The sequence below is a fragment of the Spermophilus citellus genome (assembly GCF_964194105.1).
Source record: "Spermophilus citellus genome assembly, chromosome: 13".
Lineage (NCBI taxonomy): Eukaryota > Metazoa > Chordata > Mammalia > Rodentia > Sciuridae > Spermophilus > Spermophilus citellus.
In genome coordinates this window covers 54,010,876-54,082,363 of record NC_138193.1, presented here as the reverse complement: position 1 = coordinate 54,082,363, position 71,488 = coordinate 54,010,876, and the positions used below count along the sequence as shown (strand labels likewise).

The 71,488-nt window shown below is 44.6% G+C and overlaps 5 protein-coding genes across 5 annotated transcripts; all 5 read right to left on the bottom strand.

The window, feature by feature from the left end:
- Positions 1-12,491: 12,491 nt before the first annotated feature.
- LOC308632675 (putative N-acetyltransferase CML1) lies at positions 12,492-13,218 on the bottom strand (the record flags this gene model as incomplete). Its single annotated transcript, XM_081264957.1, has 1 exon — positions 12,492-13,218. Exon 1 carries the CDS (start codon positions 13,173-13,175, stop codon positions 12,492-12,494), a length of 684 nt encoding a protein of 227 aa, XP_081121083.1. The 5' UTR covers positions 13,176-13,218.
- A 20,967-nt stretch (positions 13,219-34,185) lies between these two features.
- Positions 34,186-34,890, bottom strand: LOC308632666 (putative N-acetyltransferase CML1; the record flags this gene model as incomplete). Its single annotated transcript, XM_081264949.1, has 1 exon — positions 34,186-34,890. The coding sequence occupies exon 1, from the start codon at positions 34,870-34,872 to the stop codon at positions 34,186-34,188; it is 687 nt and encodes a 228-aa protein (XP_081121075.1). The 5' UTR covers positions 34,873-34,890.
- A 6,939-nt stretch (positions 34,891-41,829) lies between these two features.
- LOC308632617 (putative N-acetyltransferase CML1) lies at positions 41,830-42,530 on the bottom strand (the record flags this gene model as incomplete). The annotated part of the gene is made up of 1 exon (XM_081264861.1): positions 41,830-42,530. Exon 1 carries the CDS (start codon positions 42,511-42,513, stop codon positions 41,830-41,832), a length of 684 nt encoding a protein of 227 aa, XP_081120987.1. The 5' UTR covers positions 42,514-42,530.
- Positions 42,531-49,402: 6,872 nt separating this feature from the next.
- On the bottom strand, positions 49,403-50,127 carry LOC308632598 (putative N-acetyltransferase CML1; the record flags this gene model as incomplete). Its single annotated transcript, XM_081264848.1, has 1 exon — positions 49,403-50,127. The coding sequence occupies exon 1, from the start codon at positions 50,084-50,086 to the stop codon at positions 49,403-49,405; it is 684 nt and encodes a 227-aa protein (XP_081120974.1). The 5' UTR covers positions 50,087-50,127.
- Positions 50,128-65,395: 15,268 nt separating this feature from the next.
- On the bottom strand, positions 65,396-69,033 carry TPRKB (TP53RK binding protein). Its single transcript, XM_081264893.1, has 4 exons — positions 68,833-69,033; positions 67,790-67,912; positions 66,450-66,626; positions 65,396-65,804 (listed from the first exon to the last, which is right to left on the bottom strand). The coding sequence occupies exons 1-4, from the start codon at positions 68,971-68,973 to the stop codon at positions 65,718-65,720; spliced, it is 528 nt and encodes a 175-aa protein (XP_081121019.1). The 5' UTR covers positions 68,974-69,033; the 3' UTR covers positions 65,396-65,717.
- Between the last annotated feature and the right edge of the window lie 2,455 nt (positions 69,034-71,488).

Here is a 71,488-nt window from a genome sequence, read left to right as displayed (position 1 = left end):
GGTTTACATAGAAACAGCATTCTTCCCTGAGGCAGGGGCAGAGGCTACCACATTTTATAGTAAGGATATCAGAAGCCAGACAATCAGTTGATTTTGTAAGGTCAGTATTGCATTGGCGACCTGTTGGATGTCTTCAATAACTTGTTCTGATAATTTTTTATGTAGTGAATAGAGGTTCCTCATCCTGTTGCTCCTGTGTCAATCTTGGCAGATTTCTCTATCTCTATGAGTAAGGGAATACACTGAAGGGCTCTCTTGTGTCTGGTGTGTGCCATTATCAGAATAGGCACATTTTAGTTGTTAAGTAAATCATCAATTTGAGGAATAAGTAAGACCAAGGTACAGAGGCCAGTCCAATTTTTGGTAGGCAGGGGTAAATATGAGCCTCACAAAGGAAACATGCCTCAGAATTTAGGGAACACCAGGGCTGTGGGGCTAACAAAAGTGTACATCTTAAGTTCCATTAAAAGAAGGATAGTCCTTTAAATGCCCAGGTATGACTGTACTTTGGTACAGTAACTGTTTTGCTAGGTGTTTAAGACCAAGTTGGTTCGTATGTATTGCTAAAATTCAGCTGAGTTCCTTCAGGGGGTCACTCTTGGGCACTTGTGAACAGCTTCTTAGCTTCTTTAGTGTCATCCAAGATGGATCAGTGTCTCCTTCCCCATGTGTTTCCCTTGGAAGCATCAGGGATGTCTCCTTCTTCAATGACCTTCCTCTTTGCAGCATGTGCACTGGTTAGCTTTCTGTTTCCAGGGTCTCATTGAGCCCCTGAGTGGGAGGTCATGTAGCCCAGAGTCACAAAGCCCTTCGAGAAGTCCCCTTGTTCCCTGAGTTCAAGCTGACTCAAAGGGCAAGAGCCAATTATTTGTGTTCTCCCTCCCCGCCCCCTCTCTCTCTCCCCTTTTGTTTCCTTAGCATTAGTCTCTAAGCTTTGGTCTGAAACATACTGCAAACCAGTTTCACCAGTCTTAAAGTAAGAGGACTGGGTTTTAACTTTAATGTCTATAACTTTATAATTATTTACTACTTCTATTTGATTGGAGTCAACATTAGTGCAAGAAGTTAGCCTTAGATCACTCCATCTGTCCTATAGATGATGACCCATTATCTCAAATTAACTTAGATTGTTCTATTAGAATTATACTTCTGTAAGGCACTAACAAATAACAGTTAAGGTTTACAAGGAAAATAAAAAATGAAATGAACAGGAGTAAAAATATATTTAGTTTGTATAATAGCTATAAATTAAGAAACAAACTTTTATGATCCCAACCCTTTAAATGTTAGTTTGAAGAACACCAGCTTGGTAAAATGTTCTTTTAGATTTTATATTTTAAAGACTTGTATACTTAGAAGATGTAAATACACTTAGAATACAAGTAAGCCAGTAACAGTAGCACAATGACACTGATATTTTATGTTAACCAAGTTTAGCTTTAAAAGAAAACTTTAGATCCTGTAATGCAGTGTGATACTCTAAAATAACACTTGTTGTTTAACCAAAGTGTTCAAATCCTAATTTCTTCAAGACTAGTTTCTCTAAATAAGAAAATTTAACAGACATAAGAAATTATCTTGATAGATAAGAGCAAACTAATGTTTTAAGAAAACCTTGTTACTTCAATCCATAGATTATTAAACTTTGGTTTATATCAATACATTAAATAACTTCAACTGATTGTGCTAATTATAGCCAATTTAAGTATACACAAATTTTTTGAGATTCATCCTCCACAAATCGTGTGTAACTTAAATGTTCTACAACTTGTTTACATCTTAGTTTTCTCCTTTTTTATCTTGAATTTTAGCACAAGAATATTATTTTATCAGACAAAACAAAATGTTCTCTCATCAAGAATACTTCCTTTACCTTTTAAATTTCTGTACCAAAAAATTTTTCTATACCTATAACTTTTCTTTATCCCTGTTTGTTTCAGATCCTTTCTTTAATATGTATTCTGAAACAATCTTTATGAATGTTATCTATGCATTTAATTTACAAAGCAAATTTCATTCCAGGAGAGGGATCAGACAATGTAGTATATGCAAAAACTATGCTGTAATCCTTTTCTCCCAGATTGCAATCAAGGGGTTAGGGCACAAGATATTTTTTAGCCTGACCTGTCCCCCTTATCTTTATGACAATGTCATCAACTCTAAGTTGAGTTCCCCAACATTAATTTTGCCTAGATTCTCCTTTTGGACTTTTTTCTTATACTAGGCATATTAATATTTAATGAAGGTGGCCCCAGTGAGGTTATCTTCAGTTGGGTGGAGCCAGGCTGAGACACAGTGTTAATACTGCCAACACTGGGTTGAAATGACTTAACTCTTTTGTAACACTTTCTTTTGGTGAGCAGCTTCTTAGCTTCTATCCTGGCATGTCAGAGGCAGTGCCCTTTGGTTCTTTCAACTTAGTTTCTGACTGTTCAGACTCCTTATCATATAACGGCATGAATATCTTCACATACAGAATCTTCTATATCCTTTACCCCTCACAGACAAATTCTAACTGTTAAGATTGTATAATTTCCAGAAAACCATTTAAAGGCCAGATAGTGTTAAAGTGATACATCGTTCTCTTGGGCACTTGTGAGCAGCTTCTTAGCTTCTTTAGTGCCATCATCCAGGATGGATCAGCGTCTCCTTCACCATGTCTATAGGTGACATGTCTATAGGTGGCATGGCCCATTCAGCCAAGATTCTTTTAAGATCAATGTAACATGGCCCATGTCTTAAATGGCCAGTAAGAGGTACAAAAAACAGACAAGAGAATCACCAAAACCATGACTGATAGGCTGGAACCATTAAAATAGACAAACTTGCACATACAATTTTCCTTAGCTTGGATAGTGAAGGATATGGGCAGATGGTAGAGTGGGAGCCTCTGTGGGCCCAGATGGCTCCTTAGTTAACACAAACCAAACCTCCCCATTCAAGCCACACAAATGGAGGGTAGTGGGCAAAGCAAGGCCTTAAAGCAAGTTAGAAACAAGCACCTCTCCTTGGCCAGACTCGGTTCTAAATCAGAGCTCTGGCCTTGGCAATATTGGCATGCTGGATTTAGTTCACACTAGTCAAAATCAAAGGCTATGGGATTTTGTGAGCAACTTCCACATCTGTACCTGGGGGCCTGTTTCTATCTCAGAGGATGCACTTGATTCTTATGGGAATATGCTACCATTTCTACCTCTCTGGATATATTCTCCTCGTACAACCCAAGAGAAACACACTCCAGCACACACACAAGGAACATGTGGATGGATCATTTTGCTCCCAAGCTAAGAGCATACATATGGCTGATTCTCCTGAAGTAGAGTTCATGCTGCATCACCTGTGTGTGGGCCTGCATGCCCAGGTCCCTGTGGCCCTCAGCCACTCTCTACTGGGTGAGCAGGTCTCCATATCTCCCTGAAAGCAGTGCCTATGTTTTGCCTCAGGATCACACCTCTGTACCCTCAGTTTGTCTTGTCTGTGCAGGCCACCTTGCTAGGATTGACCCAAGATTCTTCCTTGTGAAGCTGTATTATCCTCTCTCCCACAGACCACCCATGTGCCTTCACCTCCTAGTCCTTGTCACAGCTGTGAGGCTACACCTGTCTCCCAGAACCCACACACTGAGGTGCGTCTTCAATATAACAGCCCTCAGTAGCCACATCCCTGCTCATCCCAGGTCCCCTTTAGCCCCTGGCCCACAATAAACATGAGTGAAATACCACTAACCAAGACTGGCTTCTATTGTCATCCTGCTCAGGAAGCCATGGGAGGAGAATGCCTGGGATGTGAGTGGTCTGCAAAGTTAAGGCTCATGGCACCATTTGTACTTTGTTCTGGTGTTTTTCTTCCAAAGATTAGAGATAGTTGCATGGAGAAAGGAGTTTGTGCTTTGGATTTGCACTTGTATGTCTCAGTGAGGTACATCCTGAACTAAAATATGCAGGAAGGCTGCTGACTCCAGCCCTGAGCAAACACCACAGTATGTGCCCATGGCCAGGAGCCTGTCAGCTGAATGTGGTCAGTACTGCTGTCTGCTTTGCAGGGACACCTGTAGAGTAGCAGCTGTAGCAGGAGCTTTGCTGAATGAAGGAAGGAAGAAGAGGAGGGGCCAGGAAGGTGAGTTTGGGGACTGTCAAAGATGGATTTTATCTGGACAACGAAAACATGAGCAGGGAGGAGCCCAGCTGTGAAGTACATTATTGCTGAGCCAGGGGACGTGCACTGTTGCCTGTCCCGAGTGAGCCCAGGGTGAGAGTCTCAGAATCCAGAGCAGGGATCATTGGAATCATATGTGCAAGAGTCCTATTGGAATCTTGAGCACAGTCCTATTGGAATCATATGTGCAAGAGCAATGAGCTTTATTGTTTATACCAGGGGATAGCAGACACCTGATGGGAATAGCAGGGGAAGGTTGGAGGAGGGGAACAACTGTGTGGATAGTTGAGGTTTTAGAGAAGCACTAAGGAGATAGACCCGAAGGTGGGGTTAGGCTGTCTTAAAGAGTTGCAGCTGGCCATCAATGCCAGAAGCACTTAGAATGGCATTGAGGGGTCAGAGTTTAGATGACTAAACTGATGTGGTCAGCAGGAATGTGGTCAGCCAAATGTCAGGGGTTGATTGTTACTACTGAAGCATGTATCAGTTCCTGTCTGATACATAAGGAAACAGGCCACAGGCAGAAGGGAGATCACACATTAAATGAAATTAGGAATACCTGATATCTTCCAAACCTTCCCAAAAAAAGATCAGCCTGTCTTCCGGAAGCCCATACCAGTAGTCTGAAAAACAACTTCATTGTAGTGCTGAATGAGACAAACCAGAGGAAAGTCCTGACAAGGGCTTTTGCGATCCCCTTTCTGTGGTGTTCCACGGCCACTGAGAGGTGAAGAACCGCAACTGCTTCTTACCTAAGTGGTGGTCTGCTACTGGAGGAGCCTCCACTATGTCCACCATCTGCCCCTCAGACTCAGCCACCTATCGGGAGCCATACTTACTCATGGAGGATTTGGTGATGTCAGCCAGGTCTGTGCACCAACACAGGGCTACGTGAGACTTCCAGAGGTATATAGCAAGGAGCCACAGGGACATGAGGAGGATAAAGGTAGACAAGATGATCAGGAACAAGAAGCCAGCAACCAGGAGTAGGGGCACCCCAAGTAAAAGCAGGAGGATTTGGGGCAGCATCAGTATGTAGCGGGAGGTGACAGGGATGTGGTCAGCCAACCCACTGTAGAACAAAGGCAGGACACTTCTGTTGTCACTCTCCGGGTATTTGCAAATATGATAAGGAGCCATGGGGAGACTTCTGTATCTGCAATATCAAGGTCCAGGAGAGGCAGCTAAACCTGCCCTCACACCTTCCTGGCAACCCTGGAAAAGAAACAGGAAGCCACGTGAGTGTCCCCAGGGCACCAGGCCTCCCAGGAATCATGGAGTCCCAGGAATCATGAAGCTAGACCAGAGCTAGCTTCATGAAAGAAGGTTCGATTCATGAGTAATTGCTAGGGAGTTTTAATTTAAAGAGACAAGACTCTTATTACCTTTACTACCAGCTCCAGGACGGCTTCTCCTAGCTCCCGCCTCCAGCCACCTAATGCGGTAGCGAGGTTTACAGAACAGACTAGCGAGAGAGAGAGAGAGAGAGAGAGAGAGAGAGAGAGAGAGAGAGAGAGAGAGAGAGAACACGCCAGGGAGTGGGCTTTTATTGGGGAACAAAAAATTCCAGGGAAAATCCCATCCAATGAAGGTTAAAGGGGTCAGCATCCCAAGGTCAGGGGCGACAATTGGGTGGCTAGGCATGCCTCTGCACGGACAAGCCCTTGGACCTGGAAAAGGGTGGGGAATAGCTCTGACACAGCTGTGTTTAAGCGCCTCTCACCCAGCCAGGGAGGTAACTCAAATCACCTGCGAGGATGGCCTCCCACAATGGAGATCCTGCCAAGGGTGTGCCTCATGATACCTGATTGGAACCTTGTGTTTTCCCTCTCTAGCTGTAGGGCATTAGATATGTCCCTAAAGCTCTCTGAGCCTGTTGTCTCCATCAACAGAACGGGGAAAACAATACTGCCTTCTAGGGTTATTCTGAGGATTCAGTGGAATATCTTAAATAAAGCTGCCATGTATCCAGTCCCTTCCCCTCCACCGTCATTGCCTCATTATGAGCTCTTTGAACTCTTGGTACATGAGGATGTCTTCCTGTGACAGTGAAACTGCATTCTCCCTGCCCTTTGGACATTCTCCAGGATCCATATTGAAGGAATCCTGTATTTCTAAGTATAATACAAAGCCTCCTGACTGATTGTAAAGGTTTGGGCTGCTGAAAAAGAACAGGACTGAGCACCTGAAAGAGCCTGGCCTTCAGATCCTGTCCTAGGGTTGGTTCAAGGCCCAGCAGAGAGCCCTGACCTTGACCCATGTTCTCTCACCTGCTACCACAGAGACACGAGAGTCCAGGGCAGACTCAGTCCTCAGACTGTGTCTGGCATTCTGGAGACAATGTCTAGCACCACCCCTACTTCTGGAAATAGGCCTAGATACCCATCCTATTGGTTGGATTCTGGACATGGTTAATTATAAACTCCAAGATGATGGATCTGGGTTTTGATGTAGAAGGTGGTCCAAGTCCATTCACTTTTGTTAGCCATAATTAAAAGATCAACTGGGGAAGAAGGATCTGGAATGGCTGAGTGTGCTGCCCCTTGTGGGACACCTACCACACACTGTCTATTTGCTAAGCCACAGCATCTCTCATCCAGTGCATTAACCCTCTTAGAGGTCAACTATGTTCCCTACTCTGGATTCTGTGCCTCTCACCTGGGCACACTCGGGACAGGCAACAGTGCACGTCCCCTGGCTCAGCAACAAGGTACTTCACAGCTGGGCTTCTCCCTGCACATGTTTTCCTCATCCAGGTAAAATCCACCCTTGGCAGTTCCCACACTCACCTCCCTGGCCCCTCCTCTTCTTCCTTCCTTCATTCAGCAAAGCTCCTGCTACAGCTGCTGCTCTACAGGTGTCCCTGCAAAGCAGACAGCAGTACTGACCACATTCAGCTGACAGGCTCCTGGCCATGGGCACATACTGTGGTGTTTGCTCAGGGCTGGAGTCAGCAGACTTCCTGCATATTTTAGCTCAGGATGTACCTCTCTAAGACATGCAAGTGCAAATCCAAAGCATAAACTCCTTTCTCCATGCAACTTTCTCTCCTCTATGGAAGGGAAACATCTGAACTAAGAACAAACAGTGCCATGTGCCTTAACCTTGCAGACCACACACATCCCAGGCATTCTCCTCCCATGGCTTCCTGAGCAGGATGACAATAGAAGCCAGTCTTGGTTAGTGGTATTTCACTCATGTTTATTGTGGGCAGGGGCCAAAGGGGACACAGGATGAGCAGAGATGTGGCTACTGTGGGCTCTTACATTGAAGACATACCTCAAGAGCATGGGTTCTGGGGGACATCTGTGGCCTCACAGCTGTGACAGGGACTGGGAGGTGGAGGCAGATGGGTGGTCTGTGGGAAAGAGGATAATGCAGGTTCTCAAGGAAGAATCTTGGGTCATAGCCCAAAGCAAGTGGGTCTGCACAGACTAAGACTGGAGGTTCTCAAACTGAGGGTACAGAGGTGAGGTCCTGAGGCAAAACAAAGGCAAAGCTCTGAGGGAGACATAGAGACCTGCCTGCCAAGGAGAAAGTGGCTGAGGGCCACAGGGACCTGGGCATGCAGGCCCACACACAGGTGATGCAGCATGAACTCTACTTCAGAAGGATCCAGGAATATGTATGCTTTTAGCTTGGGAGCAAAATGATCCATCCACATGTGCCTTGTGTGTGTGCTGGAGTATGTTTCTCTTGGGTTATATGTGGAGAATATATCCAGAGAGGTAGAAATAGTAGCATCTTCCCCCCAAGAATCAAGTGCATCCTCTGAGATAGAAACAGGCCCCCAGGTACAGGCATGCAATTTGCTCACAAAATCCCATAGCCTTTGATTTTGACTAGTGTGAACTAAATCCAGCATGCCAATATTGCCAAGTCCAGAGCCCTGGCTTGGAACTGAGTCTGGCCAAGGAGAGGTGCTTGTTTCTAAGTTGCTGAAGGCCTTGCTTTGCCCACTACCCTCCATTTGTGTGGCTTGAATGGGGAGGTTTGGTTGGTGTTAACTAAGGAGCCATCTGGGCCCAAAGAGGCCCAGGAGACATAGTGATAGCTTATACCACATTGATGTGAACAAGACAGTGAGACCTGGGCCACTTGGAGGTACATTTGGGGGAGAGAGGCACAGAAATGGCAGGACACGGAATGATTCAAATTGAGATAAATAGGAGGAAGGGTTGATAAATGACCACCAGGATTATAGCAAGAGTGTCTAAGAGGACACTAGGCAGTAGGCAGACATAGAAAATGATCAGTAGTTGCCTGTGGGTGTTGCCTGCCACATCCACATGGAAAAGTAGATGCTGAGGGTGTCAGCTGGGACCAAGGGCCCCCAAAGGAAGCTGTTGATTTTCCAGATATTTGACTTGTGGTCAGAACTTGAGGTGAACAATTTCCATGGGGACAGTGAGTGCATGGCTCCTGATTAGACTCTTTTCAATATCTTTTAAACACTTAGACTTTAAGTATATGCTAAGCCAAAGTTTAAGACTCAGAAGAGCAGAGAAGAAGTTTCCAGGGTGCACTGAATGCTTCTAGTGAGAGTCTGTGATATCAACCAGTCAGAAACCTAAGTCAAAGTGGAAGACAAGAGGATTAGGGACTGTCCATGTTCCCAGTCTCCCCATATGCATGGTCATTTACAGTTGGCAGCTTAGATTATGACAACAGCATCCACAGTAAGATGTGGGGGTCATTAACCTGTGAAAATCAGTTCCTCTTCTGATCAGTGTAGAATGTAGGGAGTGTTCAATTTGCCATTGTTAGCATTTTTAGTTTCCCAGTTCAGAGACATTAAGCACATTCACATTCTGTGTAAAGAGAACAGATTGCAGTGTTTGTCCTTCTTTGATCCTTTCAGTCCAACCCTGAGCTTCAGTGCTCTGGGTGGGAGGTTACAGCCAAAATCCAAGGGACCCCCCGCCACCGAATTATAGGATTGGGAGCTTCCCAAGGCCCCCAAAGTGGCACAAACAGCATGTCTGCTCAGACCTTGGCTGACCTTGCTTCCCTGGTGCCATATGTATACATTTTTTTTCTCAACTAGTTTATGAAGACAGGGAGATGACAGGTACAGTTTTGGAGTGAAGGCGGGGCATATTAGCAGTGTGGGCATTCCCAAGTGGGCATTTGCTGCAGGTCATGTCAGCGTGAATCAATAAGGGGCATGTGTGTGGCCTAGATACAAACTGTTATGATCAAGATCTTGCTTGTGGCAGTTGAGTGGCTGTCAATGAAGCCTATGTAAGGGAACAGGGCAAGGGAACAACCCAGCCCTGGGAGTTATCTAGTATAACACTCACTTCCTCCGAATCTTTTTTTTTTAAGTGTTTTTAGTAGATTATAGTTACACATAATAGTGGGGTTCATTTTTTAAAATATTCTTATTTATGGATGTGTACATACCTTTACTTTATTTATTTTCTTTTTATGGTACTAAGGATCCAACCCAGAGACAAATTTAGAGTCTAACTACTAAGTTTCATGTTCAAAATCCCTTCTTCCCTTGCAATGGCCTTTCCAGGAATTCCTATTTGGAGTTGCAATATTTGTCCCACAGGTAGGCTGTAATGTGTATTCTTTGGGTTCCCCACAACCAGATTGGCTGTAAAGCTAGGGCTGCCTATGGATGGAAGTATGGATTTTGGAGTCAAACAGACCAGGGTTCAAATCCTAGTTCCACATCTAGTCTGTCTTCACCTCTCTGACTCCTTTGCCTAACATGAGAATCTGGGGTCAAAGTGTCAGCACCCACTAATACTAGGCACAACAGCCACTCTCTCCCTAAGAAAACCCCTTAACATCATTGCTCCCTCTAACTGTTATCTGCTCCTTGAGAGTCTTCACTCATCCAAACTCTTTTACTATTTTGGATGAAGTCTAATAAAATTAAGCCATGTAAGAGTGTAAAAGTTTCCAAGATTTGTTAACATTCATGATTTTCTACCACCACCATCTTTATCAAATTCCAAAACATTCCCATGAGTCCACGAGGGTCCTTATGCTCCAGCAGCCATTGCTTCCCATCGTGCCTTCTCCATAATGCTAGCCACACCCTGAGCTGACTGCACAACCTCTTTTGGATTTGCACATTTCTCTCTGACCTTGTGGCACTATTTCCTGCTTATCTTGTAGAGTGCCCCAAATGAGGCTCTGCTCTATCTCCCTATTCCCCTCAGCCCACTCCTGACCAAGAAAAGCCTCTCCAATGCACAAACACTGGTTCTGAGGACGTGAGGGGACTTTTGTCCACTCTTGTTTTCAACAGGCATCCAGGGAACGGGGAAGCTGGTTTGGGGATGCCACCTTTAGGAGCAAGGAGGGCCAGAATGCAAACAGGTAAAGAACTTCCTACCTGGTCAGAATTACCTTTCCAAGACAATCAACCCTGTCCATTGCCTGAAAGCAGCGATACTGAGCAAACAGAGGTATGGGTGTGTGAAGGGTTAAGAATGTTCCAGGCCAAGGGAACATAGCTCAAAGACCTCTAGCAGAATGAGAGCTTCCTTTTGGAGTTAAATAGAGCAGTTGGCTGTTTGGGAACTGAGGTCAGAGGCAGGCAAAGAGGAAGGCAAGCTGACTCTAGGCTCTGAGTCTCTCAGTCCCTAGGGAAGCCTCCACATTGTTGGGACGGCCTTCCCCAGTACCCTGGACTCCTCCATCTCCTTATCATCACAGGACTTCAATCCCGGCACCTTTCTTGGCCTCCTGTCCCTCTGGCCTTTAAGCCCCAGCAGGGTGTGACCATCTCTGCCTGGGATGAGTCCAGAGTTTCCCTGCTATTGAAAGAACTTTCAAAGCACAGGGACCACTGAGGACCTCTTCTTTTGTTTCCCAGTCCTCTGCCACTGGGAACTGCTCTTTAAGGCATTGAACCTCGTTGGTCAAGGAGAGCTGATGGCACCAGAGCAGGGAGAGCCTGCAGGGCCTCCTCCCTGTCACACAGGGCCTGCCTTGTGGGACCACTTTAAGTGAGAATGTGAGAATACAGCTCAGGAGACAAGAGACACCTGATGTGAATGGCAGGATGACAAAAGTGGGGAGGGTCAGAAGAACAGGTGCATACATTGTTGATTTCCTAAAAGCACAAATGAGACAGCCTCAAGGAACGGGATGGGCCAGTCAAGGTTACTAGGTTTGGTTATCAAGGCCAAGGGCAGGAGAAAACTGTGACAGGAGGTTGAGGCCTTTGGTCCTAGACAACTTTTCTCTCAGGTTTGGACAAAGCCCATGAGCGTGGTTAAGGGTTTCTGTGTAGGTAAAGTGAGTGTAGGCCAAGGCTGAATCCCAAAACTGGACATATAGCCCAGGTGTCCCCTCAATGCTGAAGTAGAAACTAAGGTGAGAAAGACCCCCTAACACTGCCTAAGGGGCTGAAGTTTATGGATCAGTATCACGTGGACTCTCTGGTCAGGAGCTCTGCCTCTTGGTGATGGAGACCAAGTATGTGGCTCCAGGACCCCACGTACATGCCAGAGTCACAGGTCAAGCAGCTGGGAAAAGGTGACAGTCCTGCGAACATCAGCACTGACTCATGTCCCACCTCTCCCATCTACAGGAGGGAATCTTTCCTGAGGCTCAAACCTGGAGTTTGTGAAATCCTGGGACAGAGTCTGGGACCAGGCTGAGTGCTAATCCAGGATAATTTTGGCACACCCACCTGTCCACGTCCTCCTCCAGGACCCACAAGAGGGCTCCACCCACAACCTCCTCTCAGTGAGCCTAGCCCATGGGTATGGGCCCTGGCAGCACCAGGAGGACTGCACCATACCCAGATCTCCCCATGGAACATCCCCCTCCATCCAGAGCCACCTTCCCACCCCTCTTCAGGGACAGGGCACTACAGTGAGTACATTGCTGCCCAATTCTTCCCATAGAGCCACTTCGTGCCCCTCTGCTCTGGACTCTGAAGCTCCTCCATTTCTGAGCCAGCTCCATTTCTCCCCAGAGTCTAGATGTTTCCACAACCAATACCTGTGTGGAAATGGAGAAGTCTTTGTTCCTTTCCCATTTTTCATTTGCTGCTCTTCAGTGACTTTGAACCCTGCCTGAACTGGCCTGCTGGGACAAGATGACATACATGTCGTGGGCACTGCAGTCAATTCAGGATATCTCCACAGGTATCCTGAGACCCAGAGAGCTGCTCAGCACAGACCAGGAACAACAACTGGCCCACAGACTTATAAGCAATGTGTGTGCGCAGTATTGTTTGGCTTTTTATTAATACAGCATTACTATGGTGCTAGACACCTGAATCACAGTCACCTAGAAGCACTGAATGGAATAGAAGCTACAGAATTGTCAATCAGATCCTGACTGATACACAAGACAATAGCTCACAGGCTTCCCTCCTGCGCAGATGGGAAGAAGTATGTTAAATGAATTGTATAAATGCCCAGTAGTCTAAAGACCTTGTCAAAGAAGTACTCTCCTGTCTTCTGGAAGCCCATGCGCAGGTAGAGGGTCAGAGCAGCCTCCTGTACAGTGGTAGTATCAAGGACAACCTCACTGTAGCCCTGAGCCCTCGCAAACTGGAGGACTGTCATGACCAGGGCTTTCCCTAGTCCTTCACCTCGGTGCTCCAAGGCCACAGAGAGGTGAAGCAGCTGCAGTTGCTTCCTCCCTGGGTGGGCATCCTTCACTGGCAGAGCACCCACTATGCCTGCCACCTGGCCCCCAGACTCAGCCACCCAGAAGCAGGAATCACGGGCCCTCAGGTAGGATTTGGTGATGTCAGCAAGGTCTGTCTGCAAACACTCGACTACGTACTGCCTCCAAGGGTGTCTGGCCAGCATCCATAGGAAAACAAGGAGGGTGACATCGGATACAAGAGCCAGGAGCCAAGAGCCAGAGGCCAGGAGTAGGGTGACAGGCACCCCAAGTAAGAGCAGGAATGTTTGTGGCAACTTCAGCATGTGGCGAACGGTGGCAGGGACATGCTCGACCATCCCTTTGGAAAACAAGTCCAGGACCCTTTTGTGGTCAATCTCCTGGTATTTGCGGATATGATGAGTTGCCATGGGGAGAATTCTTGTGTCTGAAGTTTCCACAAGTAACAGATAAACCTTCACGCACGCCTTCCCTTCAGCCCTGGAAGAGAGAGCAGAATCCATGTGGGTATCTCTGGTCTCCATAGATCTTAGGAGACAGCTCAAGTGTGTGTCTTTACCTTGGCCCAAAAAGAAGCAGGCCACCACCACTGGGAGGAGTTGTAGGATCAGAAACACCTGCTTGGAACCCAGCCTTCTATGGTTGTTTTGAAATTTAATAGAATGACTTATATAAAGTACTGATAGAGAGCTGGGGTTGTGGCTCAGCCATACAGAACTGGTCTAGCACATGTAAGACCCTGGGTTCAATCCCCAGCATCACAAAAATAAATGAATACCATAAAATTGGGTCCACGTATAACTAAAAAATATTTTTTAAAAAAAGCCCTGATATATACAGTCCTCACCACCCCTCTGTGTGAGTCAGTTTTTCATTTTGTAACCAAAATACCTGACAACAACTAGATAAGGAAAGATTTATTTTGGCTTACGGTTTTAAGCTTCAGTCCTTTGTCAGCTGGCTCCAGGGAGAAACATCAAGGTAGAAGTTCATGGCAGAGGAATGCTGATGAATTCAAAGCAGTAGGGAAACTGATAGAGGGTCAGGAAGAGAGACAGGGACCGAAGATTGGCCTGGGCGATTAAAACCCCTTCCCGCCACGCCCCCAGTGACCTACTTCCTCCATCTAGGACCCACCTCCCAGTAGTCCATTCAGCTATCAATGGAGCCTTTGGGGGTGAGGGTTTTGGTGGATAGTGAAATTTAAATCTGAAATGTTCCCCAAAAGCTCATGTGTGGAAAGCATAGTCCCCAGTACAGCAAGGTTTGCAGTAGGACTTTAGGTTCATGAGGTCTCTGAACTTATCAGTGGACTAAACCATTAATAGCTGAACGAACTTCTGGGAGGTGGGACCTAGTAATAGGAAGTAGGTCACTGAGGGCGTGCCCTAGAGGGGTTTGCCTTTATTCCACCCCTTGGAGTTTAGCATCCAGCTGCCTGGAGCTTAGCACCTTACCTCTGTCATGACCTTTCACCATCTTATTGATAACTTAGAACCAGATGACCACTCTCTGGACCATCTGAAAACATGAGCCAAAATAACTCTTATCTACTCTAAATTGTTCTTGTCAGATATTTTAGTCATAGCAAAAAATTCTGACTTCACAGCCTCCAACCTCATTACAATATTATGGGATCTCTGAATTTATGGGTACTCGTACATGACACCTCATGAAATCAGAACTCTTCTCCCCAGGACTTTGAGCCCCCATCAAGGTCCAGCTTCAGTGAAGGCTACTTTCTCTAGTGCTAAGTATTAGTTGGCAGGAAGGCAAAAGGCCAAGCACACAGGACAGTGTACTTTCAGATCCCTAAAATATTGTGGGACTCCATTCAACACTGAGTCCTTCAACCATGCACCTGTCTACTCCCTGGTTTTCCCAAAGCTGAGAGTGTTCAGGGAAGTGTCAGTCCTCAGCTGGCATTCAAGAGAGACTGCCCAGGATCTGCCCACTTTTGGGTAGCCAATATGGGTGGCCACCTCATTGTCAGATTCATGAGTTTCATAATCAAAAATCCCAAGGGCAAGGTGCTGGGCCGTGACCAAGCAGGGAGCCCAAGTCCATGCACCTTCACGAAGACTGGGAAACAAACTTGTGGGGTGGGTGTCAGCAGGATCTGGACCATCCCCTGGCTCCTATCCTAGGACGCTTGGCACCTCAGGTCGCAGCATCTCTCACAAAGCCACCCAGGGCTCTCTGGGGTCCACCCCAGTGCTCTCCCACACCTAGGAGTCTGAGCACTGTGCTGCTAACCTCGGGCTCTCATCACAGAGAACAGATGAGGTCCCCTGGCTCAGCAACAAGTGCTTTCCAGCTGGGCTTCTCTCTGCCCAGCTTTACCGGTCTGGGTAAGATTCTGGGTAAGACTCTAGGCAGTCCCCACACTCACCTCCTCTGCAGCCTCTCCTCTCCTTCATTCACACACTGAGTAATCCTCTTGAAACTGCTGTGGGGCTGCAGGGGTCCTTTTCAGCCACCAGCAATGCTGACATCCAGCTGATGGGCACCCAATAGTAGACAGCTGCCATGTGCAAAAGAGGAGGCCTGGGGACTGCAACACCACAGGGCACAATTTCTGTGTCGAAAGTGTGGGACTGACTGAGGCCTGGAGTTCTCTGAGGAGACCTGGTATAGGTATATTGAATGTGAAGCTGTGGGCAGGACGTGGATGCCTCACGGTACCATATGGGGATGGAATGGAGTAGGATGTAGGGGTCCAGGAAGCCATGGCCTCAGGGAGGAGGCCAGCAAAGTGCCTCAAAGCCTTGGGGCAGCTTATAAAATCTAAGTTGTAGTGAAAGAAATATATTTGCTGGGAAGCTACAAAACCTTAGCTTCCATGTCCCTCCCTCCCTTACAGGGCCCCTTCCAAGAATTCATATTTGGATTTGCAACATTGTATTCTGCAGCTAGTCCCCAAATTGGTTATGCTCAGTCCCCCCACTACCAGGTTCACCCTGAGGGCAGGCCTACCTTTTGGAGGAAATATGAATTTAGGAGTCAAACAGATTTAGGTTCAAATCCTAGTTCTATGTCCAATATGTCTTCTCCTCTGTGACCCTTGTCCATAACTAGGGATGCTGGAGTGAAAGTGGCAGTGCCCACTGGTTCTATGCATAATGGTTACCTCTTTGAAAACTTCAACATCACTGCTCTCTCTAATCCTTGTTCCTCCTTATGGATTTAGGGACATTTAAACACTTCTCTCTGCTTCAAATTTTTTAGATGATAACAATATAACATGAAATTAGCTGACTTAAAGTGTAAAACCTGTGGCAATGGTATATTCACCATGTTGTGCCACCACCATTTACATCAAATCTCAAAACATCCTCTTCAGCTGAATAGAGGCCTTGGACTACAGTGGCCTATCGTCCCCATTAATCCCTCTCTGAGATTCTAGCAACACCCCACGTTGTCTGCCTAAGCATCTTTGGATATGCACAGTTTCTACCAGAATTCATGGCAAATTCCTTGTTGATCTTGTAGAGTTCTGCAGTCTGAGAGTCTACTTCATCTCCCTTCTCCTCTTAGCTCACCCCTCGACCCAGCAATGCCCTCCCCACTGCACAAACACAGGTGTTGGGTACATAATTGTCTGTGTCCACCCTTGTTTTTAACAGGCATTCAGGGAATGCAGCATCAGTTTTGGGAACCCCACTATGAGTAGCAACAGAGTAAATACCAGGGAGAACACAATGCAAGCAAGTTGAGGGCTTCCTCCCTGGTCAGAAGTGAACTTTCCAACAGACTCATCCCTCACTTGAAAGCAGTGGTGCTCAGTGAACCAAGGTATGGATAGTGAGAAAAAAAGCGAATGTTCCAGGCCAAGGGAATGTGGTACCCAAAGGCCTCCAGCAGAATGGGAGCTTCCTTACTGAGTGATCTAGAGCAGTTGACTAGGTTTGGGGAGTGAGAACAGAAGTTAGAGCACATGGCCAAGCTGAAGTCCTTTCTCTGTGTTTCCAGAGGCAGAGGATCTGGTTCCTTCAGGAAGTCCTCAACCAGTGTTGGGGTTGACATCTTTGGATGGCCTTCCTCAGAGCCCAGGACTCCCTCATCACTTTACCATGATAGCATTTCCATCCTGGGCCTTCCTTGGCCTCCTTGTAGCTCTGGCCTTTGACTATGTCCATCTGGCAGCAGTAAAACTCATTCCCTTCTATTGAATGAACCTCTGAAGTCACTGAAGACTTTATTCATGTGTGTGCCAGCTCTGTGCCCACTGGGAATTGTCCTGGTCTTACTGGGCCAGGAGAATTGCTGTCAGCAGAAAAGGGGAGAACCTGCATGGCAGCCTCTTTCAACTCAAAGGGACTGTCCTGATGGACCCAACATTAAGTAAAAAACTAAATTAAAAGTCAGACACCTGATGTGAATAGCAGGGGAAGGTTGGAGGAAGAGAACAATCATGTGGATTGTTGAGGTTTTAGAGAAGCAGGAGACAGACCTGAAGGTGTGGTTAGGCTGTCACAGAGTGTTGCAGCTGGCCATCAATGCCAGCAACACTTTGAATGGCATTGAGGGGTCAGAGTTTAGCTTCGGGGTTCTGGATAACAAGTTTCTTATGTTTAGCATGATCCCATGGCTTGGTGAAGGGTCTCTACCTAAGTGAAATAAGCCTGTGACACAGGTCTCTTGGCAGGAAGGGGGAGGATAAATCCTGCCTGATGTCTCAGTGGAGGTGAGCTATGAATAGGAGTCACTGCCAAGGGGGAAATGACCTCCAAACTTCTCTCGAGTCACCAGAACCTGACTAAGGGATACCTGAACTCCATAGAACAACAGGAGCTCTGCCTCTGGGTTCAGTGAGAGTTTCAGAGGGACAGCCTTGCTTACCTGATGAGCACTGACCCACCACCCAACTTACCCTTGTGTCAGAAGCTTCTAGGATGACATAATCAGGCCTGAGGCATCTATGGAATTCTAAACTCCCTGAGCATTTGAGAGAGAGGCTGGTCCTGACTGATTCCCAAGGATAGCAGATCTGGTGTACTTGGTAATCCCATGGCACCTCCTGGACAAACAGGAAGAGTCAGGCCTGACATACTTCCCCTCAGTCACATGGGTCCCCATGACTGGGTTCAGCCAGAGCCTCAGTCGAGGGTTGTACCATATCCATGTCCTCCCATGAACACATGCCTCCCTCCATCCTCACCCACCTTTGCCATGAGCCAGGGACCAAGAAGGAGAGAAGGTAGAGCAAGTCACTGTCCCAGTTCTTTCCACAGGGCTGCATCCTGCCCTATGCTCTGTGGCTCTGCAGTCCCCTACTATGGGTCCAACTACATTTCTCCCTCTCAGCCTCGATGTTTCCACAGGCACTAGGAAAAGCTATTGTTCCTTACTGCTATTGCCTTCGCTGTTCTCCAATGACCTTGAGCCCTGCTAAAAGTCAAAATGGATGAAGCCCATTGTCCCTGGTACTTCATTCAACCTAGAACATTAGAAAAGGCAACTTGATACCCTATGCACTGCCCAGCCAAGCCCAGCAGAAACTGCTGGTTCATAGGCTCTAAAGTGAAAATATATATATATATATATATATATATATATATATATATATATATGAATGATTGTTTTCTGTTGGTTTTATGCAACATTATTGTGTGACTATATAAGCAAAAAGGGAACAATACAAAATCACTGAAGCAGAGACTCTGGTGCCCACACCCACCATCCAACCTATTGGAATCATCTGTGAAAGAGCAATGCACTTTTATTTTTTATACCACTGAAATGTTGGGGGTTTCTTTGAAGAGTAGATCAAATCCTGATTTATAGACAGGGACATAGATCACAGTCCCTTTTCCTAAGAGGAAGGGAGATGGTATGTTATGAAAGCAAATGAAAGAGAGTATAGAAAGGAAAAAAATGGAGGCAGACCTCAGCAATCAGTGGTACTTTATTAAGCAGCAGGGGGTACATTTTCAAGAAGGAAAATGGCAACTTGCTAGTAAAAGGGTCTGAGTTTTGTAGGGTGTAGACAGGCTGAGTCTAAGCAGAAAATGTGTTAATTATAGCAGGAGGAAGTCCTTGGACATTCAGGGGAACAGTTGTAGATAAGGAAAATGGCAGCAAGTTCTGAGCCAATTATACTCCTTTTCTCATTGAGAGTTATTTTCCATATCCTTCATTATAGACTCTAAATGGGGGAATCAATGTCACATATGGCTGCTTCCTGCTGAAAAGGGATAAGGGAACTTATCCATCTTCAAAAATCCAGGATAGGATATGGTGCTGTGGGGTGTCCTCAAGCTTTGTAGGTTCCTGGTGGTTGAGGCTGCAGATGAGTACATGTAGACGAAAGCTTGAAGTCATCATGGCTATCTTTTCCTTTTTTTTTTTTTTTTTTGGTTTCAGGAACTCATACTGTGAATGCAGGAGAGGAATGTCTTTGATATATTCCTGCGATGCAGTATGAGCTCAATGGGTCACCTTACTAAGATGCTATCTCTGTACAAAATTAAGAATACAGGGAAGAAATTTATTGTGTAAAAGATGAATATTAAGAGGGATGTTAGGAAGAGTACACAGGAAGTCCATCATTTTAGATCCTCCAATGAAGACAACTAGGAAGCAGATCGTTCTCATCTTCACTGTTGCAGGCAGTCCTGGAGCTGTTTAAACTTGTCTCTTACCAATCTTGTTGGTTTACATAGAAACAGCATTCTTCCCTGAGGCAGGGGCAGAGGCTACCACATTTTATAGTAAGGATATCAGAAGCCAGACAATCAGTTGATTTTGTAAGGTCAGTATTGCATTGGCGACCTGTTGGATGTCTTCAATAACTTGTTCTGATAATTTTTTATGTAGTGAATAGAGGTTCCTCATCCTGTTGCTCCTGTGTCAATCTTGGCAGATTTCTCTATCTCTATGAGTAAGGGAATACACTGAAGGGCTCTCTTGTGTCTGCTGTGTGCCATTATCAGAATAGGCACATTTTAGTTGTTAAGTAAATCATCAATTTGAGGAATAAGTAAGACCAAGGTACAGAGGCCAGTCCAATTTTTGGTAGGCAGGGGTAAATATAAGCCTCACAAAGGAAACATGCCTCAGAATTTAGGGAACACCAGGGCTGTGGGGCTAACAAAAGTGTACATCTTAAGTTCCATTAAAAGAAGGATAGTCCTTTAAATGCCCAGGTATGACTATACTTTGGTAGAGTAACTGTTTTGCTAGGTGTTTAGGACCATGCTGGTTCGTATGTATTGCTAAAATTCAGCTGAGTTCCTTCAGGGGGTCACTCTTGGGCACTTGTGAACAGCTTCTTAGCTTCTTTAGTGCCATCATCCAAGATGGATCAGCGTCTTCTTCCCCATGTGTTTCCCTTGGAAGCATCAGGGATGTCTCCTTCTCCAATGACCTTCCTCTTTGCAGCATGTGCACTGGTTAGCTTTCTGTTTCCAGGGTCTCATTGAGCCCCTGAGTGGGAGGTCATGTAGCCCAGAGTCACAAAGCCCTTCGAGAAGTCCCCTTGTTCCCTGAGTTCAAGCTGACTCAAAGGGCAACAGCCAATTATTGGTGTTCTCTCTCTCTCTCTCTCTCTCTCTCTCTCCCACACACACACACATACCTTTTATTTCCTTAACATTAGTCTCTAAGCTTTGGTCTGAAACATACAGCAAGCCAGTTTCACCAGTCTTAAAGTAAGAGGACTGGGTTTTAACTTTAATGTCTATAACTTTATAATTATTTACTACTTCTATTTGATTGGGGTCAACATTAGTGCAAAACTTAGTCTTAGATCACTCCATCTATCCTATAGATGATGACCTGTTATCTCAAATTAACTTAGATTGTTCTATTAGAATTATACTTCTGTAAGGCACTAACAAATAACAGTTAAGGTTTACAAGGAAAATAAAAAACGAAATGAAGAAGAGTAAAAATATATTTAGTTTGTATAATAGGTATAAACTAAGAAACAAATTTTTATGATCCCGACCCTTTAAATGTTAGTTTGAAGAACACCAGCTTGGTAAAATGTTCTTTTAGATTTTATATTTTACAGACTTGTATACTTAGAAGATATAAATACATTTATTATGCAAATAAGCCAGTAACAATAGCACAATGACACTGATATTTTATGTTAACCAAGTTTAGCTTTAAAAGAAAACTTTAGATCCTGTAATGCAGTGTGATACTCTAAAATAACAGTTGTTTAACCAAAAGTGTTCAAATCCTAGTTTCTTCAAGACTAGTTTCTCTAAATAAGAAAACTTAACAGACATAAGAATTTATCTTGATAGATAAGAGCAAACTAATGTTTTAAGAAAACCTTGTTACTTCAATCCATAGATTATTAAACTTTGGTTCATGTAAGTACATTAAATAACTTCAACTGATTGTGCTAATTATAGCCAATTTAATCATACACAAACTTTTTGAGATTCACCCTCCACAAATCTTGTGTAACTTAAATGTTCTACAACTTGTTTACATCCTTAGTTTTCTCCTTTTTTAAACCTTGAATTTTAGCACAAGAATATTATTTTATAAGACAAAACAAAATGTTCTCTCATCAAGAACACTTCCTTTACCTTTTAAATTTCTGTACCAAATTTTTTTCTATACCTATAACTTTCCTTTATCTCTATTAGTTTCAGATCCTTTCTTAAATTTATATTCTGAAACAATTCTTATGAATGTTATCTATGCATTTAATTTAAAAAGCAAATTTCATCCCAGGAGAGGGATCAGAAAATGTAGTATATACAAAAACTATGCTGTAATTCTTTTCTCCCAGGTTGCAATCAAGGGGTTAGGGCACAAGATATTTTTTAGCCTGACCTGTCCCCCTTATCTTTATGATAATGTCATCAACTTTAAGTTGAGTTCCCCAACATTAATTGTGCCTAGATTCTCCTTTTGGGATTTTTTCTTATACTAGGCATATTAATATTTAATGAAGGAGTCCCCAGTGAGGTTATCTTCATTTGAGTGGAGCCAGGCTGAAACACAGTGCTAAGACTGCCAGCACTGGGTTGAAATGATTTAACTCTTCTTTAACACTTTCTTTTTTTTTAGTAGAATTATACAATTTATTGAGTAAATTTTAACCAAACTTTTTATACACTAAGGATTCTAGGGAAGCAATAATAGCAAGAAAAGAAAATTCAGATTTCATTTTAAATACTACTATGACAGTAGCACAAGTATATTTGCCAAACTTGATTAAACCCAAGCCTAATAATGAAGAGACAAGGAGAGAAATCCAAAATATGGAACAATTATTCAAAACTCTTTGGGAAAAATTGCATTTTTTTAAGTTGTCAATTGACCTTTATTTATGTGGTGCTAAGAATCAAACCTAGGACCTCACACATGCTAGGCAAATGCTCTACCACAGAACCACAACACCTAGATATATTTTTAAGGCAGGGAAATTGTTCAAAATTAAGTATTAAGATAAATAATAACCAAATGCAAGGTGCAAATCTTGATTGGAACCTGGCTTAGGAAAATAAAATCTAGCCATAAGACTTTTTTTTCAAACAATTGAAGAAACTCAATATAAATTATGTATCAGATGATATTATACAACTAATATTAATTTTCTTAATCAGGATAATTGGATTGCAATTGGTTATGTAAAGTTTAGCCTCAGTCTTTGAAAATTCTTTCTCCCTGTATCCTCTCCTTAGGTGTGTATACGTATGACTGGCCAGCTGAATTCTTTTTGGCAAAATACAGAATAAAGAATTTAATCAACAAAACAAGTGAGGAATATTCCATATATGTGCATATACATTATAAATATAATTGTATGCATGTATCTATGACTGTGTACATAGGTAGATAAAGAAAATGTAAAATATTTAAAAGTGGTGAATTTGAGTAAAAAATATTGTAACACTTTCTTTTGGTGAGCAGCTTCTTAGCTTCTATCCTGGCATGTCAGAGGCAGTGCCTTTTGGTTCTTCCAACTTAGTTCCTGATGTTCAGACTCCTTATCATATAACTGCATAAATATCTTCACATACAGAATCTTCTATATCTTTTACCACTCACAGACAAATTCTAACTATAAGATTATATAATTATCCAGAAAACCATTTAAAGGCCAGAGAGTGTTATAGTGAAATATTGTTCTCTTGGGCACTTGTGAGCAGCTTCTTAACTTCTTTAGTGCCATCATCCAAGATGGATCAGCGTCTCCTTCACCATGTCTATAGGTGGCCCATTCAGCCAAGATTCTTTTAAGATCAATGTAACATGGCCCATGTCTTAAATGGCCAGTAACAGGTACAAAAAACGGTGAAGAGAATCACCAAAACCAGGGCTGATAGGCAGGAACCTTTAAAATCGACAAACTTGTACATACAAATTTTCTTCACCTTGGATAGTGAAGGATATGGGCAGATGATAGAGTGGGAACCACTGCAGCTTGCTCAGAGTCTCCTTTCCCCTCCTTGTTGGCATTATTCCTAGAGTCAGAAGTCTGAGAGTGTTAGCCTTGAGGAGGCCTAAAATTTGGATCCAAATAAAACAACAGTGTTTTATCATTATTTGAGGGGTTTTTTTCCTTTTTTAATTCCTGTAATCCATGAAAGTAGAATTTTATCCCTCAATCGTCTTCCTTTTAGTGAAGACCCAGAAAGAAAGCAATCTTAAACTCTTTTGCATAGAAGTTGATGTTTTAGCACTTTAACTTTGTAAATTAATCACATATCTCCTCTAACAAACACATTTATGATGAATCCCATTGAAGTTGATGTTAAATCTAATGTATTCATAAACGGTAAAAATCAAGATATCAGCCAAGTACAGTTTACAGTAGTAGCTATCTCTTCCTTGTTGAAGAGAAACCCTAGAAACAATCCATATTATATTTTAGATATTTTAAGGAAACCAATACTCTGTTAATTGTCTGACCACCTAGAAAAACATGTGCATTAGTAATTTTAAGGACATCTTTACTCTCATCTGTTTACCTAATTTAAATTGAACTTCTTTTTTAAATCACATGCACTAAAAGATATTTGGATCCATTTTTTATTTAAATTTAAATTTTTGAATGCTCATTTATCTATATGCCAATGTTGATACCATGTATATGACAGAGAGACACAAACACATATGTAGACAAAACAATATTGTATACATACGTGCACACATACACAAAATAAACAAGAAACAAAGATTTTGTAACTTTTTTGTAAGTGGAGCTCCACAGGTAGGAGGCAATGTTGCAGGTGTTTATTAAAACCTCTATTAGATTTGACCTGTTAGAAATAAAAATAGAGCCTATCAGACTTTTCATTATGACTTAAATATATACCAGGCCTATACAGTTGGAAATGCCAAGTATAAAATCTAACATCCATGTGGGACACTGAAATCAAAGGTTCAGATATCTGGCTATTTGTCCTCAAAATAAGCCTTATGCCCAACATCACCATATCTATGTCCCTTTTAGGATTTAGTAAAAGGAGATTTTTCAATGTAATTGAGAGTCAACTCTTGAAAAATTGGCCTCTGAACAAAGGCAAAGTGTAAAAACTTCTATAGTTATATAAAATAAAATGGATGAGAAAAATACATTAATTTAGGTGCTCAAAATCAAATATGAATTTACCATAAAATTATGAGCTCAAAAATATAGGATTTTTAAAAAACAGGATTTCTAAAAAAAATACACAGCTTTAATACATGAGTAAAGAGCATGTAGAACATCTTTATCAGAGTTTACTTTTAGCTTTGATTAGTCAGTTCAGATACTGAAAGAATGAGAGAGCACTGAAATCCTTACTAAATATTCTCAAGTAAAAGAAAATTTGTATATATGAAATCATTCCATTTTTCTTCTTGTGCTGTACCATTAGGAAGGAACTTGTTAAGAAAGCAAGCTGGTAGAATGAAAGCAGATAAAATAGCCGGTCAAGCCATAAGTGGTTTGGATTTTTTCCCTTTTTTCTTACTTTTGGTGGGGGTTCATCTTCTATTTGGCGGGGAGTAACTGAAGAGGGCTGGAGATCAGGACCTGAGTCAGGGATTTATTTATTTTTTTTTTTTTAAAGAGAGAGTGAGAGAGGAGAGAGAGAGAGAAAGAGAGAGAGAGAGAGAGAGAGAGAATTTCTTTTTTAATATTTATTTTTTTTAGTTCTCGGCGGACACAACATCTTTGTTGGTATGTGGTGCTGAGGATCGAACCCGGGCCGCACGCATGCCAGGCGAGCGAGCTACCACTTGAGCCACATCCCCAGCCCCTGAGTCAGGGATTTATGAAGTGAGGAGATATTGAGAATTACTTGTAGAGCAGAGCAAGGTGGGCATAATGAGGTCCTTGAGTGAAGATAAAAGAAAGCTTGGAGATAAGGAACCTCAGGCCATTTGCCATTTCATTGGAATAAATTGTCTATTCCATTTGCCATTTCATTGGAATAAATCCTTGGAGGATTTTTAAAAATATGGACCTTTATTTTATTTGTTTGTATGCCGTGCTAAGAATAAAACCCAGGGCCTCACACATGCCAGGTAAGTGCTTCTACCACTGAGCCACATACACAATTCCCTTGGAGGATTTTTGATCCCAAATTCCAAATTGAGGACATTAACTTAAGTTGTCTAATTTAGATTATGGCCAGATCTGAGTACTAAGCCTAATGAGGTGTTAGTTTGAGGTCAGTTTGGAAGTGGAGGGTCTTAAAATTATTTATAAGACAACCTAAGGAGGAGTCCCATAGAATAGACTGGGTTGCTCCCAAGTTGTAGAGGATGGACTGGGGTGGGGGGTCAAGATCAAAGTGTCCTTTAATGTCTCCTGTCACTTGAAAGAGTTTCATCAGAGAATGAGGAGGCATCCCCTTATACAACCTTAATATCGGGGGTACCCTGGGGTCCAGATGAGCCAAAAGGTGGAAGGTCTTGGGCAAGGCGCCTCTCTGGCGCCTGGAAGTGATATTACCTTTCTAAAGAATATTGTCAGTGTTGCGTGTAGAAGAAAATGGTAGAAAGCAGCCTCCGATCTGGAAGTATTTGAATAATACATGGAAAGAGGAAGAGAAAAAATGGGAAGGAAATATGAAAAAAAAAAACAGTAGAGGTTCAGTAGGACAAGGAGGAGTAAGGAGCCCTGAAACTCCATCCCGGTTTTGGCACCAAATGAAAAAGAATATAGAACTAAAAAGTAATGGAGGCAGATCTCAATGAAACAGCAATGCATTATTAAGCAGTGAAGGGGCAAATTTTCATGAGTGGCTACAATAATGGTTTGAGTTTTATAGTGTAGAGGGCCTGAGTCCTAGCAGGAAATGTGTTTATTATAGTTGGAGGGAGACCTTGGGCAGCCAGGGAGCTGGTTGTAGATAAGGAAAATTGCAACAAATTCAGAGCCAATTATACTCCCTTTCTCCTTGGGAGTTGTTATTTTCCATATGCTTCATAGTAAGTGAAATTTAAGTATAGTTCCTATCTTCTAAACCTTGCCAAAGAAAGACTGGCCTGTTTTCTGGAATTGCATATTCTGGTAGGGGCCCACAGCACTATATTGAACCATGGCAGCCTCAAGATCAACTTCACTGTATCCCTGAACGAGACAAACTGGAGGAGAGTCCTGACAAGGGCTTTTGCGATCACCTTACCTCAGTGTTCCATGACCACTGAGGGGCAAAGCAACTGCAATTGCTTCTTCCATAAGAGGTGGGAGTCTGCCACTGGGAGAGCACTCGCTGTGCCCACCACCTCCCCTCAGAGTCAGCCATCCAGTATCAGGAACCACACCCACTGTTTTAGGATTGGGTGATGTCAACCAGGCCTGTGCATAAACACATGGCCACATGTGACTTGCAGTGGTCTATAGCAAGGAGCCACAGGAACATGAGGAGGATGAAAGTAGACAAGATGGTTAAGAAATTCTGCCCACATCCTGCATGGGGAGGGAGTGGGTAACCATCAGAGGAAATAAAAGCTATGAATGTAATATTAAGAAATAAAGACAGGAGCTGGGACTGTAGCCCAGTGGGAGAGTGCTTGCTTAGCATGAGTAAGACACTGGGTTCGATCTTCAGCACCACATAAAAATGGAACAAATAAAATGAAGGCATGCTTTTTTAATTAAAAAATGTTAAAAAAACATAAAGACATAAAACAAGAATTATATGTTCAAAAGCAGGGGCATAACGGGTTGGATAGACCTGATGGGTGTAATCCTAACAAAGAAAAAAATCCCACAAATGCTTTATTTGTAGTAGAACACATCAAAGGGTTTCAGTGTAGCAGGGTTCTTCAGGAAACCAGGATAAGAGTGGGGAAACAAGTTGTTTGGGGCTTGATAGGTTATGCCCATCTCTGGTGGCTGCATTTGAAACTAAGGCTCTGAGTTCTGGCTGTCTGCCAGGATGATCTGGGCTTTCACAAAACACCAAGCAATTTCACCTGGGAGTTCTCAGAAAAGCAGCCTCCCTGCCTTATGGTGGCTCAAACAAATCCAGTAGTTCACACAGCTTCCAAGAGAAAAAAAAGCCAGGGACTAGGATTAGGGTGAAGGGCAACCCGAGTAAGAGCAGGAGGATTTGGGGACACACATGTTATAGCAGAAGGTGGCAGTGAGTGCTCAATCACCCCTCTGGAGAACAGGGTCAGGAAACTTTCATTATCATTCTCCTGGTGTTGTGGATGTGATTAGGATCCATGCGGAGACTTCTGTATCTGCAATCTCAAGGTCCAGGAGACACAGCTAGATCTATCTGCAAACCTTCCTGGCAACTCTGGAAACAGACAGGAAGCCACATGAGTGTCCCCCAGGCAACAGGCCTCCCAGGAACCAGGGAGACCCTGCTGAAGGGTGTGCCTTGTGACACCTGATGGAACCCTGGGTTCTCTCTCTCTAGAAGTGAGGCATTGGGTATGTCCCTAAAGCTCTCTGAGCCTGAGTAAAACATTGCAAAATAATACCTGCCTTCTAGTGTTGTTCTCAGGATTCAGTAGAATAACTTAAATAAAGCCACAATGTATCCAGTCACTTCCTCGCCACCCTCATTGCCCCATTATGGGCTCTCTGAGCGCTTGGTACATGAGGATGGCTCCCTGTGGCAGTGACACTGCATTTTCCCAGTCTTTGAGATGCTCTTCAGGATCCATATTGAAGGAATCCTGTGTTCCTAAGCACAAGTTTCAGCAAAGCCTCTTGTCTGATTGTAAAGGTTTAGGCTGCTAAGAAGGCAAAGGACTGGCCTTTACATCTTGTCCTAGGGTTGGGACTAGGCCCATGCTGAGAATTCTGACCTTGCACCCATGTTCCCAGAACCACAGGGTCCAGGGTGGCCTCAGCCCTCAGACTGTGACTGGCTTCCAGGGGACACTATTTAACACCCTTCCTATTTCTGGGGATAGTCCTAGTTAATCATTGTATGGCTTCTGGACACTTGTTGATCATAAACTCCAGGATGTTGGATCTGGCTTGTGATGGAGAAGGTATTCCAACTCTTCTCTCCTTTGTTAGCTCTGTGTAAGAGATCTGCAGGGAAAGAAAGATCTGTAATGGCTGAGTGCTCTGCTTTTGTGGGACACCTGCCACCCACTTCCTATTTGCTTAAAGCCACAGTATCTCTCATCCATCACACTTGATCCCTGCTCACACTTACTAGTAGCCTGAATTCTGTGCCTCTAACCCTGAGCTCCCTTGGGATAGGCAACAGTGAACATCCCGTGACTAGCAACAAGGTGCTTCACAGCTGGGCTTCTCCCTGCTCATGTTTTCCTTGTCCAGGTAAAATAGATCCTTGGCAGTCCCCACACTCACCTCCCTGGCCCCTCCTCTTCTTCCTTCCTTCATTCAGCAAAGCTCCTGCTGCAGCTGCTACTCTACAGGTGTCCCTGCAAAGCAGACAGCAGTACTGACCACATTCAGCTGACAGGCTCCTGGCCATGGGCACATATTGTGGTGTTTGCTCAGGGCTGGAGTCAGCAGACTTCCTGCATATTTTAGCTCAGGATGTACCTCACTAAGACATGAAAATGCAAATCCAAAGCATAAACTCCTTTCTCCATGCAACTATCTCTCCTCTTTGGAAGTGAAACATCTGAACTAAGCACAAAAGTTGCCATGAGCCTTAATCTTGCAGACCACTCACATCCCAGGCATTCTCCTCCCATGGCTTCCTGAGCAGGATGACATTAGAAGCCAGCCTTGGTTAGTGGTATTTCACTCATGTTTATTGTGGGCCAGGGGCCAAAGGGGACCTGGGATGAGCAGAGATGTGGCTACTGTGGGCTCTTATATTGAAGACATAGCTCAAGAGCATGGGTTCTGGGAGACAGGTATGGCCTCACAGCTGTGACAAGGACTGAGAGGTGGAGGCACATGGGTGGTCTGTGGGACAGAGGATAATGCAGGTTTTCAAGGAAGAATCTTGGGTCAATCCCAGCAAGTGGGTCTGCACAGACTAAGACTGGAGGTTCTCAAACTGAGGGTACAGAGGTGAGGTTCAGAGGCAAAACAAAGGCAAAGCTCTCAGGGAGACATGGAGACCTGCCTGCCAAGGAGAAAGTGGCTGATGACCACAGGGACCTGGGCATGCAGGCCCACAAACAGGTGATGCAGCCTGGACTCTACTTCAGAGGGATCCAGCCGTATGTATACTTTTAGCTTGGGAGCAAAATGATCCATCCACATGTGCCATTCATTCTGCAAAGCTCCTGCTGCACCTGCTGCTCTACAGGTGTCCCTGCAAAGCAGACAGCAGATCCAACCACATTGTCTGTGTGCTGGAGTGTGTTTCGCTTGGGTTGTATGTGGAGAATATATCCAGAGAGGTAGAAGTAGTAGCATATTCCCCCCAAGAATCAAGTGCAGCCTCTGAATTAGAAACAGGCCACCAGGTACAGGTGTGCAAGTTGCTCACAAAATCCCAAAGCCTTTGATTTTGACTAGTGTGAACTAAATCCGGCATGCCAATATTGCCATGTCCAGAGCCCAGATTTAGAACTGAGTCTGGCCAAGGAGAGGTGCTTGTTTCTAACTTGCTTGAAGGCCTTGCTTTGCCCACTACCCTCCATTGTGGCTTGAATGGGGAAGTTTAGTTGGTGTTAACTAAGGAGCCATCTGGGCCCACAGAGGCCCAGGAGACTTAGTGGTGGCTTAGACCACATTGATGTGAACAAGACAGTGAGACCTGGGCCACTTGGAGATACATTTGGGGGAGGAGGGAGCAGAAATGGCAGGACATGAAATGATTCAAATTGGGATGAGCAGGGGGAAGGGGTGATAAATGACCACCACAACTAGTTGCCTGCCACATCCTCATGGAAAAGTAGGTGCTGGGGCTGTCAGCTGGGACCATGGGCCCCCACTGGAAGCTATTGATTTTCTAGATGTTTGACTTATGGTCAACATTTTAGAGCTTTGTAATGTTTTGAACAACTAATAATAAAAAATTTTTTAAAAAATTAGGTCAACAATTTCCATGGGGACAGTGAGTGCATGGTTCCTGGTTACATTCTTTTCAGTATCTTTTAAACACTTGGACTTAAGTACTTATATGCTACGCCAAAGTTTAAGACTCAGAAGAGCAGAGCAGAAGTTTCCAGGGTGCGCTGAATGCTTATAGTGAGAGTCTGTGATATCAACCAGTCAGAAACCTAAGTCAAAGTGGAAGACAAGAGGTTTAGAGACTGTCCATGTTCCCAGTCTCCCCATATGCATGGTCATTTACAGTTGACAACACCATCCATAGTAAGATGTGGGGGTCATTAACGTGTGAAAATCAGTTCCTCTTCTGATCAGTGTAGAATGTAGGGAGCGTTCAATTTGCCATTGTTAGCATTTTTAGTTTCCCAGTTCAGAGACATTAAGCATGTTTACATGCTGGGCAACGAGAATAGATTGCAGTGTTTGTCCTTCTTAGCTCCTTTCAGTCCAACCCTGAGCCTCAGTGCTCTGGGTGGGAGGTTAAAACCAAAGTCCAAGGGATCCTCCCCCGACCAAATTATAGGATTGGGAGCTTCCTAAGGCCCCCAAAGTGGCACAAACAGCTTGGCTGACCTTGCTCCCCTGATGCCATGTATATACATTCCTTTCTCAGCTAGTTGATGGAGACAGGGAGATGAAGACAGGCGCAGGTTTAGGGTGAAGGCGGGGCAGCTATTAGCGGTGTGGGCATTCCCAAGTGGGCATTTGCTGCAGGTCATGTCAGCGTGAATCAATAAGGGGCGTGTGTGGCCTAGATGCAAACTGTTATGATCAAGATCTTGCTTGTGGCAGTTGAGTGGCTGTCAATGAAGCCTATGTAAGGGAACAGGGCAAGGGAACAACCCAGCCCTGGGAGTTATCTAGTATAACACTCACTTCCTCCGAATCTTTTTTTTTTTTTTTAAGTGTTTTTAGTAGATTATAGTTACACATAATAGTGGGGTTCATTTTTTAAAATATTCTTATTTATGGATGTGTACATAACTTTACTTTATTTATTTTCTTTTTATGGTACTAAAGATCCAACCCAGAGACAAATTTAGAGTCTAACTACTAAGTTTCATGTTCAAAATCCCTTCTTCCCTTGCAATGGCCTTTCCAGGAATTCCTATTTGGAGTTGCAATATTTGTCCCACAGGTAGGCTGTAATGTGTATTCTTTGGGTTCCCCACAACCAGATTGGCTGTAAAGCTAGGGCTGCCTATGGATGGAAGTATGGATTTTGGAGTCAAACAGACCAGGGTTCAAATCCTAGTTCCACATCTAGTCTGTCTTCACCTCTCTGACTCCTTTGCCTAACATGAGAATCTGGGGTCAAAGTGTCAGCACCCACTAATACTAGGCACAACAGCCACTCTCTCCCTAAGAAAACCCCTTAACATCATTGCTCCCTCTAACTGTTATCTGCTCCTTGAGAGTCTTCACTCATCCAAACTCTTTTACTATTTTGGATGAAGTCTAATAAAATTAAGCCATGTAAGAGTGTAAAAGTTTCCAAGATTTGTTAACATTCATGATTTTCTACCACCACCATCTTTATCAAATTCCAAAACATTCCCATGAGTCCACGAGGGTCCTTATGCTCCAGCAGCCATTGCTTCCCATCGTGCCTTCTCCATAATGCTAGCCACACCCTGAGCTGACTGCACAACCTCTTTTGGATTTGCACATTTCTCTCTGACCTTGTGGCACTATTTCCTGCTTATCTTGTAGAGTGCCCCAAATGAGGCTCTGCTCTATCTCCCTATTCCCCTCAGCCCACTCCTGACCAAGAAAAGCCTCTCCAATGCACAAACACTGGTTCTGAGGACGTGAGGGGACTTTTGTCCACTCTTGTTTTCAACAGGCATCCAGGGAACGGGGAAGCTGGTTTGGGGATGCCACCTTTAGGAGCAAGGAGGGCCAGAATGCAAACAGGTAAAGAACTTCCTACCTGGTCAGAATTACCTTTCCAAGACAATCAACCCTGTCCATTGCCTGAAAGCAGCGATACTGAGCAAACAGAGGTATGGGTGTGTGAAGGGTTGAGAATGTTCCAGGCCAAGGGAACATTAGGCTCAAAGACCTCTAGCAGAATGAGAGCTTCCTTTGGAGTTAAATAGAGCAGTTGGCTGTTTGGTAACTGAGGTCAGAGGCAGGCAAAGAGGAAGGCAAGCTGACTCTAGGCTCTGAGTCTCTCAGTCCCTAGGGAAGCCTCCATATTGTTGGGATGGCCTTCCCCAGTACCCTGGACTCCTCCATCTCCTTATCATCACAGGACTTCAATCTTGGCACCTTTCTTCAATCCTGGCAACTTCCTCAAAGGCCACCTGTCCCTCTGGCCTTTAAGCCCCAGCAGGGTGTGACCATCTCTGCCTGGGATGAGTCCAGAGTTTCCCTGCTATTGAAAGAACTTTCAAAGCACAGGGACCACTGAGGACCTCTTCTTTTGTTTCCCAGTCCTCTGCCACTGGGAACTGCTCTTTAAGGCATTGAACCTCGTTGGTCAAGGAGAGCTGATGGCACCAGAGCAGGGAGAGCCTGCAGGGCCTCCTCCCTGTCACACAGGGCCTGCCTTGTGGGACCACTTTAAGTGAGAATGTGAGAACACAGCTCAGGAGACAAGAGACACCTGATGTGAATGGCAGGATGACAAAAGTGGGGAGGGTCAGAAGAACAGGTGCATACATTGTTGATTTCCTAAAAGAGACAAATGAGACAGCCTCAAGGAACGGGATGGGCCAGTCAAGGTTACTAGGTTTGGTTATCAAGGCCAAGGGCAGGAGAAAACCGTGACAGGAGGTTGAGGCCTTTGGTCCTAGACAACTTTTCTCTCAGGTTTGGACAAAGCCCATGAGCGTGGTTAAGGGTTTCTGTGTAGGTAAAGTGAGTGTAGGCCAAGACTGAATCCCAAAACTGGACAGGCTATAGCCCAGGTGTCCCCTCAATGCTGAAGTAGAAACTAAGGTGAGAAAGACCCCCTAACAATGCCTAAGGGGCTGAAGTTTATGGATCAGTATCACGTGGACTCTCTGGTCAGGAGCTCTGCCTCTTGGTGATGGAGACCAAGTATGTGGCTCCAGGACCCCACGTACATGCCAGAGTCACAGGTCAAGCAGCTGGGAAAGGTTGACAGTCCTGCGAACATCAGCACTGACTCATGTCCCAACTCTCCCTTCCTGAGGCTCAAATCTGGAGTTTGTGAACACCTGGGACAGAGTCTGGGGCCAGGCTGATTGCTAATCCAGGATAATTTTGGGACACTCACCTGTCCATGTCCTCCTCCAAGACCTACAGGAGGGCTCTACACACGACGTCTCCTCAGTGAGCCTGACCCATGGGATTGAGCCCTGGAAGCACCAGGAGAGAAACATCCCCCTCCATCCCCAGCCACCTTCTCACCCCTCTTCAGGGACAGAGCACCACATTGAGTGCATTGCTGCCCAGTTCTTCCTTAGAGCCACATCGTGCCCCTCTGCTCTGGACTCTGCAGCTCCTCCACTTCTGAGCCAGCTCCATTTCTCCCCGGAGTCTGGGGGATGTGTCCACAAGTGAGGACATGGAGAAGTCTTTGTTCCTTTCTCCTTTACATTGTTAGCTGCTCTTCAGTGACTTTGAACCCTGCCTGAGCTGGCCTGCTGGGATAAAATTACGTACATGTTAGGGGCACTTCAGTCAATCCAGAACATCTCCAAAGGTATCATGAGACCCAGAGAGCTGCCCAGCAGAGACCAGGAACAATGACTGGCCCATAGACTTATAAGTAATGTGTGTGTGTATTATTGTTTGGCCTTTTATTAATGCAACATTACTATGGTGAATCTATAGGAACTACATGAATCACTGTCACCTAGAAGCACTGAATGGAAGAGAAGCTCCCATATCCACACCTCGACATCAAACATATTGGGCTCAGATGTGCACCAGCAATGAGATTTCATCATTTGTTCCAGCAAAATGCCAGGGTTTGCTTGTGCTACAGGATTGTCAATCAGATCCTGACTGATACACAAGACAATAGCTCACGGGCCTCCTTCCTGAGCAGATGGGAAGGAATACATTAAACAAATTGTAGGAATGTCCAGTAGTCTAGAGATTTTATCAGGAAAGTACTCTCTTATCTTCTGGAAGCCCATGCGCAGGTAGAGGGTCAGAGCAGCCTGCTGTACTATGCTAGTATTAAGGACAACCTCACTGTAGCCCTGAGCCCTCGCAAACTGGAGGACGGTCATGACCAGGGCTTTCCCTAGTCCTTCACCTCGGTGCTCCAAGGCCACAGAGAGGTGAAACAGCTGCAGTTGCTTCTCCCCTGGGGGGGGGGCATCCTCCACTGGCAGAGCACCCACTATGCCTGCTACCTTCCTCCAAGACTCAGCCACCCAGAAGCAGGCATCACGGGCCCTCAGGAAGGATTTGTTGATGTCAGCAAGGTCTGTCTGCAAACATATGACCACATACTGCCTCCAAAGCTCTCTGGCCAGCAACCATAGGATAACAAGGAGGGTGACATTGGATACAAGAGCCAGGAGCCAAGAGCCAGAGGCCAGGAGTAGGGTGATGGGCACCCCAAGTAATACCAGGAGTGTTTGTGGTAACTTCAGCCCATGGCGGAAGGTAGCAGGGACATGCTCGACCATTCCTTGGGAGAACAAGTCCAGGACCGTTTTGCGGTCACTCTCCTGGTATTTGCGGATGTGATGAGGTGCCATGGGGAGACTTCTGTGTCTGCAGTTTTCAGAAGTGATAGCTTAACCTTCATACACGCCTTCCCTGCAGCTCTGGAGGAGAAAAAGAAAATCATGTGAGTGTCCCCGGCATCCCCAGAACTTAGGAGACAGCTCTAGTGTGTGTCTATATTTGTAATTAAATTTAGTTATTCTAATTATGTATATATGACATCAGAATGCATTTTGATTCATTCTACACAAATGTAGCACAATTTCTTCTTCTTCTGGTTGTACATGATGTAGCTTCGCACCATATGTGCCGTCATACATGTCCCTAGGTTCATGATGTCCATCACATCCCACCTTCTTTCTTTTCCCCATATCACCTCTCCCACCTCACTCCTCTTCACCCTATCATATTTCCTCCATTGTTCCCATACACCCCCCTCTATTATGGATCAGCATCCACTTATCATAAAGAACATTCAGGCTTTGGTTTTGAGGGATTGGCTTACGTTGCTTAGCATGATATTCTCCAACTCCATCCATTTACATGCAAAGTCCATAATGTCATTCTCTTTTAATGGTGAGTAATATTCCATCATAATTATATACCACAGTTTCTTTATCCATTAATCTATCGAAGGGAATTTAGGTTGGTACCACAGTATAGCTATTGTGAATTGAGCTGCTATAAACATTGATGTGGCTGAGTCACTAAAGTAGGCTGATTTTAAGTCCTTTGGGTGTAAGTCAAGGACTGGGATACTTGGGTCAAATGGTGGTTCCATTCCAAGTTTTCTAAGGAATCTCCATACTGCTTTCCAGATTGGTTCAATCAATTTGCAGTCCCTCCAGCAACATATGAGTGTGCCTTTACCCCCACATCCTTTCTAACTCAAGTGTGTGTCTTTACTCTGGCCAAAAAAGAAGCAGGCCATCAGCATTGGGAACAGGTGTAGGATTAGAAACACCTGATTAGAACTCTGATTTCCCCCATTTTGAACTGTGTGTCTTGGGTATGTCACATAACTGCTCTTAGTCTGTGTCTTCACCTACATATTAGGGTTTGATAACATTGCCCCTCTAGGGTGTTTTGAAAGTTAACAGCCTGGTGAATATAATGTACTGATATGTATAATCTCTTTCTCTTCAGCCTCATTTCCCTATTAGGGCTCTTTAAAATGATTGGTAAATGCAAAGGACACCTGTTAACAATCATTACTCTTGTCACCAGGCCCTACCAAAGGTCCACATATTACAGGATTCCTGTTTTCAAAGGAGAAGTTTCAGTGAAGCCTCCTTTCCCCAATGCTAAGGATTAGGCTGCTAAGAAGACAAAGGGCCAAGTGAAGCCTTGAGACCCTTAAAAAGTTGTGAGATTCCATTTCCACACTGAGATCGAACCCCAACCTTACACCCCAGTCCAATCACCTGCTTCTCAGGAACAGAGATAATCCAGGGCAGCCTCAACCCTCAGCCTCCAACGGACATCAAGGAGAGACTATTTGGGGCCCGCCCACCTGTGGGTAGCATATCTGGGTGGCCACCTCATTTACAGAGTCTTAAACTTTGCACAATCAGAAATCTCAAGGGCAAAGTACTGAGGTGTAACAGGCAGCCCAAGTCCATTCACCTTCCTGAAGACTGGAAACAAACCTGTGGGGTCAGCAGGATCTCAACCAGCACAGGCTCCTCACCTTAGGAGGCCTGGCACCCCTCTCCTGTTCCCTTCAGGCTACAGCATCTCCCACCCAGCACATCTGGACCTCTCTGAGGTCCACCCAGGTCCTATTCCACACCTGCTAGGAGTCTGGAGACTGTGCCATTCAGCCTGGGCTCTCTCATCACAGGCAATAGCGGAGGTCTCTGGCTCAGCAACAAGGTACTTACAGCTGGGCTTCTCCCGCCTCAGCTTTACTGGGCCAGGTAAACTCCATCCTCCTTGGCCCCTCCTCCCTTCCCTTCATTCACTCTGCAAAGCTTTTGCTGCAGCTTCTGCTCTGTAGCTGTCCCTTTCCAGTAGTCAACAGTGCTTCACATCCAGGTGACAGGCTGCCAACTAGGGGGGATGCTGGGTGCTCTGGTGGTTGCTCGGGGTTGGAGCCAGCAGACTTTCTGCATATTTCACCTGTGATGTGCCAAACTAAGACAGATAGGTAAAAATCAGAAAAACAAAATCCTTCTCCATGGAACATTAGGACCTCTTTCGAAGAGATGTTTCCTTCTAAATGATATGGAGTTCCACTGCACGGGAACTCAATCTCTGCCATGTGTCTTTACCTCGCAGAACATTCAAGTCCCTGGCTTTCTTCCTCTCTCATCGATTCCTTAGCAGTGTGAGGGTAGAAGCCGGCATTGACTAGTAGTATTTATATATATATATATATATATATATATATATATATATATATATATATATATATATAAATCAAACCCAGTGTCTCACACATGCTAGGCCAGTATGCTACCACTGAGCCACAGGTCGAGCCCCTATTTCATTCATTTTTATTTTGGGTCCAGGACTAATGGATATTCCAGATGAGCAGGGATGTGGCTGAGGAGGGGTCTTAGATCCCAGGAGTTCCCCAGGAGCATTAGGTGTCTGGGAGATGGCTAGATGCCCTCAGAGGGGTGAAAATGGCTAGAAGGAGGAGGCAGACTCATGGACTGCTGGGAGAGAGGATTTAATCCCAGGCACACACTTGGTCAGAGACCCAAAGAGATGTTGGCCTCCCCAGGGAGAAAAGGGAGCATCTCAAGCTGAATTGACAGAGGCTTGTCAACACTAACACAGAACAAAGGCACAGCTTTAGGGCAAAGAAGACATGAATGCCCAGGGAGGGAGTGGCTGAGGGCAGCATGGGCTTAGCCATGCAGGGTCCACAGCCTTGTTATGTAGCACAGACTGTACTGCAGGAGAGAGACCAGAGATAGGATTGTAGGTTGGGAATGAAACGATCCATGTGAGTGTGTGTGTGTGAGAGAGTGGGGGGTGGGAGAGAGGCGGGGAGAGAGGGAGAGAGAGAGAGAGAGAGAGAGAGAGAGAGAGAGAGAGAGAGATTGATTGATTGTGTGTTATTCTCTGCAGATGTATGTGGAGAACATATCAGGGGAGACAGGTATGATAGCGGATACCCCCAGATCAATTGCAGACTCTGAGCTAAAGAAGGTCTCCCAGATAGAGGTTTGCAGGTTGCTAACATGAGCACCTGGCCAAGGAGGGCTCACAAGAACTAAACCAAGCCTACAGGCATTGCCAAGTCCAGGGCCCTGGCTCAGAACTGGGTCTGGCCAAGGAGAGGCATTCATTTCTCACTGCTCAAAGGCATTGTTTGCCCTGTTTCTCATTATCCGCATGGCTTGAAGAGGGAACCTTGATTGGTGTGTATTAAGGAGGCCCAGGAAATGTACTGGTGGCTTGAGTTCCATGATGTGAACAAGACAGTGAGACCTGGATCCTAGAGGGCATATAGGGCAGAAAAAAAATTGACTCAAATAGGAATGAACAGGGAGAAGGGGTGAAATATGATGGGCAGGATTTTGTTGAAAAGATCTAGGAGGATGCTAGGGAGAGGCCAGATATGGAAAGATCAGAAAATCCCTGTAGGGGCTGCCTGCAGTGTCCTCATGGAGATGCAGGTTGTAGGGGACCAGCAGCTGTAGTTCAGGGCCCCTACTGGAGGCTGCTGAGATTCCAGATGTCTGACACAAGGTCAGAACTCAAGATGATCATTCACCTTGATTCTGAGAAGTGTATGGCTGTTGACCACACGCTTCTCAGTACAGTTACAGACAATAACCTGATCCATCAACACTTGAATGTCAGCAAAACGTGAACTGGGATTCTGAAGAGGGGAAGAGACGGGAATGGTCCTATTGAGAGACAGTAAATATCAACCAAGTCAAGGTGAGGAGGCTTAGGCACTGTCCCTGTTCTCTGTCTACCCATATGCATGGTGGTTTCTGTGTCTTCAATAAAACTATGTAGCCTCAGTGTCTCAGGTGACCTGAAGACGCATCTGCCAACGTGTTTTCAGCTTCCATCACTGAAACAGAACACCTGAGACATTAATTCACATAGAGAAAAGGCATATTTGGGCTCAGTTCCAGAGGTTCCATTCCATGCTTGGTTGGACTCATTGCTTTTAGGTCTCTGTTAGAGGAGCAGGAGGGAAATGGCAGGGAGGTGATGGCGGAGAACACTGCTGCCGGATGAAGAGAAAGAAGGAGATTAAGAAGAAAGAGGCTGGCATTCCACATCAACCACTGAGGGTACATCCCAGACCCTGAGGTCTCCACTAGGCCTCCCTCTTAAGGGTCCCTCCTCCTCACAGTAGCATCACCACAAAAGTCAACGGTATGGGTCTCTGATAGAATGGGAGGACCCCATGAGCCCAAGGAACCAGCACATCAGTGCAGATGCAGGGACACTGTGAGCCCAGGTCCTGAGGGGTCACTTCACTGTGACCACTACCTAGAAACACAGGCACCAAACTGGGTGCCCTGCAAGAAGTAGGAGTTGAAGGTCCACCTGGAACTCTGTGCATATGCGACCTGTGAAGAAGAGAAGTCCCAATATTCTGATCTGAGCCCACTCTGCACTATCTCTGGTCGTGCTGGGTATGGGATAGGCAGGAGGGAGAGGTGGCGAGTGGTGATGAGGGCTGATGGGGAACGAATGAGGAAGAACTCAAAGAGCAGGTCACAAATTGTAGACCTGTGGACTCTCCATGAATTGCTCATTGATTTCTGAAAAAAGTGACATGATTTGTGTCATGTAGTTTCATTGGTTTTCAGAAGCAAATATATATTCTGAGTTAATGATCCAAATTTGCCCTTGATCTCCATATAGTTGCCCTGACTTCATGGAGGCCACAGCTCAGTGACAGACCTGGACCTGGTGGCCTCTGTCACCTTTTCCCCCCTGCAGTGCCACATATTCGGTCCATAAGCACTGACTTCACTTTTCAGGTACTTTCTCTTTCTTCACAGGCACCCATCCTTTTCAGGCTTGAACTATACGAATAGCATCCACAGTAAGATGCAGGGGTCATTACCTGGTTTGATTGTGGGGATAGTATCCTGAGAGCATGAAATTCACCCTTGTGACTCTCTTTCATTACACAGGTCAGTGACATACAGGACCTTCACAATGCTGTACCTTGAGAACAGATTTTAGGGTCTGTCCTTTCGTCTCTTAGGTCCAGCCCTGAGCCTCAGTGCCCCAGAGTGGGAGGCTGCAGTCCCAATCCAAGGGCAACCCCAGGTCTCAGTCCTACAGTACAAACCTCCCAGGGCCCAAGACCTGCCACAAAGTCATGGCTGGGAAGATGCTGGCGAACCAGGCTGCCCTGCCTCTGGGGAGGAGACAAGTCCTTTCTGGCCTGGGTTGCTGGTGACATGGAGAAGAAGACAGGTGCTGGGGGGCAGGGACAGGGCGATCATTGCAAGGGAGAGGATTCCTACACAGAGCAGAGGAGGGGCAGAAGGCCTCCACTTGAGCCTGAGGGCAGCCTCACTGTCCTGCCCTCCTGAAGGCTGAAGTTCAGGGTGATGGTTTCAGGAAGCTGTGTCCAGCCTCCTTCTGACTAGGTTTTTCTTTCCTGGTGAAGGTGCTGCTGTGGCTGAGCCAAACTTGGGTGCATATTCAAATCCTCAAGTGATACCAAAAGGTTGAGACCTTTGAAACTGGGTCATTTCTGAAATGTCTTCATTTGAAGAGTCAGTGCTTCTAGTTCATTGATGATTACTAAATGATGGGAGGGGTCTCAGAGCCCCTTTGGTCCTAGACAACTTGTCTCTCCAGTTTGGACAAAGGCGATAATGGTTAAGGGTTTCCGTGTAGGTGAAATGGGCGAAGGCCAAGGCTGAATCCCAAAACTGCACAGGCTGTGGCCCAGGTGTCCCCACAATGCTGAGAAGTAGAAACTAAGGTGAGAAAGACCCCCTAACACTGCCTAAGGGACAGAAGTTTATGGATCAGTATCACGTAGACTCTCTGGTCAGGAGCTCTGCCTCTTGGTGAGGGAGATCAAGTAAGTGGCTGCAGGCCTCCAGGAACAAGCCACAGACACAGTTCTGGCAGCTGGTAAAGGGTGACAGTCCTGGGAATATCAGCACTGACTCATGTCCCAACTCTCCCTTCTATGGGAGGGATCTTTCCTGAGGCTCAAATCTGGAGTTTGTGAAATCCTGGGGACAAAGTCTAGGACTGAGTCCTAATCCAGGTTAATTTGGGACACTCACCTGTCCATGTCTTCCTCCAGGACCCACAGGAGGGTTCCCCCCACAACTTCCCCCAGTGAGCCTGGCCCATGGGTATGGGCCCTGGCAGCACCAGGAGGGTGCACTGTACCCAGATCTCCCCATGGATCATCCCCCTCCATCCACAGCCACCTTCCCACCCCTCTGCAGGGACAGGTCACTACAGTGAGTGCATTGCTGCCCAATTCTTCCCATAGAGCCACATGGTGCCCCTCAACTCTGGACTCTGCAGCTCCTCCACTTCTGAGCCAGCTCCATTTCTCCCCGGAGTCTGGGATGTGTCCACAAGTGACCCCTGTGAGGACATGGAGAAGTCTTTGTTCCTCTCTCATTTTGCATTGGCTGCTCTTCGGTGACTTTGAACCCTGCCTGAGCTGGCCTGCTGGGACAAGATTACATACAGTGTCACTGGTACTGCAGTCTATCTAGGTCATTTCCATAGGTAACCTGAGACCCAGAGAGCGGCCCAGCACAGACCAGGAGAAACTACTGGCTCACAAACCCAAGCAACCTGTGTGCACATTATCCTCTTGACATTTTACCTACAAATGGTCTACACCAAGGAAGCACTGAGTGGAATAGAAGTCCTCATATCGACAACTCGCCTTGAAACATGCTGGACTCAGATGTGCACCAGCAATGAGTTTTCATCATTTGTTCCAGCAATATGCCAGGGTTTGCTTGTACTACAGGGTTGTCAATCAGATCCTGATTGATACACGAGACAAGAGGTCACGGGCCTCCTTCCTGAGTAGATGGGAGGCAGTATTTTAATTGAATTGTAGAAATGCCCAGTAGTCTAGAGATCTTGCTAAAGAAATACTCCCCTGTCTTCTGGAAGCCCATGCGCAGGTAGAGAGTCAGAGCAGCTGGCTGTACTATGCTAGTATCAAGGACAACCTCACTGTAGCCCTGAGCCCTCGCAAACTGGAGGACAGTCATGACCAGGGCTTTCCCTAGTCCTTCACCTCGGTGCTCCAAGGCCACAGAGAGGTGAAACAGCTGCAGTTGCTTCCTCCCTGGGGGGGCATCCTTCACTGGCAGAGCACCCACTATGCCTGCCACCTGGCCCCCAGACTCAGCCACCCAGAAGCAGGAATCACGGGCCCTCAGGTAGGATTTGGTGATGTCAGCAAGGTCTGTCTGCAAACACTTGACTACGTACTGCCTCCAAGGCTGTCTGGCCAGCAGCCAGAGGAAAACAAGGAGGGTGACATTAGATCCAAGAGCCAGGAGCCAAGAGCCAGAGACCAGGAGTAGGGCGATGGGCACCCCAAGTAAGACCAGGAATGTTTGTGGCATCTTCAGCCCAAGGCGGAATGTGGCAGGGACATGCTCGAACATCCCTTGGGAGAACAAGTCCAGGACCCTCTTGCGGTCAGTCTCCTGGTATTTGCGGATGTGATGAGGTGCCATTGGGAGACTATGTGTCTGCAGTTTTCACAGTGACAGGTAAACTTTCATACACGCCTTCCCTACAGCTCTGGAAGAGAGGAAAAATCATGTGAGTGTCCCTGATATCCCCAGAACTTAGGATACAGCTCAAGTTTGTATCAATTTTTGTAATTAAATTTAGTTATTCTAATTAGGTATATATGACATCACAATGCATTTTGATTCATTCTACACAAATGTAGCACAATTTTTATTTCTCTGGTTGTACATGATGTAGCTTCGCACCATATGTGCAGTCATACATGTCCCTAGGGTCATGATGTCCTTCACATTCCACCTTCTTTCTTGCACCCATACCACCTTTCCATCCTCATCCCTTTTTGCCCTATCAGATTCCCTCCATTCTTCCCATTACCCCCATTATGGAGCAACATTCACTTATCATGAAGAACATTCAGGCTTTGGTGTTGAGGGATTGGCTTACTTTGCTTAGCATGATATTCTCCAACTCCATCTATTTACATGCAAAGGCCATAATTTCATTCTCTTTTAAAGCTGCATAGTATTCCATCATGTATATCCACCACAGTTTCTTTATCCATTGATCTATTGAAGGGCATATAGGTTGGATCCACAGTTTAGCTAATGTGAATAGAGCAGCTATAAACATTGATGTGGCTGAGTCTCTATAGTATGCTGATTTTAAGTCCTTTGGGTATAAGTCCAGGACTGGGATACTTGGGTCAAATGGTAGTTCAATTCCAGGTTTTCTAAGGAATTTCCATACTGCTTTTTAGTATGGAAATTCCTTAGAAAACCTGGAATTGAACTACCAAATTGGTTCCACCAATTTGCAGTCCCTCCAATAATGTATGACTGTCTCTTTTCCTCGACATCCTCACCAACTCAATTTTTTTTGTGTGTGTCTTTACTGTGGCCAAAAAAGCAGCAGGCGATCAGAACTGGGAACAGGTGTAGGATCAGACACACTTGACTAGAACCCCAATTTCCCCCATTTCTAACTGTGTGTCTTGGGTATGTCACATAACTGCTCTTAGTCTGTGTCTTCACCTACATATTAGGGTTTAATAACATTGTCCTCTAGGGTTGTTTTGAATGTTAACAGCCGGGTGAATATAATGTACTGATATATACAGTTCCTTCCTCTTCAGCCTCTTTCCCTTTTAGGGCTCTTTAAACTGATTGGTAAATGCAGATGACACCCTTTAACAATCATTATTATGTACCCAGGACTTTAGGCCCTACCAAAGTTCTAAATCTTGCAGGATTCCTGTTTCCAAAGCAGAAGTTTCAGTGAAGCCTCCTTTCCCAATGCTAAGGATTAGGCTGCAAAGAAGAAAAAGGGCCAAATGAAGCCTTCAGACCCTTCAAAAGTTGTGAGACTCCATTTCCACACTGAGACCCCCAACCTTACACCCCAGTCCACTCACCTGCTTCTCCAGAGCCAAGAGTGTCCAGGGCAGCCTCAGACCTCAGCCTCCAACGGACATCCAGGAGAGACTGTCTGAGACCTGCCCATCTGTGGGTAGCACATATGGGTGGCCACTTATTTGCAGAGTCATGAAAGTTGCACAATCAGAAATCCCAGGGGCAAAGTACTGAGGTGTAACAAGCAGAGGGACCAAGTCCATCTCAACCAGACAGGCTCCTCACCTTAGGAGGCCTGGCACCCCTCTCCTGTTCCCTTCAGTCTACAGCGTCTCCCACCCAGCACATCTGGACCTCTCTGAGGTCCACCCAGGTCCTATTCCACACCTGCTAGGAGTCTGGGGACTGTGCCATTCAGCCCGGGCTCTCTCATCACAGGCAATAGCTGAGGTCTCTGGCTCAGCAACAAGGTACTTTAGAGCTGGGCTTCTCCCGCCTCAGCTTTACTGGGCCAGGTAAACTCCATCCTCCTTGGCCCCTCCTCCCTTCCCTTCATTCACTCTGCAAAGCTTTTGCTGCAGCTTCTGCTCTGTAGCTGTCCCTTTCCAGTAGTCAACAGTGCTTCACATCCAGGTGACAGGCTCCCAACTAGGGGGGATGCTGGGTGCTCTGGTGGTTGCTCGGGGTTGGAGCCAGCAGACTTCCTGCATATTTCACCTGTGATGTGCCAAACTAAGACAGATAGGTAAAAATCAGAAAAGCAAAATCCTTCTCCATGGACCATTAGGACCTCTTTGGAAGAGATTTTCCTTCTAAAAGATGTGGAGCTCCACTGCCCAGGAACTCAATCTCTGTCATGTGACTTTACCTTGCAGACCAGCCATGTCCTTGGCTTTCTTCCTCTCTCATTGATTGCTCAGCAGTGATATGCTAGAAGCGAGCATTGGCTAGTAGTATTTCACTCATTTTATTCATTTTATATATATATATCTGAGAATCCACCCAGTGCCTCACACATGCTAAGCCAGAGTGCCACCACTGAGCCGCAGGCAAAGCACCTATTTCACTCATTTTTATTTTGGGTCCAGGACTAATGGATATTCCGGATGAGCAGGGATGTGGCTGAGGAGGGGTCTTAGATTCCAGGAGTTCCCCAGGAGCATTAGTTGTCTGGGAGATCGCTAGATGCCCTCACAGGGGTGACTGGCTAGGAGGAGGAGGCAGACTCATGGACTGCTGGGAGACAGGATTTCATCCTGGGCACACACTTGGTCAGAGACTCAAAGAGATGTTGGCCTCCCCAGGGAGAAAAGGGAGCATCTCAAGCTGAATTGACAGAGGCTTGTCAACACTAACACAGAACAAAGGCACAGCTTTAGGGCAAAGAAGACATGAATGCCCAGGGAGGGAGTGGCTGAGGGCAGCATGGGCTTAGCCATGCAGGGTCCACAGCCTTGTTATGTGCATGGATAATACTGCAGGAGGAAGGGAGACCAGAGATAGGATTGTAGCTTGGGAATGAGATATGTGTGCATGAGAGAGAGAGAGAAAGAGAGAGAGAGAGAGAGAGAGAGAGAGAGAGAGATTGATTGTGTGTTATTCTCTGCAGATGTATGTGGAGAACATATCAGGGGAGACAGGTATGATAGCGGATTCCCCCAGATCAAATGCAGACTCTGAGCTAAAGAAGGTCTCCCAGATAGAGGTTTGCAGGTTGCTAACAAGAGCACCTGGCCAAGGAGGGCTCACAAGAACTAAACCAAACCTACAGGCATTGCCAAGTCCAGAGCCCTGGCTCAGAACTGGGTCTGGCCAAGGAGAGGCATTCATTTCTCACTGCTCAAAGGCATTGTTTGCCCTGTTTCTCATTATCCGCATGGCTTGAAGAGGGAACCTTGATTGGTGTGTATTAAGGAGGCCCAGGAAATGTACTGGTGGCTTGAGTTCCATGATGTGAACAAGACAGTGAGACCTGGATCCTAGAGGGCATATAGGGCAGAAAAAAAATTGACTCAAATAGGAATGAACAGGGAGAAGGGGTGAAATATGATGGGCAGGATTTTGTTGAAAAGATCTAGGAGGATGCTAGGGAGAGGCCAGATATGGAAAGATCAGAAAATCCCTGTAGGGGCTGCCTGCAGTGTCCTCATGGAGATGCAGGTTGTAGGGGACCAGCAGCTGTAGTTCAGGGCCCCTACTGGAGGCTGCTGAGATTCCAGATGTCTGACACAAGGTCAGAACTCAAGATGATCATTCACCTTGATTCTGAGAAGTGTATGGCTGTTGACCACACGCTTCTCAGTACAGTTACAGACAATAACCTGATCCATCAACACTTGAATGTCAGCAAAACGTGAACTGGGATTCTGAAGAGGGGAAGAGACGGGAATGGTCCTATTGAGAGACAGTAAATATCAACCAAGTCAAGGTGAGGAGGCTTAGGCACTGTCCCTGTTCTCTGTCTACCCATATGCATGGTGGTTTCTGTGTCTTCAATAAAACTATGTAGCCTCAGTGTCTCAGGTGACCTGAAGACGCATCTGCCAACGTGTTTTCAGCTTCCATCACTGAAACAGAACACCTGAGACATTAATTCACATAGAGAAAAGGCATATTTGGGCTCAGTTCCAGAGGTTCCATTCCATGCTTGGTTGGACTCATTGCTTTTAGGTCTCTGTTAGAGGAGCAGGAGGGAAATGGCAGGGAGGTGATGGCGGAGAACACTGCTGCCGGATGAAGAGAAAGAAGGAGATTAAGAAGAAAGAGGCTGGCATTCCACATCAACCACTGAGGGTACATCCCAGACCCTGAGGTCTCCACTAGGCCTCCCTCTTAAGGGTCCCTCCTCCTCACAGTAGCATCACCACAAAAGTCAACGGTATGGGTCTCTGATAGAATGGGAGGACCCCATGAGCCCAAGGAACCAGCACATCAGTGCAGATGCAGGGACACTGTGAGCCCAGGTCCTGAGGGGTCACTTCACTGTGACCACTACCTAGAAACACAGGCACCAAACTGGGTGCCCTGCAAGAAGTAGGAGTTGAAGGTCCACCTGGAACTCTGTGCATATGCGACCTGTGAAGAAGAGAAGTCCCAATATTCTGATCTGAGCCCACTCTGCACTATCTCTGGTCGTGCTGGGTATGGGATAGGCAGGAGGGAGAGGTGGCGAGTGGTGATGAGGGCTGATGGGGAACGAATGAGGAAGAACTCAAAGAGCAGGTCACAAATTGTAGACCTGTGGACTCTCCATGAATTGCTCATTGATTTCTGAAAAAAGTGACATGATTTGTGTCATGTAGTTTCATTGGTTTTCAGAAGCAAATATATATTCTGAGTTAATGATCCAAATTTGCCCTTGATCTCCATATAGTTGCCCTGACTTCATGGAGGCCACAGCTCAGTGACAGACCTGGACCTGGTGGCCTCTGTCACCTTTTCCCCCCTGCAGTGCCACATATTCGGTCCATAAGCACTGACTTCACTTTTCAGGTACTTTCTCTTTCTTCACAGGCACCCATCCTTTTCAGGCTTGAACTATACGAATAGCATCCACAGTAAGATGCAGGGGTCATTACCTGGTTTGATTGTGGGGATAGTATCCTGAGAGCATGAAATTCACCCTTGTGACTCTCTTTCATTACACAGGTCAGTGACATACAGGACCTTCACAATGCTGTACCTTGAGAACAGATTTTAGGGTCTGTCCTTTCGTCTCTTAGGTCCAGCCCTGAGCCTCAGTGCCCCAGAGTGGGAGGCTGCAGTCCCAATCCAAGGGCAACCCCAGGTCTCAGTCCTACAGTACAAACCTCCCAGGGCCCAAGACCTGCCACAAAGTCATGGCTGGGAAGATGCTGGCGAACCAGGCTGCCCTGCCTCTGGGGAGGAGACAAGTCCTTTCTGGCCTGGGTTGCTGGTGACATGGAGAAGAAGACAGGTGCTGGGGGGCAGGGACAGGGCGATCATTGCAAGGGAGAGGATTCCTACACAGAGCAGAGGAGGGGCAGAAGGCCTCCACTTGAGCCTGAGGGCAGCCTCACTGTCCTGCCCTCCTGAAGGCTGAAGTTCAGGGTGATGGTTTCAGGAAGCTGTGTCCAGCCTCCTTCTGACTAGGTTTTTCTTTCCTGGTGAAGGTGCTGCTGTGGCTGAGCCAAACTTGGGTGCATATTCAAATCCTCAAGTGATACCAAAAGGTTGAGACCTTTGAAACTGGGTCATTTCTGAAATGTCTTCATTTGAAGAGTCAGTGCTTCTAGTTCATTGATGATTACTAAATGATGGGAGGGGTCTCAGAGCCCCTTTGGTCCTAGACAACTTGTCTCTCCAGTTTGGACAAAGGCGATAATGGTTAAGGGTTTCCGTGTAGGTGAAATGGGCGAAGGCCAAGGCTGAATCCCAAAACTGCACAGGCTGTGGCCCAGGTGTCCCCACAATGCTGAGAAGTAGAAACTAAGGTGAGAAAGACCCCCTAACACTGCCTAAGGGACAGAAGTTTATGGATCAGTATCACGTAGACTCTCTGGTCAGGAGCTCTGCCTCTTGGTGAGGGAGATCAAGTAAGTGGCTGCAGGCCTCCAGGAACAAGCCACAGACACAGTTCTGGCAGCTGGTAAAGGGTGACAGTCCTGGGAATATCAGCACTGACTCATGTCCCAACTCTCCCTTCTATGGGAGGGATCTTTCCTGAGGCTCAAATCTGGAGTTTGTGAAATCCTGGGGACAAAGTCTAGGACTGAGTCCTAATCCAGGTTAATTTGGGACACTCACCTGTCCATGTCTTCCTCCAGGACCCACAGGAGGGTTCCCCCCACAACTTCCCCCAGTGAGCCTGGCCCATGGGTATGGGCCCTGGCAGCACCAGGAGGGTGCACTGTACCCAGATCTCCCCATGGATCATCCCCCTCCATCCACAGCCACCTTCCCACCCCTCTGCAGGGACAGGTCACTACAGTGAGTGCATTGCTGCCCAATTCTTCCCATAGAGCCACATGGTGCCCCTCAACTCTGGACTCTGCAGCTCCTCCACTTCTGAGCCAGCTCCATTTCTCCCCGGAGTCTGGGATGTGTCCACAAGTGACCCCTGTGAGGACATGGAGAAGTCTTTGTTCCTCTCTCATTTTGCATTGGCTGCTCTTCGGTGACTTTGAACCCTGCCTGAGCTGGCCTGCTGGGACAAGATTACATACAGTGTCACTGGTACTGCAGTCTATCTAGGTCATTTCCATAGGTAACCTGAGACCCAGAGAGCGGCCCAGCACAGACCAGGAGAAACTACTGGCTCACAAACCCAAGCAACCTGTGTGCACATTATCCTCTTGACATTTTACCTACAAATGGTCTACACCAAGGAAGCACTGAGTGGAATAGAAGTCCTCATATCGACAACTCGCCTTGAAACATGCTGGACTCAGATGTGCACCAGCAATGAGTTTTCATCATTTGTTCCAGCAATATGCCAGGTTTTGCTTGTGCTACAGGATTGTCAATTAGAACCTGATTGATTGATACAGGAGACAATAGCTCATGGGCCTCCATCCTGAGCAGATGGGAGGCAGTATTTTAATTGAATCATAGAAATGCCCAGTAGTCTAAAGATCTTAGAAAGGAAGTACTCTCCTGTCTTCTGGAAGCCCATGCGCTGGTAGAGAGTCAGAGCATCCTGCTGTACCATGCTAGTTTCAAGGACAACCTCACTGTAGCCCTGAGCCCTTGCAAACTGGAGGACGGTCATGACCAGGGCTTTCCCTAGTCCTTCACCTCGGTTCTCCAAGGACACAGAGAGGTGAAACAGCTGCAGTTGCTTCTTCCCTGGGGGGGAATCCTCCACTGGCAGAGCACCCACTATGCCTGCCATCTGCCCCCGAGACTCAGCCACCCAAAAGCAGGAACCACGGGCCCTCAGGTAGGATTTGGTGATGTCAGCAAGGTCTGTCTGCAAACACATGACCACATACTGCCTCCAAGGCTGTCTGGCCAGCAGCCAGAGGAAAACAAGGAGGGTGACATTAGATCCAAGAGCCAGGAGCCAAGAGCCAGAGACCAGGAGTAGGGTGATGGGCACCCCAAGTAAGACCAGGAATGTTTGTGGCATCTTCAGCACAAGGCGGAATGTGGCAGGGACATGCTCGAACATCCCTTGGGAGAACAAGTCCAGGACCCTTTTGCGGTCAGTCTCCTGGTATTTGCGGATGTGATGAGGTGCCATTGGGAGACTATGTGTCTGCAGTTTTCCCAAGTGACAGGTAAACCTTCATACACACCTTTCCTACAGCTCTGGAAGAGAGGAAAAAATCATGTGAGTGTCCCTGGCATCCCCAGAACTAAGGAGGCAGCTCAAGTAATTAAATTTTGTAATTAAATTTTGCAATTCTATGGCTGGGGATGTGGCTCAAGCGGTAACGCGCTCTCCTGGCATGCATGCGGCCCGGGTTCGATCCTCAGCACCACATACCAACAAAGATGTTGTGTCCGCCGAGAACTAAAAAATAAATATTAAAAAAATTCTCTCTCTCTCTCTCTTAAAAAATTTTGCAATTCTAATTAGGCATGTATGACATTAGAACACATTTTGATTTATTCTACACAAATGTAGCACAATTTTTTATTTTTCTGGTAGTACGTGATGTAGCTTCGCACCATATGTGCAGTCATACATGTCCCTAGGGTAATGATGTCCTTCACATTCCACTTTCTTTCTTGCCCCCATCACACCTCTCCATTCTAATCCCCCTTTGCCCTTATAGATTCCCTCCATTCTTCCCATCATTCCCCATTATGGAGCAACATTCACTTATCAGATAGAACATTCAGGCTTTGGTGTTAAGGGATTGGCTAACATTGCTTAGCATGATATTCTCCAACTCCATCCATTTACATGCAAAGGCCATAATTTCATTCTCTTTTAATGCTGAGTAATATTCCATCATGTATATCCACCACAGTTTCCTTATCCATTAATCTATGGAAGGGAAAATAGGTTGGTTCCATAGCTATTATGAATTGAGCAGCTATAAACATTGATGCGGCTGAGTCTCTATAGTAGGCTGATTTTAAATTCTTTTGGATATAAATCAAGGACTGGGATACCTAGGTCAAATGGTAGTTCAATTCTATGTTTTCTAAGGAATTTCCATACTGAAAAGCAGTATGGAAATTCCTTAGAAAACCTGGAATTGAACTACCAAATTTGTTCCACCAATTTGCAGTCCCTCCAGCAATGTATGAATGTCCCTTTTCCCCAACATGTTTTCCCTCCAACATCCTCGCCAGCTCAAGTGTGTGTCTTTACTGTGGCCAAAAGCAGCAGGCGATCACTACTGGGAACAGGTGTAGGATCAGAAACATCTGATTAGAACCCCAATTTCCCCCATTTCTTTTTTTTATTGTTGGTTGTTCAAATCATTACATAGTTCTTGACATATCATATTTCACATTTTGATTCAAGTGGGTTATGAACTCCCATTTTTACCCCATATACAGATTGCAGAATCACATCAGTTACACTTCCATTGATTTACATATTGCCATACTAGTGTCTGTTGTATTCTGCTGCCTTTCCTATCCTCTACTATCCCCCCTCCCCTCCCCTCCCCTCTTCTCTCTCTACCCCCTCTACTGTAATTCGTTTCTCTCCCTTGTATTATTTTTCCCTTTCCCCTCACTTCCTCTTGTATGTAATTTTGTATAACCCTGAGGGTCTCCTTCCATTTCCATGCAATTTCCCTTCTCTCTCCCTTTCCCTCCCACCTCTCATCCCTGTTTAATGTTAATCTTCTTCTCATCCTCTTTGTCCCTACTCTGTTCTTAGTTACTCTCCTTATATCAAAGAAGACATTTGGCATTTGTTTTTTAGGGATTGGCTGGCTTCACTTAGCATAATCTGCTCTAATGCCATTCATTTCCCTCCAAATTCTATGATTTTGTCATTTTTTAATGCAGAGTAATACTCCATTGTGTATAGATGCCACATTTTTTTTATCCATTCATCTATTGAAGGGCATCTAGGTTGGTTCCACAGTCTTGCTATTGTGAATTGTGCTGCTATGAACATTGATGTAGCAGTGTCCCTGTAGCATGCTCTTTTTAGGTCTTTAGGGAATAGACAGAGAAGGGCAATAGCTGGGTCAAATGGTGGTTCCATTCCCAGCTTTCCAAGAAATCTCCATACTGCTTTCCAAATTGGCTGCACCAATTTGCAGTCCCACCAACAATGAGCAAGTGTACCCTTTTCCCCACATCCTCGCCAGCACTTGTTGTTGTTTGACTTCATAGTGGCTGCCAATCTTACTGGAGTGAGATGGTATCTTAGGGTGGTTTTGATTTGCATTTCTCTGACTGCTAGTGATGCTGAGCATTTTTTCATGTGCTTGTTGATTGATAGCATGTCCTCCTCTGAGAATTGTCTGTTCAGGTCCTTGGCCCATCTGTTGATTGGGTTATTTGTTATCTTATTGTCTAATTCTTTGAGTTCTTTGTATACTCTGGATATTAGGGCTCTATCTGAAGTGTGAGGAGTAAAGATTTGTTCCCAGGACGTAGGCTCCCGATTTACCTCTCTTATTGTTTCTTTTGCTGAGAAAAAACTTTTTAGTTTGAGTAAGTCCCATTTGTTGATTCTAGTTATTAACTCTTTTATTTTATTTTTTATTGGTTGTTCACAACATTACAAAGCTCTTGACATATCATATTTCATACATTAGATTGAAGTGGGTTATGAACCCCCAATTTTACCCCAAATGCAGATTGCAGAATCACGTCGGTTACACATCCACAATTTTACGTAATGCCCTATTAGTAATTGTTGTATTCTGCTACCTTTCCTATCCCCTACTATCCCCACTCCCCTCCCCTCCCATCTTCTCTCTCTACCCCATCTACTGTAATTCATTTCTCTCCTTGTTTATTTTCCCATTCCCCTCACAACCTCTTATATGTAATTTTGTATAGCAATGAGGGTCTCCCTTCATTTCCATGCAATTTCCCTTTTCTCTCCCTTTCCCTCCCATCTCATGTCTCTGTTTAATGTTAATCTTTTCTTCCTACTCTTCCTCCCTGCTCTGTTCATAGTTGCTCTCATTATATCAAAGAAGACATTTGGTATTTGTTTTTTAGGGATTGGCTAGCTTCACTAAGCATAATCTGCTCTAGTGCCATCCATTTCCCTGCAAATTCTATTATTTTGTCATTTTTTATTGCTGCATAGTACTCCATTGTGTATAGATGCCACATTTTTTTTATCCATTCATCTATTGAAGGGCATCTGGGTTGGTTCCACAGTCTAGCTATTGTGAATTGTGCTGCTATGAACATCGATGTGGCAGTATCCCTGTAGCATGCTCTTTTAAGGTCTTCAGGGAATAGTCCGAGAAGGGCAATAGCAGGGTCAAATGGTGGTTCCATTCCCAGCTTTCCCAGGAATCTCCAAACTGCTTTCCAAATTGGCCGCACCAATTTGCAGTCCCACCAGCAATGTACAAGTGTACCTTTTCTCCACATCCTCGCCAGCACTTGTTGTTGTTTGACTTCATAGTGGCTGCCAATCTTATTAGAGTGAGATGGTATCTTAGGGTGGTTTTGATTTGCATTTCTCTGATTGCTAGAGATGGTGAGCATTTTTTCATGTACTTGTTGATTGATTGTATGTCCTCCTCTGAGAAGTGTCTGTTCAGGTCCTTGGCCCATTTGTTGATTGGGTTATTTGTTATCTTATTGTCTAATTTTTTGAGTTCTTTGTATACTCTGGATATTAGGGCTCTATCTGAAGTGTGAGGAGTAAAAATTTGTTCCCAGGATGTAGGCTCCCTATTTACCTCTCTTATTGTTTCTCTTGCTGAGAAAAAGCTTTTTAGTTTAATTAAGTCCCATTTGTTGATTCTTGTTATTAACTCTTGTGCTATGGGTGTCCTATTGAGGAATTTGGAGCCCGACCCCACAGTATGTAGATCGTAGCCAACTTTTTCTTCTATCAGACGCTGTGTCTCTGATTTGATATCAAGCTCCTTGATCCATTTTGAGTTAACTTTTGTGCATGGCAAGAGAAAGGGATTCAATTTCATTTTGATGCATATGGATTTCCAGTTTTCCCAGCACCATTTGTTGAAGATGCTATCCTTCCTCCATTGCATGCTTTTAGCCCCTTTATCAAATATAAGATAGTTGTAGTTTTGTGGATTGGTCTCTGTGTCCTCTATTCCGTACCATTGGTCCACCCGCCTGTTTTGGTACCAGTACCATGCTGTTTTTGTTACTATTGCTCTGTAGTATAGTTTGAAGTCTGGTATTGCTATACCGCATGATTCACACTTCCTGCTTAGCATTGTTTTTGCTATTCTGGGTCTTTTGTTTTTCCATATGAATTTCATGATTGCTTTATCTATGTCTACAAGAAATGCCGTTGCAATTTCCCCCATTTCTAACTGTGTGTCTTGGGTATGTCACATAACTGCTCTTAGTCTGTGTCTTCACCTACATATTAGGGTTTAATAACATTGTCCTCTAGGGTTGTTTTGAATGTTAACAGCCGGGTGAATATAATGTACTGATATATACAGTTCCTTCCTCTTCAGCCTCTTTCCCTTTTAGGGCTCTTTAAACTGATTGGTAAATGCAGATGACACCCTTTAACAATCATTATTACCCAGGACTTTAGGCCCTACCAAAGTTCTAAATCTTGCAGGATTCCTGTTTCCAAAGCAAAAGTTTCAGTGAAGCCTCCTTTCCCAATGCTAAGGATTAGGCTGCTAAGAAGAAAAAGGGCCAAGTGAGGCCTTCAGACCCTTACAAAGTTGTGAGACTCCATTTCCACACTGAGACCCCCAACCTTACACCCCAGTCCACTCACCTGCTTCTCCAGAGCCAAGAGTGTCCAGGGCAGCCTCAGACCTCAGCCTCCAACGGACATCCAGGAGAGACTGTCTGAGACCTGCCCATCTGTGGGTAGCACATATGGGTGGCCACTTATTTGCAGAGTCATGAAAGTTGCACAATCAGAAATCCCAGGGGCAAAGTACTGAGGTGTAACAAGCAGAGGGACCAAGTCCATTCACCTTCCTGAAGACTGGGAAACAAACCTGTGGGGTCAGCAGGATCTCAACCAGCACAGGCTCCTCACCTTAGGAGGCCTGGCACCCCTCTCTTGTTCCCTTCAGGCTACAGCGTCTCCCACCCAGCACACCTGGACCTCTCTGAGGTCCACCCAGGTCCTATTCCACACCTGCTAGGAGTCTGGGGACTGTGCCATTCAGCCCGGGCTCTCATCACAGGCAATAGCTCAGGTCTCTGGCTCAGCAACAAGGTACTTTAGAGCTGGGCTTCTCCCGCCTCAGCTTTACTGGGCCAGGTAAACTCCATCCTCCTTGGCCCCTCCTCCCTTCCCTTCATTCACTCTGCAAAGCTTTTGCTGCAGCTTCTGCTCTGTAGCTGTGCCTTTCCAGCAGTCAACAGTGCTTCACATCCAGGTGACAGGCTCCCAACTAGGGGGGATGCTGGGTGCTCTGGTGGTTGCTCGGGGTTGGAGCCAGCAGACTTCCTGCATATTTCACCTGTGATGTGCCAAACTAAGACAGATAGGTGGAAGTTAGAAAAAAACAAAATCGTTCTCCATGGACCATTAGGACCTCTTTGGAAGAGATTTTCCTTCTAAAAGATGTGGAGCACCACTGCCCAGGAGCTCAATCTCTGTCATGTGACTTTACCTTGCAGAACAGTAAAGTCCCTGATTTTCTTCCTCTCTCATTGATTTCTTAGCAGTGATATGCTAGAAGCGAGCATTGGCTAGAAGTATTTGACTCATTTTATTCATGTATATATATATATGAATCAAACCCAGTGCCTCACACATGCTAGGCCAGTGTGCTACCACTGGGCCACAGGCCCGGCCTCTATTTCATTCATTTTTATTTTGGGTCCAGGACTAATGGATATTCCGGATGAGCAGGGATGTGGCTGAGGAGGGGTCTTAGATCCCAGGAGTTCCCAAGGAGCATTAGGTGTCTGGGAGACGGCTAGATGCCCTCAGAGGGGTGAAAATGGCTAGAAGGAGGAGGCAGACTCTTGGACTGCTGGGAGACAGGATTTCCTCCCAGGCACACACTTGGTCAGAGACCCAAAGAGATGTTGGCCTCCCCAGGGAGAAAAGGGAGCATCTCAAGCTGAATTGACAGAGGCTTGTCAACACTAACACAGAACAAAGGCACAGCTTTAGGGCAAAGAAGACATGAATGCCCAGGGAGGGAGTGGCTGAGGGCAGCATGGGCTTAGCCATGCAGGGTCCACAGCCTTGTTATGTAGCATGATCTGTACTATAGGAGGAAGGGAGACCAGAGATAGGATTGTAGCTTGGGAATGAGATGATCCATGTGAGTGTGTGTGTAAGAGTGTGTGTGAGAGTGTGTGTGTGTGGGGAGAGAGAGAGAGAGAGAGAGAGAGATAGATAGAGATAGAGATAGAGATAGATAGATAGATAGAGAGAGAGAGAGAGAGAGAGAGAGATGATAGCGGAAACTCCCAGATCAAATGCAGACTCTGAGCTAAAGAAGGTCTCCCAGATAGAGGTTTGCAGGTTGCTAACAAGAGCACCTGGCCAAGGAGGGCTCACAAGAACTAAACCAAGCCTACAGGCATTGCCAATCCAGAGCCCTGGCTCAGAACTGGGTCTGGCCAAGGAGAGGCATTCATTTCTCACTGCTCAAAGGCATTGTTTGCCCTTCTTCTCATTATCTGCATGGCTTGAAGAGGGAACCTTGACTAGTGTATATTAAGACGCCTTAGGGGCCCCCAGAGGCCCAGGAAATGTACTGGTGGCTTGAGTTCCATGATGTGAACAAGACAGTGAGACCTGGATCCTAGAGGGCATATAGGGCAGAAAATAGATTGACTCAAATAGGAATGAACAGAGAGAAGGGGTGAAATATGATGGGCAGGATTTTGTTGAAAAGATCTAGGAGGATGCTAGGGAGAGGCCAGACATGGAAAGATCAGAAAATCCCTGTAGGGGCTGCCTGCAGTGTCCTCATGGAGATGCAGGTTGTGGGGGACCAGCAGCTGTAGTTCAGAGCCCCTACTGGAGGCTGCTGAGATTCCAGATGTCTGACACACGGTCAGAACTCAAGATGATCATTCACCTTTGATTCTGAGAAGTGTATGGCTGTTGACCACACGCTTCTCAGTACAGTTACAGACAATAACCTGATCCATCAACACTTGAATGTCAGCAAAACATGAACTGGGATTCTGAAGAGGGGAAGAGACGGGAATGGTCCTATTGAGAGACAGTAAATATCAACCAAGTCAAGGTGAGGAGGCTTAAGCACTGTCCCTGTTCTCTGTCTACCCATATGCATGGTGGTTTCTGTGTCTTCAATAAAACTATGTGGCCTCAGTGTCTCAGGGTGATCTGAAGATGCATCGACCTCATGATTTATCTGCTACTGTGTGTGAAGCATCAGCTCCCTCCTAAGCTTGACCTCATCCATGGCAGATCTCCCTCAGCTAAGTTGGAAGCTGTAGGTATCATTGCTCACCACCAGGAAAGAGGATGGCTTCGGGCCCAGCTCTGCCAATGCGTTTTCAGCTTCCATCACTGAAACAGAACACCTGAGACATTAATTTACATAGAGAAAAGGCATATTTGGGCTCAGTTCTAGAGGTTCCATTCCATGCTTGGTTGGATTCATTACTTTTAGGTCTCTGCCAGAGGAGCTGGAGGGCAATGGCAGGGAGGTGATGGTGGAGAATATTGCTCCCTGGATGGAGAGAAAGAAGGAGATTAAGAAGAAAGAGGCTGATGTTCCACATCAACCACTGAGGGTACATCCCAGACCCTGAGGTCTCCACTAGGCCTCCCTCTTAAGGGTTCCTCCTCCTCACAGTAGCATCACCACAAACTTCAATGATATGGGTCCCTGATAGAATGGGAGGACCCCATGAGCCCAAGGAACCAGCACATCAGTGCAGATGCAGGGACACTGTGAGCCCAGGTCCTGAGGGGTCACTTCACTGTGACCACTACCTAGAAACACAGGCACCAAACTGGGTGCCCTGCAAGAAGCAGGTGTTGAAGGTCCACCTGGAACTCTGTGCATATGCGACCTGTGAAGAAGAGAAGTCCCAATATTCTGATCTGAGCCCACTGTTCACTATCTCTGGTCGTGCGGGTATGGGATAGGCAGGAGGGAGAGGTGGAGAGTGGTGATGAGGGTTGATTGGGAACGAATGAGGAATAACTCAGGTTATAAGTTGGAGACCTGTGAACTCTCCATGAATTGCTCATTGATTTCTGAAAAAATTGACATGATTTGTATCATGTAGTTTCATTGGTTTTCAGAAGCAAATATATATTCTGGGACTTCATGGAGGCCACATCTCAATGTGAGACCTGGACATTGTGGCCTCTGTCACCTTTTCCCCCCTGCAGTGCCACATATTTGGTCCATAAGCACTGACTTCACTTTTCAGGTACTTTCTCTTTCTTCACAGGCACCCATCCTTTTCAGGCTTGAACTATTCCAACAGCATCCACAGTAAGATGCAGGGGTCATTACCTGGGAGAGTGGTTTGGTTGTGGGGATAGTACCTGAGAGCATGAAATTCACCCTTGTGACTCTCTTTCATTACACAGGTCAGTGACATACAGGACCTTCACAATGCTGTACCTTGAGAACAGATTTTAGGGTCTGTCCTTTCGTCTCTTAGGTCCAGCCCTGAGCCTCAGTGCACCAGAGTGGGAGGCTGCAGTCCCAATCCAAGGGCAACCCCAGGTCTCAGTCCTACAGTACAAACCTCCCAGGGCCCAAGACCTGCCACAAAGTCATGGCTGGGAAGACGCTGGCTAACCAGGCTGCCCTGCCTCTGGGGAGGAGACAAGTCCTTTCTGGCCTGGGTTGCTGGTGACATGGAGAAGAAGACAGGTGCTGGGGGGCAGGGGCAGGGCGATCATTGCAAGGGAGAGGATTCCTACACAGAGCAGAGGAGGGGCAGAAGGCCTCCACTTGAGCCTGAGGGCAGCCTCACTGTCCTGCCCTCCTGAAGGCTGAAGTTCAGGGTGATGGTTTCAGGAAGCTGTGTCCAGCCTCCTTTTGACAAGGTTTTTCTTTCCCATTGAATGTGCTGTTTTTGCTGAGCCAAACTTGGGGGTGTATTTTCAAGTCCTCAATTGTTACCAAAAGGTTGAGACCTTTGAAGCTGGGTCATTTCTGAAATGTCTTCATTTGAAGAGTCAGTGCTTCTAGTTCATTGTTGATTACTAAATGATGCAAGGGGTCTCAGAGTCCCATGGGAAGCTGTTCTGGAATTGGGCATTTGCTGCAGATAATGCCAGAGGAAATAAATAAAGGGCATGCATGCATGTGGCCTCGATGCAAAAGCTTTTGGGATCCAGATCTTGTTTATGATGGTGAGTGGTGGGCAATGAAGCCTATGAAAGGAAATAGGGTAATGCATAGCCCAGCACCTTGAGCTATATTAGCTAAAGTGCATTACACTTCCTCAGAGCTAAGATTCTGCAGAATGAAACATGTTTTAAAATGCTAAGCAACTCATTTTTCCACCAGTAGTTAAGTAATATTCCCTCTACAGTCTGTGTTGGCATGGGGGAATGTTCTCATGACCTCACCAACTTTTGGAGCACGGGTCTCAGAAGTAGGGTAAAGAAAGATATCTACTAAGTGGCTAACTTCTCCTTGTTAGACAAAATGTAAGAGCTGTCCTTTCCCCATTTTCATAGAGCATTTAGAAAATGGCCTTGTAAAGCTCCCACTGTCCCTCTGAGACATGTGCAAAGCTTAACAGCTAATAAGCCTTTGGCCAACTTTACACCCACGTCATCCTCTCAGGTTCCTTGGCACCCTCTTCAAAGTGGAACCTTCAGAGGATACAGGACCCTGCCTCCCAGACTCTGGAGGAGGGAGGAGCCTAACTTGGCTCTCAGTGGCAAATCATGAAGATTGGGATCCTTTTCTCTTTGCCTGAAGTCACTTGGCAGAGAGGCAGGTGCCCTAGATGAACATAGATGATTGCTGAGTGACCAATGGTGCTGGCGAGTCCTCTGCTGGATGACTGGTTAGTGTTTTGGGCACAGCTGGAAGTAGGAGTATCTGCTGGCTGTGTTACAGGACAACTCATTCTCTCCAGTGATTAGCATCACAGGGGTTTAAGGCTTCTCCATGAGGAAAATGTTTTCTTTCTCTGCTGCCCCTGCAGAGAGGCTCTGTGTGCTGGGAGATTTGATTTTCAATTCTATTTCTTCACAGCCAGAGGACTTGCTCTGGGGACTCCCCCAGCAGGGAACAGTGTTAGAACACCCAATCCTGTCCTTCTGGCATCTAGTTCAGCCATGGCAGAAGCTCCCAGAGGCTTCCTGGGATTAAACAATATTTGGGAAGAGGGATTTGGAGCACTCTCATTTTGGACACTTCTGGGCTAGCGTGGCCCTTTTGTCAGGGTCACCTGTACCCATGTGCACTGCTGGTGTCCTCAGGTAGCCTTCAGTCTAACCTGGAGCACTTCTCAAGAAGGGATCATGGGGGTTTGATGTGCCGAGTGAGGAGGCCTGAGCACTGCTTTGCAGGCAGGTGATGTTGCTCTGCAGACAAACTGTGGGGCAGACAAAAGCCCATGGTCCTGCTGGAGCCAGGACAGAGTCAGGGTAAATATGAATCGGGATGAAAAAGATTGAACCCTCCCCTGGAAACCCAATCTGCATGGGGAAGGAATGGGCTGGGCTGGGGGCTCAGGAAGCCAGGAGCTCCTGCCTTGGGTCTGTGACCTCCCTGGGGACTCTGGGCCGACCTATGATGTCACATTTCTGACTCTTCATCCTTGGAGGCAGTTCACCTGGGAGCTCAGTTCAAGCAAGACTAGGGCACAGCCTGAGCAAGGGCCAATGTTAGGGTTCTGGAGGTACCACAGCACCCCCGTGGAGCAGGGGTGCAGAAGGGACCATCCTGTTGGTCCTGAACTTCTGTCCTCTGGTGCTTCATCAGGATTCCCTGAATTGATCATTCCTCCCTGTTACGGTTTGGACGTGAAGTGATCCCCAAAACTCTCATGTGAGACAATGCAAGAGGCTTCAGAGAAGAAATGATTCTGTTACAAAAGCCTTAACTCAATCAGTGAATTAATAACCCGATGGGATTAACTGAGTGGCAACTGAAGGCAGGTGGTGTGTGGCTGGAAAAGGTGGGGCGCTGGGGGCATGGCTTCCTCAATACAGCAGGCTCTGGGCCAGGGATGTAGCTCAGTGGTATAGCACTTGCCTACCACATGTGAGGCTTTGGATTTGATTCCTAAATGCAAAACGCAATGACAACAACCAACCAACCAAACCCTCCAATACAGCAGACTGGCCCCACCAGCAGGTATTTGACAACCGTCTGTTGCATTATGAATTAGCCTGAAGTCCCATATGCGAGAACCAGCTCTGTCTGGTGGGATGGATGCAACATTCACTTCCAAGCCCCATCATGCCCCCCCGCCCCCCAACCTGTTGCCATGGTTGTCCAAATTCCCAAATGCTGCTAAGGCCACATTCAAGACCCAGCTGAATGCTGCCTGATCTAACAAGACTCAGGATCACTCCCAATCAGATGAATCTGGTACACACTCCCTAGTCTGGGGACTTTTCAAGCACTTGTGTCATTGCCCTTTGTTACTTATTTACCATGTCATTTAACTTGTTAGTTATAAATATCCTGATAAGCTATTTTATTGATTTTTCTAATAAGCTATTCATTTTGGAATAAGCAATAAAAATAATGACCTTGTAAAATGCTAATTTTATATTTCAGAAGTACACTGTTACTTTGTGGCATTTGAGAGAAGCCTGTCAATGACATCTCCCACTCATATCTATAAAGAACACTTTTCTACTGGACCAACCCAGCCCAAAAATGAGTTTGTGAGATGAAAAGTAGTCAATAAAGTGCCATTACACTTTGGAAGTCTAGAGAAGAAGAAAAAAATCAATTCAGGCTCATTTACCTTTGGTCCCCAAAAGACTATCAGCCCCTTTGGTTTCTTATCAGAGATTTTAATAACCCAACCTCTGATGAGTGTCCTGACTTCTACCAATAACTCATAATTTGAAGGACACAAGTGAAACAAAATAACAGTAAATCAAGTCAGCCTTGGTAAGATGTTCAGAATTCAATGATAATGGTCCCAGTGCTAGAAAGAAGAGATGATCTCTAACTTAACCTTTTGACAAATTCTTAAGGAAGCGGTATCAGTTCCCAACACTCAAATTAGGATAATTTGAGCAGATTTTGCAGATGTAGACAACCACAGGAGGAATTACAACTGTGGGTGGGGAGAGGGGAACCACCATGGTACAGGAACTACCCATAGTCTGAGCAGGAAGGAAGGAGGAGGTACTAGGAATCTGGTGGAGTTGAATAGAGCAGCCATCCAAGAGGAGGTCCAGGGACAAAGTTACCAAACGCATTCTTCCTCCCTCTCACCCTAGTCCCAACAAGCCAAACCCATGTGGAAGTCAGAGGGCCCTGGGCCTGTTGCTTTGTTAGTACACATAAATAGGTCAGGCTCCCAGACAGGAGTGGGGGAAAGGAAGTGATCTGGAAGAGGAAAGGAAGGTGCATGAGGTTATGAAAAGGTCAAGATTAGGCCCTTAATAAACACAAACTTTGCTCATTCTGAGGGCGGCCAGCCTAGGTTAGGTGTCACTCCACATTGTGACCATGATTGTGGAGTAACACTACAAGCAGCAAAATAAAGTCAAGGGCAGAGGAGCAGCTGCAAGGCCAACATGTGGCCCAGCTGCAGAGGAGGGATGGAATTAAGTCAGAAACAGGTTAGCAGCAGGAGGCCTTACAGCCTGTGAGCCAGTGGGCTCTTCATTTTTTTTGTTTTGTTTTATAGTTGTAGATGGATGGCATGCTTTTGTTTATTTTTTTAATGAACCCAGTGCCTCACATGTGCTAGGCAAGTGCTCTGCCACTGAGCTACAGCCCCAGCCCTGGGCTCTTCTTCAAAAGATGACTTTGGGCTTATAACAGTTCCTACAGTTTCGAATGGGAAGGGCACTAAAGACATTTCTACAGGAGTTATATCTTGACTGTTCCCAAGCCTGGGGAGACAGGGAAAAACAATGATCCCCTGCATCACAGAGCCACCTGTCCACCTTTTCCCAGAGTACGTGGGAGGATGCCCGCTTTGCTTTAATGTATAACCCTTGGTTAAGGAGCTACAAACATGTAACCTACAAAACTACATTATTTTTTTTTCTTTCAACCTCTAATAACAGGCTGTTTTTTTGCTGAGGGAACATTTAGACTTTGGACCTACCAGGTTAATATAAAGAATGTGGTTCTTAACTTGGCTCAATATTGAAAAGACTGTTTAGAACAGTGCATAGATTACATCCCCCAGCCCCAGAAGATGGGAAACTGCCTCAGATTACACATCCCCCACCTCAGATGACATCTCCATGCTCCACTAAGTCTCAATCCAACTGGGTTAGCTTTGGCAAGGGGATGGGACCAGATCAGGAGCCACTGCTGCCCTATCAAGAACAAGTTCCAGATCCATCCTATCATTCAACACCTAGCCAGACTTAGCAACTCAGCTGACTAAAGAGGAACAAATTACCATAGCTCATAGAATAGGCCTTACACAACATCTGCCTAAATTGATTGAATACTATTCTAAGAAATTTGGGGAGGTTAATTTCTTTCCCAGGAAACATTACTTTTTGTTTTTCCTTGATCCAAAGATTCACAAGGAGTTGAAAACATTATCTATAGTTACAGATATAAAACCTTTACAAACCATCTTCATAATATGCAAATTAATAAACACATGAGTTCAACTTTACCAGTAGTACAACACTCCAAATGAAAAACATGTTTAGAAGTTAAAAGACATACCTTGCAAGACTGCTGAGACAGGCATGCTTGGACACTGCTATTTGAGGTGCAAAATGACACTGTTCTGGTATTAAATTAATAGTCATTAAGAGGTTTATACCCTCTTCCCCAATACTTCCACTTCGGGAAACATGTACAAAGATTTGTTTGCAAAAGTAAGTAAAAATTTAAATGATATAAATTTGTACTGGGAGAATGACTGCACATGCAGAATGTTACCCATCAAATTAAAAGAATGGGAGTATCAGCCTGGGGAGAGGCAGTGAGATAGATTCAGAACTCAGGATGTGAGGTCACCTAGATTCAAGTTTTAATCCTGACCCTTATAGTACTTTGAGATTTGGGGCAGCTTCAGCTCTCTAAGCTTCAGGGGAAAAGATGCCCTAAAAATGGAGAGATCACCTTAACCAAGTGATCAAACTTAGCCTCACTCAAAGAGGGACCAACTGACTTTATGTGCCTCTGATGGGATGCAAATGGAAGGACACAATCATCATTTATATACTATTAATTCCTAAAATATTTCAACTGACTCTAATCATGAATAAATCAATTGCATGGAATCCTGAAAGACATCTAGTACATGTGTCACTTCTTTTTTTTTTGGGTACCAGGATTGAACTCGGGGCAGTCAACCATAGAGCCACATCCCCAGCCCTATTTTGTATTTTATTTAGAGACAGGGTCTCACTGAGATGCTTAGTACCTCGCTGTTGCTGAGGCTGGCTTTGAACTTGCAACCCTCCTGCCTCAGCCTCCTGAGATGCTGGGATTACAGGCGTGCGCCACCACACCTGGCAAGACATCTAGTATAGTTTTCAAATGCCTACTTTGTTTTAAAAAAAACATTGTTCCAGATTAAAGAAAACTTAAGAGACATGACAATTAGACAGTATAGAGTGAAGTTCCATGATGTCAGCAACTTACTTTCAAATAGCTTAGCAAAACAAAGTGTGAGTGTGTGTGTACGTAGGAAGATAGACAGGAGCAAGAACAAGAAAATGTAGCAAATATTAATGGTGAATCCATGTGAATGGTACACAGATGTTCACTGTCATATTTTCAATTATTCTATAGGTTGGAAAAATTTTGTTGTTTTTTTTTTAATTACATACCAGGCTTTATTTATTTAATCTAATTTTTTTAGTTGTAGATGGACACCATGCCTTTATTTATTTATTTTTATATGATGGTGAGGATTGAACCCAGTGCTTCACACATGAGGCAAGAGCTCTACCCCTGAGCTACAATCCCAGCCCCAGAAAATTTGTTTTGAAATAAACAACTGAGAGACATAAGTCTATTTCCTCCCTTATAAAAATCTTAATGCTGTGGATTAGACTGAAGGAAATAGTGCACAGAAAAGTGCAGAATCTGGAGTACAGTAGGCATGAAGGAAATGCTACCTATGCACATAATTTGATTTCTACCTTGATGGCTGTAGTGGCGCACACCTGTAATCTCAGCAACTTGGGAGGCTGAGGCAGGAAGATCATAAATTCAAAGCCAGCCTCAGCAACATAGCAAGACGCTGTCTCAAAATAAAAAGGGCTAGGTACCAAAAAAAAAAACCAACCAAAAGAACCCAGAAATAAAATACTAAGGTAAGAACCTAGTACACAGTAGACATTCAATAAGTGTTGGCAATTTTTATTTCCATTATATAAAAAATAAAATGTTTGAATACAAATAGAAGACTAGAAGACAACAAGAATAGTAACAGTATTAGTAAAAATGATAGGATTATGAGGGTTTTTAAAAATCTCATTCTGTAATTTAAAAAAAAAATTATAGGGCTAGAAGGAAGCTCAGTGGTGGAGCACTTACCTAGCATGCACAAGGTCCTAGGTTTAAAAAAAAATTTTTTTCTATTATGAACATGTTTTAATTTTATAATCAGGAAAAAAATCAATGTTTTATTTAAAGCTGAAAATTTCTGTTAATATTTCTAACATTTTATAAAACATCTTTTGTGGACATTCTACTGATGATACCACCCAATAACGTCCCAATCTTTTCTTCTTGCGAAGACACTTTATATATCTGTAAAAATCAAAGACAAATTATGACTCACTAATCTATTTATGCATGGATTGTTATGCAAATATTTATAAGTGAAATTATCAATTATTGGGTTAATGGTCTGAATTGCAAAACAAATATGATTAAAATATTCAAAGTAGATCATAATTCATATCAAATAGTCCCTTTAAAGTGCAATTATGAACATTAAAAACCAAATTCTCTGCACATAAACTAAATTTATCATTTTTAAAAGCACACATCGAGATATTAACTTTATTATGTTTATTTTATTCTAAATGTACTATATAAACTTGATACTTAAAGATATCTACTTACTTACTTGAAGTTGTAAATGATTTCATTAACTACATTTCTATTTTACATATGCCTATACCTCCCAGTCCTTTTTATTTTTAATTATTTTTCAAGCAACTTTAAAAAACACTCATTACCATTTCCTCTCCTTTTCTTTTTGTGGCGCTGGGGGTTGAACCCAGGGCTACACATGCACTAGGCAAGTGCTACACCTCGGGCCTAAATCCCAAGTGCAGCATTTCTCTAATTAAAAAAAAAAACAAAAACAAAACTGGTGCACTAGTGATTAATAAACCACATCAGCATTATTCCTCACTTACCACACTCTAAAAATATGGATTTACAAACCTTTTTTACTTCAGAAATATTCGTTATTTCAGGAAGATTTTTCAGAGAAATCTGGTCACCTTCTACTTGAGATATTAGGTATTTTTGATTTACTTGTTTTTCTCCCTCTTCAACATAAACAATTAAAACTGAAGTATTATCTGCTGAGATACCAAATTTTTTCAAAGCCTCTGAAATCTAAGGAACAAAAAAACAAAACAAAACAAAACAGGAATGGAATCAGTCTTTCCTATACCTGAAACATCTGACCTGCCTTCTTCTCAGTGAGCTTCTACCTGTTTTTCATATCCTAGTTTTCCCTTCAATAATCCTTTTCTAGCATCTACAGCTACTACCTGTCAGCTTTCTGCTGAAAGTTGCACCTTGTTCTCATGGAATCAGCCCAGACTGTGTTATGCAAACACCATTCCTCCAGCCTTAAGTGACCCTGCAGCTACACATTCCTGTCTTCTGGCCACCCTGGAGCTGTTTGTGTTTCACACTGTTTTGCTGATGCACATGCTTTGTCCCTTGTCCAATCACCTTTCTCTCTATGGCTTGTCTGATCAACACATGCTTCAGGGTCCAGCTCCAAGGCCACCCCCCACCTATGACATCTTAACTTCTGTCTCGCCTGCCTCTCCTCAGGAACATATTTGCTTCTTTTGCCCCTAGAACTATAACTGGAACAGGAATGGTATCTTGAACTGTTTCAAATACTCTCTAAGAAACAATGATTACCTGGCAAAAAAATTTCCTGGTACTAGAATGAGACAACTGCATTTTATAAAGTTTGAAATTGTCTATTTTAAACCATGTCATAGCCTTCCCAATTATTCTCTTGATGATACTAGTACCTAATTGTGTTGTTAACAATAGTAGTAATATTAAAATTTCATCAGCAAAATCCCAGTCATTTTTTTCATGGGCTATGTACATGTATTAAAGGCTGTTCTAGGTACCAGCAATGCCCTGGTGCTATATATAAAAAAGATATGCATTTATCCTCAAGGAGTTTACAAAGTGAAAGATGTACATGAACACAAAATATATTTATGCCTAATGTTTTATCATGTGTATTTCTGTCAGTTTCTTAAGCAAACTACTTAAGGGATTTTCCTGACCCTACATAGTTAAGAAGGAAGGATAAAACTAGCCTCACTTAATTTAGCTAATTTTTTTTTTTTTACTCATAAAGAAACTGACTTCAGAGCTTATTTGTCTAGTAAGAGGCAGTGCTAAATCTCAACTCTCCAGAACTCTCTTCATGATTACTTTTGTTTATTGGTAGCAAACTGGTTTGTAGGAATTTAGCCTCTGACCCAACACGTGTCAACAGGAAGTCAGTAAATTCCACGTACATTGTTGTTTGGGGAAAGGTTGAAAATAATTTCAGTAGACAGAGTTCTCGTCTTCATTTTTCCCAGTTTGTAGAGGTGAACTGCTTTATTTGCTGCCACAAGTATCTGAAAAGGATCAACAATCTACCAAAAGAATATCAAGAATTACATGGGAGAATCTAGAACATTATGAAAACAGGTGCTTTTTCTTATTTTTACTTCATAAGATAAATTCTTAAGACAATTCCTATGGATTATATGGATTATATTTTCAAAATTGTTATCTCAAGGTCAAGGCAGTCAAAAAATCTTATAATTTTAAAGTTGTAAGAAATTTAGACAAAGAGTAAACATTTTTAAAGTAACATGTATTGCAGGCTACTATGAGAAAGGCTGTATTCTAAACATTTTAGCTCTATTATTTTCTTTAATCCTCAAAATACTCAATGAAATCATTATATAATAGATGAGGTAATGAGGGCAAAAAATGCCTGGGTTGAATCCCAGCTCTGTCACTTACCATTTGGGGAACTTAGTTAGGCAAGTTCTTTAGTGTTTTATCTGTCAGAAGCAGAAAATAACAACACTCACTTCATAAGGTTGTTGAAGATTGAGTCAGAAAGCATTTAGAATTATGCTAGGAAAAGAGTAAGCACTATGTAAGGTTTGGCTATGACTTGCTCAAAGTCATAGTAAGTGGCAGAGCTCAGATTAAGTCTTGGTAATGTGATCCCAGTGCATACTCTTAACTACTGTGCTATTCCTCCTCCACAGATACTGCCTTCTTCAGAACCCTCACATCATAGATGAGAAGCTGGGGACCAATATTTGCCAGACCACAAATGTGATCAGAGCTGGACCACAACCTTTCCTATTTCCTAGGGCAGGGCCCAGTGTTTCTGTCTTCATTCACTGTTCAATTCAAGGTGGTCAAGTCTTACCTGGACAAGAACTTTGTACATAAAGATGAAAGAATTTTAGTTTTAACCTATAACATTGTCAAAAAATTAACACATTCTTAAATGTTGGGTATGCCTTCACTCATTCTCACACTTTGTACTTACCACTGAAGGATTTATCAATGCACCATCAATGGTGCCTTCCATGGCCTTTTTTCTCAAGTCTCCAGCATTTTTTACATCTTTAAATAACAGAAGAGTCACTCTGCATTCAGGAAATAAGTCCAGTTGATATGTTAACTGCATTTCATAGATAAACAGGATTGTATGCACAAAACCTAAAGGACCAATAGATTTCTTTTATTTAAAAGTTAACATTAAAACTCATTTCTTAACAAATATCCTTGCTAACAAATGAAATTAATTTTAAAAGATGATAGAGCTGAGTGCAGTGGTGCCTGTAATCCCAGTGACTCTGGAAGCTGAGGCAGGAGGATCACAAGTTCAAGGCTAGCCTCAGTGATTTAGCAAGCTCCTGTCTCAAAATAAAAAATAAAAAGGACTAAGGATGTTGCTTAGTGGTAAAGTACCCCTGGGTTCAATACCAATACCAAAAATAAAAATAATAAGATGATAAAACTGTTAAATCTGTCTCCAAAGCACATTTGGCATCCTTGTGAGATGGCTTCCTAACCCTGCTGAGCTGTTTCTAGTCTTTTTTCCACTCCTGGGAAAAAGCCAAGGGAGCTAGTTGGTTCTCTGCCTGTCCGGATGAAAGGCTTGCACATGTGATTAAGAGGCTGTTTCCCAGCAGACTAGGGGCAGAATACCAGGAACTTCTGAACCTCAGGATACTAATGGTACTACTTTCACTTTTTTAACTTTCTGATCTATTTTATTTGTATTTTAGCAGGACCTGGACACAAATATTAATAACTTTAAGGAATAAAGTATCACATTTGACCCAAGCTATGAATTTCCATACATGGAAATTAGCAGAGAGGGTATGATTAATAATCAATAATATTCGTCCCTTTTTTAGACATAAGGTTAACAGGAAAGGACAGGGTATATATAAAGACATAAAAGTATAGGAGCTAGGGATGTGCTCAGGGGTAGAACACTTGCCTAACATGCACTGGCCCAGGGTTTGAGCTCCAGTACCATGAAATAAATGAATAAGAAGCATAAAAGACAACTTGAGTAACTAGAAAAATCTTTTTAATTATATCCTTGAAGGGAAAATTTTAATGACAGTCTGGTGAAGCAATTTACTAGGCTTATTTCATCCTTTTGCTCAGGAGACTCCATTTCTAGGGCTCTTTCTCAACAAATTAATTGGACATTTGAGAATTATATAGTAAGATATCCCTCTTATTTTAACAGTGAAAAGTTGAAAACAATCTATTTAGCAAATAGCAGGATTGACTGTAAGTAAACGACAATTAAAAACTACAATCTTGGACTGGGGAGATAGCTCAGTTGGTAGAGTGCTTGTCTTGCATGTACAATGCCTTGGGTTTGATCCCCAGCACCACAAAACAAAACAACAAAAAAACCCACTACAATCTTGATGATGTATGCAAACAACAATAATATTAAGTAAAAACACCTTAATGGAAAAACAAAACACCTTTAAAAATCTACACATAAAGAAAACACAGCAAAAAGTTTAAAAAGTTTTCTCTGAGTTGCTGAATTACATCTGATTTTTGTTCTTGTTACAAAGAAAAAAAAGAATATTTGTAAATAATGTCCTGGCATACAGAATTTCAATTTAGTCATGCTAATGTCTACTGAAAAAAAAATGGATAACAGAAAAATAATTGGTATGATCCCAATTATATAAGATGCACAGTACCCCCCCCCCACCACCAAATAAGAAAAGACATGAAGGAGACATACCAAAGACAAGTCTTTTTTTTTTTTTACCCCTGCAGTCCTGGGGATTGAACCTTGAACTAGGGACTTGAGACAGGGTCTGGCTAAGTTGCTGAGGCTGCTCTCAAATTTGTGATCCTCCCACCTCAGTCTCCAGCAAAGCTGGGATCCCAGGCATGCACCAATGAGTCAGGAAAATACAACCATCTTAGGTACTGAGATTATTAGGTGATTTTTCTGTTCTCTGGAAAACAAAATTGGTTGTGTACGTTCTGAATTTTCTACAGTAAGCACACGAGTACTTATAATCAAGGAGAAAATACATATATTTTTAAATATTTTTAATACTAGGGGTAAAAGAACCCACGGAAACCCTCAAAATAATGGGGTAGTGGCACCTGCCCATTTCCGAGGCTGAGGCAGGAGGATCACAAATTCAAGTTCAGCATCAGCAACTTAGTGAGACTGTCTCAAAACAAAACAAACAAAAAAGGACTGGGGGATGTAGCTCTGTGGAAAGAGCCCTTAGGATCAATCTTTAGTACTGGGGGAAAAAGAGAACCCCAAAATAGTTTGTTCTTGTTTACTTACTTAATCCAGAAACTTAATTATACTTGGAAACTAGAATGGTTTGTTCCCTCTGTGTTGAAATTTAATTTCCATTATTAAAGGGGCGGGACCAGGTGGGACCTTGAGTAGGTGATTAGAACTTTATCCTCATAAATGGATTATCCCACTCAGGTGTTTTATCTCAAAGCCAGTTAGGTTAAGTCTCCTCAAGTGCTCTCTTCCTTGCCAGGTGACACTTTTATCAGCAAGACCATCATCAAATGCAGACCCTGGACCTTGGACCAGAATCGTTAACCAAAATAAACCACTTCTCTTTATAACTTACTCCCATCTGATGCACTGTGTTACTAGCAACAGAATACAGACTGGT

Excerpts from the sequence above, each read along its gene's own strand:
- TPRKB (XM_081264893.1), bottom strand. The coding sequence starts at position 68,973 with ATGCAGTTAACATATCAACTGGACTTATTTCCTGAATGCAGAGTGACT. Across the intron at positions 67,913-68,832 it reads CATTGATAAATCCTTCAGTG|ATTGTTGATCCTTTTCAGAT; the intron begins GTAAGTACAAAG and ends TTCTTTTGGTAG. Across the intron at positions 65,805-66,449 it reads ATATTTCTGAAGTAAAAAAG|ATATATAAAGTGTCTTCGCA; the intron begins GTTTGTAAATCC and ends TGATTTTTACAG.